Genomic DNA, 72,089 nt, shown 5'->3' with positions numbered 1-72,089 from the left:
TAAATAGTTTTAACAAATAATGTATTAATAAATCTTTTAACACAAATGGTTCTACATCTGCTACGCAACCTTGTTTGTCTGTATAACATAATGATGAGCGGCCTGTGGGCAGTATGGAAACTTCAGCTGCAACACCATCTGTGACATACTAGCTTACCGTGAGCCAGACTGTTGTAAAGCTGATTAAATGGCAGATTGGAGTCTTCCTTACAAAAGAATAGCAAAAGGAACTATTAAAATTGAAAATATATTTATTTCAAATCTTTTGAATGAATATTGTAGTATAATATTAAACTGGTGAAACAATAATACATTTATAAATATTAATTTATAAATATTAAATTGATAAATTGATTAAACAAAAAATAAAATGCAGTATATTATTTATATTAAATTGGTCAAACAAAAAATTAAATATATTATGGTATACATATTAAATTAGCTTGAAAAAATGGTATACATATTAAACTGGTTAAACAAAAAAAAAAAAAAAACCCAATATAGATATATATTGTAGTATACATATAAAACTGGTTAGCCAAAAATATTAAGGGCTTAGATTATGAGTGGAGCGCTAACAGTTACTCTTGTGTGATAAGGTATTTATCAAGGTAGTTTGTGCATGGCGGATTTTCCCCTTGTGTAGTTGAAAGTAAACGTAATCGCTTGAGCCAAATTCAAGTTAGCGCTCATTGGGTTAACACGTCCTCAGAGCTTTAGTTAACAGTTTACTCTTTAGCGAAACAAGAAAGTGTCACAAAACAGATCAAAAATACATTACAAAGTACAGTTACACTCATAATAACAGCATCTATTAAAAATTATTTATAAAAAGTTATAAGGGATCAAACATGAGGGCTTAGGTGTTAGAAGAAAAAGTCAGACAAAGGGCTTTAACATAGCGATACATACATATGTCTAAAGAAGTATATGTATGTGTGTACAGGGATTGAAAAATATCCCTATGGTTAACTAGTCAGGGGTTAAAAGCTACTAGCCCAGAGGGAAAAAGTTACTAGTCCACTCAATGTTAAATATAGGAAAAATCCATATTTCTAAGTTATCCACTGCAATTTCTAAGCCATTAAGACTAGTAAATAGTTCTGTATATATACAGTATATATATATATATATATATATATATATATATATATACATATACATATATATATATATATATATATATATACATATATACCTGTATTTATATGTGTACATACTACTAGATGCGCATAGAAAGCTTACTTCTATAGCAGTTAACACACAAGCTGGAGCATTTAATAGCACTCCACTCAAACTGTGCATTGCTGCACTTTAAATGCAGTGTTTTTTTTCTTCTCTTGTTCGTCTCCATAATCCATCCTATAATATAAAAGGCCATGTATGTTTGTTCGAAGCTGTCATAAGCAGTAGAGACATTCAGTGACAGAGCAGTGACAGAGACGTGTGCAAGGCAAAGCAGCTGTTATCCACACATTGGTTAGAGACAGACTGTGTGTGAGGCGGGCAAGAGAAGGCAAAACAGCTGTGATCCAACATCGATGACAAACATACCTGGCCGTATGAGAGGACAGAGATGGTGGGAGGAAGCCGCCGTGACGGGGGGGGGCATGGCTGGGCGGGAGCACCATGATGGGGGCATGGCCGACAGGAGCGCTGTGATGGGGCATGGCCAGGTGGGAGGGGCATGTCCATGAGAGAGAGCGCAAAACTGGGGGGAGACAGAGCAAAAGAGAGGGGGAGAGAGAGCAAGAGAGAGGGGAAAGAGAGCAAAAGAGAGAGAGAGAGAGCAAAAGAGAGGGGAAGAGAGAGCAAAAGAGAGGGGAGAGAGAGCAAAAGAGAGGGGAGAGAGAGAGGGGGGAGAGAGAGCAAAAGAGAATGGGAAGAGAGAGCAAAAGAGAGAGGGGAGAGAGAGAGCAAAAGAGAGGGGGGAGAGAGAGCAAAAGAGAGGGGGGAGAGAGCAAAAGAGAGGGGGGAGAGAGAGCAAAAGAGAGGGGGGAGAGAGAGCAAAAGGGAGGGGGAGAGAGAGCAAAAGAGAGGGGGGAAAGAGCAAAAGAGAGGGGGGAGAGAGCAAAAGAGAGGGGGAGAGAGCAAAAGAGAGGGGGGGGGGAGAGAAAAAGAAAGGGAGAGATAGAGCAAAAGAGAGGGGAGACAGAGCAAAAGAGAGGGGGAGAGAGAGCAAAAGAGAGGGGGGACATAGCAAAAGATAGGGGGAGAAATAGCAAAAGACAGGAGAGAGAGAGCAAAAGAGAAGGTGGAAAGAGAGCAAAAGAGAGGGGGAGAGAGCAAAAGAGAGGGGGGAGAGAGCAAAAGAGAGGAGAGAGAGCAAAAGAGGGTAGAGAGAGCAAAAAAAGAGAGGAGGAGAGAGAGCAAAAGAGAGGGGGAGAGAGCAAAAAAAAAGAGGGGGAGAGAGAGCAAAAGAGAAGGGGAGAGAGAGCAAAAGAGAGGGGGAGAGAGAGCAAAAGAGAAGGGGAGAGAGAGCAAAAGAGAGGGGGAGAGAGCAAAAAAAATGGGGGGGGAGAGAGAGCAAAAGAGAAGGGGAGAGAGAGCAAAAGAGAGTGGGAGAGAGAGAGAGCAAAAGAGAGGGGGGAGAGAAAGCAAATGAGAGAGGGGGAGAGAGAGCAAGGAGTGGGGCTACTGTACTGCAAAAAATGGCCCGTGTACATTTAGGATTAGTTTAATAATATTTAATTGCTTGAAAACTGTACTCTTAATTTCAATGTATTTCTTTTTTTTTTCCTAGAAAAATCCAATACTAAAACAACATTATGTGTCTGAAAGAGCTATCTTTCCTAAAGCTCTATGGGCTTGTGAGGTAATACATTTTCAAATGCTATGAATTATTTAAAGGCAGTTTTACTTTGAGAACAGTGTGTCTTGCAAAGAGCTGTTTCCTACTATTAAAAGGACATAAACCTAAAAAATTATTTCATAATTCAGACAGAGAATACAATTTAAAAAAAACTTTCCATGTTACTTCTATTATTTATTTTGCTTCGTTCTCTTGGTATCCTTTGTTAAAGAAGCAGCAATGCACTACTGGGAGCTAAATGAACGCATCAGGGAGCCAATAACATGAGGCATATATGTGCAGCCACCAATCAGCAGCTCCTGAGCCTACCTAGGTATCCTTTTCATCAAAGGATACGAAGAGAACAACAAAATTAGATAATTGAAGTAAATTGGAAAGTTCTTTAAAATAACATGCTCTGTCTGAATCATAAAAGAAAAGAAAAATTGGTTTTCATGTCCTTTCAAGTATGTGATGGCGATGCATACATAGTGCTCACAAAAAAATCGTAGTTTAAAACAAATAAATTAAAGATTGAAATAAAAAGACGCAGTATGGTTTAATCACACTAAAAATCATAACAAAATTGTTCTGCAAAAATCATATTTTATGGAAAAATTAAAATTTGTATGGAATTTATGCAGAAAAAACTATTTTCCGCTAATCTTTAAATTATACCAGGTTTCCAATGACCGTGCAAACCGTTAATACACTGTCGAAGGCTGCCAATACATTAACAAAAATTACACCCAGCTAGGTGTAAAATAGGAAAAAGGTGCATTATGAGACCTTTCTCCCATTGAAATCTAAACTAACACGTCAAAACCCCTCTATCCGCCATCCCCCCACATCGCAAATTATAATAAATGTATTAACCACTAAACCGCCAACCCCGCACATCGTAACTAACAATAAAATGTCTTAACCTCTAAACCACCATTCCCCAACATCGCAAAGTACCTATTTAAACTATTAACCCCTAATCCGCCATTCACCTACAACCCATAAAATAATATAATCACTAAGCCCCCTAACCTAACACCCCCTAAATTAACCCCATTCCATAAATGAAATAAATATTAAATTACAATTAAAATAAAAAATCCTAACATTAATTTAAAAATAAAATCTAAGATTAAATTACAATAATAAAATCTAAAATTAAAAAAAAGAAAGTCTAAAATTACAGAAAAAAATAATCCAAATTATCAAAAATATTTTTTTAAACCTAATCTAATACCCCTATAAAAATAAAAAAGCCTCCCAAAATAAAAACACCCCCTAATCTAAGACTAAACTACCAATAGCACTTAAAAGGGCCTTTTGTAGGGCATTGCCTTAAAGCGATAAGCTCTTTTACTAAAAAATACAAATTAACCCCTAACAGTAAACCCCCCAACCCACCAAACCCCTCAAAATAAAAAAAACTTAACACTAAAAAAAACTTAAGCTACCCATTGCCCTTGAAGGGGCATTTGTATGGGCATTGCCCTTTAAAGGGCAATCAGCTCTTTTGCAGCTCATGAAAATAACAAAGTGCTAATGTAAAAAAAAACCCACCCAAAAAAATAAAAATAAAACCTTAGTCTAACCCCAAATAGGTACTCACCATTCTCGAAGTCCAGTGGAGAGGGTCTTCTTCCAGGCGCTGAATGTCTTCTTCCAGGTGGCGATATCTTCATCCAGTGCGGGGACCTCTTCTATCTTCATCCAGGACCAAGGTGACGCAGAGCGAAAGTGACTGTCGAGCAAGACCGGCAACCATGGAGCCATCCAGCGTGGAGGATCCTCTTCGTATGATCATCACCGAGAGAGCGGGGGTGGAGAGGTAGATCTGGGTGTCATCAGCATAAAGGTGATATTTGAAGCCATAACTGTTAATAAGTTTACTCAGTGAAGAAGTATAAATGCAGAAGAGTAGAGGACCCAAACAGATCCTGAATCCAAGAAAGAGCAGTGTCACAGAGGCCAAAAGAGCTAAGGGTCTGTAGGAGGAGGGGGTGGTCAACTGTGTCGAAGGAAGCTGAGAGGCCAAGTAAGATAAGTATGGACAAAAAGAGGTTTCACTGCAAGGAAAACAGAAACAGAGGCGCCACATGTGTAGATCAATCAAAACAGACAATATCCAAGTTAGATGAGATACAGGATACTCACAAACGTGAAGGCACTCTCTTGTGCCTGTAGGAGCGGGCTGGTATTTAAACAGCAAACCAGCTAGCTGTACCAAGGGATCCCCGTCAGGATATCCTCGCAACAGTAATCCTTCACTAGATTGATTCCAGCAAAAAGGAAAAAATGTTCAGAGGGGAGGAAGGCTAAACAGCCTTATGGTTACTGGCAAGGGAAATGCCACACGAACACCAGATTTGTTTAAAAAGTATCAAGTATTTTATTTTACAAAAGATAAAAAATACCATCAATAACAAATTACAGCTTGGTGTATTTAATGGCAAATCTCCTTGTATATAGAGATAATAGCGACGCGTTTCTCAGGGAAGACCCTGTTTCATCAGGCTTGTATACTCTAGAACCATTTAAAACCCCTTTATATAGGGATCAGTAACCATATGTTTGCAATAAACCCTCCCCTTCCTTGACATAAACCAATGAAACCTTTTCTTTCCGAAAACTCCCACTTGTTGCCTTAATTAGAAGTTTATAATAGTTTTTCCTTTAGTATTATGTCCACTTGATCAATAATCTGTGAGCCCATATCCTAATGTGGTTATGTGTGATGTTAGATCTAGATCGTAATGTGTCGATTGTGAGATAATTAAAAGTGTATGAATGTAAACATACTTAATCGGTGATCGTTTTTTGACCAATTAAAAGCCTGCTTTAGGAGGCTTGTACAATTTGAAACACCCAATTGGTTCATGTGCTCTTAGTTTGATGACTACAATTACCATCATACCTCTCTACCGGAACTATAAGGAAATAGAATTTGCCTAATTGTGAATTGTTCTCTGACCGTCTAATTTCAGTGACTACAAGTACCATAATGCTTCTCTAGTCTCTACCGGAAGTGCCCGGATAGTGTGTCTGCGTGACTGTTATTTTGTAGTCTTTTTCGTCTAAGTGGGGGCTTGTACTTAATAATCCATTCGATTGGTTGGTGTCACATTCCCACTTTAACTGCAGTTTGACTCTGATGGACTACAACTCCCATAATGCTTCTCTGTGTCCAATAGAAACCGCTATCTGGTGTCTAATGGGCATCCACTTGTAGTCTCCCTATACAGGCGCATTTGGTTCACTCGCAATGGTTTTGCAGATGTACCCATTGCGCTCCTAAGTGTAATGGTGGGGGCAGAATTACATACTCTAAATTATGAATAACATGTTAATGAATAATATGATTGCTCTAAAACAATTTGCTCCATTGCTTATAATACTCGATCTTTAATTAGGTCAATGTGATAGCACAATAACAATTGTAAAGTGCTGTAAATAAACTTTGCTGATTACACTCTATATACTTTAACTATGAAATTAAAAACGTGTACCGATTTAAACATAATGATATAATGTCAGTGCATATAAATTTATAGTTAAAGTGACTCAACCTTTTACACCTAATGTATATATTTTTCTAACTAATAAAAAATGTTGGTGCACCTTAATCTAAATTATATGTATTATTTTATACCATATATTAGTCATCAGCCTTATGACAATGGTAATATTAATGAAGATAAAGATTATGCTAAGTGTGGTGTTCAATATTATGCTGAATGTGTTATGAAGAAAAAGAATATGAGTGGTCCTATTATTACCACTGGTGGCTGACAAAACCTAAGTGCGTGTATATATGTGTAATTTTCAAACATAGTGAAAATGATTGTGATAGTGAATTCCTAATAGTGTTTAAAGCTACCACTTAATACCACTTATAATGACGATGAAGTTGTGATGTCACCTATACTGCTGTGTCTATGATTATTTATCATGTGTATGATGGTGTGATAAATTATTATCCCAATTGGATGTAACTAGGCAGCAAGTGAGCTCGGAAAGTAAAGTATACCAAGAATTCCCACTGTTTAACACAGTGAAAAAAGGAAATATAAAAAACATCACCAAATCAGTGAATGATACCGTGTTAAACATACAAATCTTAACAGAGCCCATAATAATTATAACCATAGTATACTAATAACTTCAGAAATTGACATATTATGAAATAGCTTAAGAGAACGCAGCAGAGTCTATGACTTCATTGAGGCCAGTTGGAAATAAACTATTGAATTTAAAGATCCAATATGTTTCTCTTTGTCTCAACTTACTGAACCTATTGTACAGATTACTTTTAGGAATGCATTCTATTGGGGTGATTTTAAATGGACATTTACCAGATATAGATTTTTGACAGGTGTGACGGGATACGCTATGTTTAGATGATTTTACCTTAATGTTTCTTAAGTGTTCACTCCACCGAGTTCTGACCTTCCTACAGGTCCTGCCTATATATTGTATCCCACATTCGCATGTGAGTACATAGATAACAAAATTAGAGTCACAAGTCATTTTGTTTTTGATGGAAAAAGTCTCCCCGGTGTTATGTGAAACAATCTCAGTGGAACCTTGCGTGATGTGGTCACACATAAAACAAAGTTTCTTTCCACATCTAAAGGCTCCTATCCTATTAAAGATGTCATTACCTTTCTTTCTTGTTCCTCTAGACTTATTCACCATATTCCTTTTTGACATAACAACCTTACTAGGAGCTAGTTTCTGTTTATATGTAGGTGCTCTTTTAAAAACTAATTTTGGTTGTAGTGGTAAAGTTTTATTTAAAATCGGATCTTTAAGGAGGATAGGCCAATGTTTTTTTAGAACTTTGTTAATGATTCTGTGGTTAGAATTATACTGTGTGACAAATAGTGGTTGTTTGTTAAATGTAGTTTCTTTCTGGCTATTATGTTGATCTGAGGTAGTGACTGTTGATAGCAAAAGTTCCCTATCAAGGTCCCTGGCTCTCTGTTGGCCCGAGTTAATTAATTCAGAGGGATACCCTTTTTCTAGGAATCTGGATGTGAGTATGCTTGCTTGTTTATTATATTGTTCTACTGTACTGCAGTTCCTGCGTAGACGACAGAACTGACTGTACGGAATATTTGTTTTCCATCTTGTTAGATGGTTGCTTTGGAAATGTAAAAAATTATTACAGTCCACTTTTTTAAAAAAAGTGGATGTTGATAAATTACCTATTGCATCCCATGATAGTGTCACATCTAAAAATTCAATATTGTTTTTTTGTATATTATGTGTAAAACTGATACCCATACTGTTCCTATTAAGATGTGCAACAAAGTCAAGAGCCTCAGGTACTGAACCATCAAAAATAAATATTAAATCATCTATGTAACGGCCATAGAACACCAGATTGCCCCTCCATCGCGAGTTGTAGATATATAGATCCTCAAATTGACCCATAAAAAGGTTTGCGAAACTGGGGGCAAATCTGGTGCCCATGGCCGTTCCTTTGATCTGTAAATAAAAAGTGTCCAAAAACTGAAAATAATTGTGTTTCAGAATAAAATTAATAAGTGATAGCAAATAATCCTGTTGTTGTTCAGGCATGAAGAAGTCTCTATTCAAATACATCTGTGTGGAGGATATCCCTAGATTATGAGATATATTAGAATAAAGGGACCCCACATCACATGATAGCCACAGATAGTTCCCCTTGTTTTTAATGTCGGATATTTTGTTCAGGAGGTCTCTTGTATCTTTGATGTAAGAAGGGAGATTTATGACATATCTCTGGAGATAGATATCTATGTACTCCGATAGTTTATCAGTTATGCTATTCATGCCCGCTATGATGGGTCTACCTGGCGGGATTCTTTCGTTTTTGTGGAGTTTAGGCAGATGGTAATAATACGGTGTGCTGGGGTGGTCAGGTGTGAGATATCTTTTCTCTTTTTTTGTCAGGATATTCTCCAAAAGACCTTGTTCTAATAAAAGATTTAGTTTCTTTGTATAATCTGTAGTGGGATCGAAAGACAATTTAGTGTAGTAATTAGTGTCATCTAGGATCCGTCGGGCCTCTTTAATGTAATCAGAATAGTTCTGTAAAACTATGCCGCCGCCCTTGTCTGCCTGACGGATGACCAGATTTTTGTCATCCGTCAGGCTTCTAAGGGCCCTGGCTTCATTAGGCCATGTACGCTTTGGTCATCCGTCAGGCAGACACTACAGATTATACAAAGAAACTAAATCTTTTATTAGAACAAGGTCTTTTGGAGAATATCCTGACAAAAAAAGAGAAAAGATATCTCACACCTGACCACCCCAGCACACCGTATTATTACCATCTGCCTAAACTCCACAAAAACGAAAGAATCCCGCCAGGTAGACCCATCATAGCGGGCATGAATAGCATAACTGATAAACTATCGGAGTACATAGATATCTATCTCCAGAGATATGTCATAAATCTCCCTTCTTACATCAAAGATACAAGAGACCTCCTGAACAAAATATCCGACATTAAAAACAAGGGGAACTATCTGTGGCTATCATGTGATGTGGGGTCCCTTTATTCTAATATATCTCATAATCTAGGGATATCCTCCACACAGATGTATTTGAATAGAGACTTCTTCATGCCTGAACAACAACAGGATTATTTGCTATCACTTATTAATTTTATTCTGAAACACAATTATTTTCAGTTTTTGGACACTTTTTATTTACAGATCAAAGGAACGGCCATGGGCACCAGATTTGCCCCCAGTTTCGCAAACCTTTTTATGGGTCAATTTGAGGATCTATATATCTACAACTCGCGATGGAGGGGCAATCTGGTGTTCTATGGCCGTTACATAGATGATTTAATATTTATTTTTGATGGTTCAGTACCTGAGGCTCTTGACTTTGTTGCACATCTTAATAGGAACAGTATGGGTATCAGTTTTACACATAATATACAAAAAAACAATATTGAATTTTTAGATGTGACACTATCATGGGATGCAATAGGTAATTTATCAACATCCACTTTTTTTAAAAAAGTGGACTGTAATAATTTTTTACATTTCCAAAGCAACCATCTAACAAGATGGAAAACAAATATTCCGTACAGTCAGTTCTGTCGTCTACGCAGGAACTGCAGTACAGTAGAACAATATAATAAACAAGCAAGCATACTCACATCCAGATTCCTAGAAAAAGGGTATCCCTCTGAATTAATTAACTCGGGCCAACAGAGAGCCAGGGACCTTGATAGGGAACTTTTGCTATCAACAGTCACTACCTCAGATCAACATAATAGCCAGAAAGAAACTACATTTAACAAACAACCACTATTTGTCACACAGTATAATTCTAACCACAGAATCATTAACAAAGTTCTAAAAAAACATTGGCCTATCCTCCTTAAAGATCCGATTTTAAATAAAACTTTACCACTACAACCAAAATTAGTTTTTAAAAGAGCACCTACATATAAACAGAAACTAGCTCCTAGTAAGGTTGTTATGTCAAAAAGGAATATGGTGAATAAGTCTAGAGGAACAAGAAAGAAAGGTAATGACATCTTTAATAGGATAGGAGCCTTTAGATGTGGAAAGAAACTTTGTTTTATGTGTGACCACATCACGCAAGGTTCCACTGAGATTGTTTCACATAACACCGGGGAGACTTTTTCCATCAAAAACAAAATGACTTGTGACTCTAATTTTGTTATCTATGTACTCACATGCGAATGTGGGATACAATATATAGGCAGGACCTGTAGGAAGGTCAGAACTCGGTGGAGTGAACACTTAAGAAACATTAAGGTAAAATCATCTAAACATAGCGTATCCCGTCACACCTGTCAAAAATCTATATCTGGTAAATGTCCATTTAAAATCACCCCAATAGAATGCATTCCTAAAAGTAATCTGTACAATAGGTTCAGTAAGTTGAGACAAAGAGAAACATATTGGATCTTTAAATTCAATAGTTTATTTCCAACTGGCCTCAATGAAGTCATAGACTCTGCTGCGTTCTCTTAAGCTATTTCATAATATGTCAATTTCTGAAGTTATTAGTATACTATGGTTATAATTATTATGGGCTCTGTTAAGATTTGTATGTTTAACACGGTATCATTCACTGATTTGGTGATGTTTTTTATATTTCCTTTTTTCACTGTGTTAAACAGTGGGAATTCTTGGTATACTTTACTTTCCGAGCTCACTTGCTGCCTAGTTACATCCAATTGGGATAATAATTTATCACACCATCATACACATGATAAATAATCATAGACACAGCAGTATAGGTGACATCACAACTTCATCGTCATTATAAGTGGTATTAAGTGGTAGCTTTAAACACTATTAGGAATTCACTATCACAATCATTTTCACTATGTTTGAAAATTACACATATATACACGCACTTAGGTTTTGTCAGCCACCAGTGGTAATAATAGGACCACTCATATTCTTTTTCTTCATAACACATTCAGCATAATATTGAACACCACACTTAGCATAATCTTTATCTTCATTAATATTACCATTGTCATAAGGCTGATGACTAATATATGGTATAAAATAATACATATAATTTAGATTAAGGTGCACCAACATTTTTTATTAGTTAGAAAAATATATACATTAGGTGTAAAAGGTTGAGTCACTTTAACTATAAATTTATATGCACTGACATTATATCATTATGTTTAAATCGGTACACGTTTTTAATTTCATAGTTAAAGTATATAGAGTGTAATCAGCAAAGTTTATTTACAGCACTTTACAATTGTTATTGTGCTATCACATTGACCTAATTAAAGATCGAGTATTATAAGCAATGGAGCAAATTGTTTTAGAGCAATCATATTATTCATTAACATGTTATTCATAATTTAGAGTATGTAATTCTGCCCCCACCATTACACTTAGGAGCGCAATGGGTACATCTGCAAAACCATTGCGAGTGAACCAAATGCGCCTGTATAGGGAGACTACAAGTGGATGCCCATTAGACACCAGATAGCGGTTTCTATTGGACACAGAGAAGCATTATGGGAGTTGTAGTCCATCAGAGTCAAACTGCAGTTAAAGTGGGAATGTGACACCAACCAATCGAATGGATTATTAAGTACAAGCCCCCACTTAGACGAAAAAGACTACAAAATAACAGTCACGCAGACACACTATCCGGGCACTTCCGGTAGAGACTAGAGAAGCATTATGGTACTTGTAGTCACTGAAATTAGACGGTCAGAGAACAATTCACAATTAGGCAAATTCTATTTCCTTATAGTTCCGGTAGAGAGGTATGATGGTAATTGTAGTCATCAAACTAAGAGCACATGAACCAATTGGGTGTTTCAAATTGTACAAGCCTCCTAAAGCAGGCTTTTAATTGGTCAAAAAACGATCACCGATTAAGTATGTTTACATTCATACACTTTTAATTATCTCACAATCGACACATTACGATCTAGATCTAACATCACACATAACCACATTAGGATATGGGCTCACAGATTATTGATCAAGTGGACATAATACTAAAGGAAAAACTATTATAAACTTCTAATTAAGGCAACAAGTGGGAGTTTTCGGAAAGAAAAGGTTTCATTGGTTTATGTCAAGGAAGGGGAGGGTTTATTGCAAACATATGGTTACTGATCCCTATATAAAGGGGTTTTAAATGGTTCTAGAGTATACAAGCCTGATGAAACAGGGTCTTCCCTGAGAAACGCGTCGCTATTATCTCTATATACAAGGAGATTTGCCATTAAATACACCAAGCTGTAATTTGTTATTGATGGTATTTTTTATCTTTTGTAAAATAAAATACTTGATACTTTTTAAACAAATCTGGTGTTCGTGTGGCATTTCCCTTGCCAGTAACCATAAGGCTGTTTAGCCTTCCTCCCCTCTGAACATTTTTTCCTTTTTGCTGGAATCAATCTAGTGAAGGATTACTGTTGCGAGGATATCCTGACGGGGATCCCTTGGTACAGCTAGCTGGTTTGCTGTTTAAATACCAGCCCGCTCCTACAGGCACAAGAGAGTGCCTTCACGTTTGTGAGTATCCTGTATCTCATCTAACTTGGATATTGTCTGTTTTGATTGATCTACACATGTGGCGCCTCTGTTTCTGTTTTCCTTGCAGTGAAACCTCTTTTTGAAGATACACCATCGTTTGGGTGAAGACCGAGAGCTGCCTTCTATTTATACTTCCATTTATTTGGACTTATTTGGACTTCAGTTGGGATCTTTCCCATTTCACCTATTGATACGTCTGTATTCTCATATATATATTTTTTATTCTATCATTATATTTTATGTTTTATATTTTACATTTTACAGATTTTACCATTTATTTTTTATATATTGTTTTATAGGTTTTTTTACATTTTTGGTATCACCAAAGGGGTTTTTTGATTGTATTTCAGTACTATTTTCTGCCCTGAGTCATTAGCGCCTCCTATAGGGGATTTGTGGTATTACTCTAATATCACAATATCCCTCTTAATACTTTTTGAAGATAAGTATGGAGTAGTGTCCATTACTTTCAGCAGAAAAAAGATCATTAGTAACTTTGGTAAGGGCAGTCTCAGTTGAGTATTTGGGGCAAAATCCGGATTGCAGTGGGTCTATCAAGGAGTTGGTGGACAGGAAGTGGGTTAGGCAATTGTAATCTAGTTTTTCAAGGAGTTTTGATGTTAGTGGAAGCAGTGATATGGGGTGGTGGCTTTCAGTAGGAATAGGGTCAAGGGAGGGTTTTTGTGTATGGGAGTGACCTTTGCATGTTTGAAACAAGATGGGAATGAACCGGTACAGAGCGATAGGTTGAAGATGTGAATGAGAGCAGGAGTGAGGATGGAAGACAGGGAGGGTATTAGATGGAAGGGATAGGGTTGAGCAGGCAGGTAGTGAGGCTTGAGGAAGATAGTAACGAAGAGACTTCATTCTCAGTGGCTGGATGGAAAATGCAGAGGGTGGCAGAGGGAGTAACTGTAGGGTTCAATAAGGGAATACTCAGGTACCCAATTAACTCAGGTAGTTACCACTCAGTCTCACACCAAACCACGGGCTCTATAGATATAATAAGAGCACTGTTATGCTCATAGACTGAGGGTGACTATAAATAGTCAATATCAGTGGATTCCTTAGATGGAAAAATCAGGAATCTTAAACAAGATAGCTTAGCTTCAATTCACAAGCTTCTATTTGAAGTAGTTTAGATTTGTAGAGAATGACAGTCTATTAGATTGTATACGGTACAAAGTTTTAGTCCCAGCTAATTCTCACAGCAAACAGTGCTGCTATATCAGGAAATACGGTGGGGTGTTAAAGTCCCAACTGAAAGTATCAGAATGTGAAATTTACACTGCAATTAAACTAAGGAAAACTAAGTTGTTACTTAGAAGCAATATAACATATAAATGAAATGTTTGAGACACAGCAAGCTCACCGATATTAGAATCCAGGTAGCAACAAATGTAATACAATATGCAAAGAGTAAAATTCACACAATGTTGTTGTAAGCAGTTGTTGAGGTTAGTAGTCACATCATTAGCAAGTAAAAGCAGGCATTAGTTTTAAGCAAGAGGAGCTGGGAGTTCCGTTATGCACATTACCGTGATTCTGAAGGCAGTGTGAGCTGAAACGCTGAGTACCATTGGAATCCTGCTGAATAGAGGATTACTGTGGAGGAGAAACAAAACCAAAGCTTTTATGTATAAGGTCAGGTACAAGCAGCAATGTACTGCCAGGAGTTTGCAATCCCAATTTGGTCTGAGGCTAAGTAAGTGAATCCACATCTGCGAACTGCAGGGTACAAAAGCAAATTACCTAGCAAAGAGGTAGAGAAGTAGGAACCTTAAATAGGGTGGTAAGTCAGGAGTCTTAAAGGGATATAGCGGAGCACTTTAAGGAATGTGCTGAAACCTTGTAACATGACAGTAACTGGACCTGTGGTTGGAAGATTGCAGGATGGTGTTGGGATGTTGTTTTGGATAGTACGTGTTTTGTTTAAAAAGTAGTCTCTCAGGTCTTGAGCACTAAAGACAGACAGGGGTGGAGCAGGTGGGTAGAGGAGAGAGTTAACGGTGGAGAAGAGTCGTGTAGGGTTTGAGGAAAGAGTAGATATGAGAAAAGAGGTAGGTTTGCTTGGCCAAATGAAGGGCAGAAGTGTATGAATTAAGAATAAATTTATAGTGGATGAAGTCAGGTTCAGAATGATTTTTTCTCCAGGCACGCTCAGCAGTATGGGAGCATTTTGCAAATAGCGTGTTTGCTGAGAGTGACAGGGCTGTGCCGAGGAGAGAGTTTTTTTTATAGTGGGCTGTAACGAGATCAGGGCAGGTTATAGTGGATGTATGAGGGAGGAGATCTTGAATGATTTTTGAAAATTGGAGCGGATTCACAGCGTGTAGATTTCTAAAGGTGCAGGGGTGGGATGGAGAAGTGGGTTTAGCTGTTGCATTAATATTATAGGTGACCAGGTGATGGTCAGAAATGGGAAAAGGGTGACAGGTTAGGTCAGATAAAGAGCAGAGGTATGAAAATACCAGGTCGATGGAGTGTCCATCACGGTGAGTAGGGAATAGGGTGGATTGTCAGAGAATGAAAGAGGATGTTAGTGAAAGAAGTTTAGAGGCAGCAGGGGCACATGTGTTGTCAATGGGAATGTTGAAGTCCCCAAGAATTAGGGTTGGTATAATTGTAGAGAGAAAGTGAGGAAGCCAGGCAGCAAAGTTGTTATGGAATTGGGAGGTCGGTCCAGGATGGCAATAGGTGACTGCCACTATGCAGGAGATGGGGGAGAACAGGTGAATACAGTGGACTTCAAAGGAGGAGAAGGAGAGAGATGGGATTGTAGGTAGGTACTGATACTGATAAGTGCAGGAGGGGGAGAGCAGGATCCCAACACCACCACCATGTTTCTCACCTGGCCTTGGGGTATGGCTAAAGTGGAGACCACCATGTGTGAGAGCTGCAATGGAAACGGTGTCAGAGGAAGATAGCCAGGTTTCGGTAGTTGCTAAAAGGGTGAAAGCATTTGATATAAACAGGTCACGAATGGTTGTAAGTTTGTTGCAGACAGAACAAGAGTTCCATAGTGCACAAGGGAAAGGAGTGTGTGCTTATGGGATGGATTGGATGGAAATGAGGTTATGTGTGTTGCTTTTATTAAAGTTTCTATAAGGAGTGCGTGATTGGGTAATAAATCAGAAACCTGGCAAGCGCTCCGGATTCCCTGTCTTCCGGCCTGTGCTTTGAAGGAGATTGCCATTTTTCATCCTGCCACGTTCTCTGTGGAACAGCAGGGTAATCCTCACACTGAGTAGGTGTCACTTCCTCAGGAGTCCCACGGGGAACAAAAGAGCACACAGAAAGGTTCCTCTTCAGCTGCAGAGTCCTCACCGGCTCCCAATATCAATAATACAAAAACGGAATGCCATAGAGAAGAGTACTCAGTCCTCTCTGGGTGTAAATATAAATGAAAAGCCAGATGTCTTAAAATTTGACATATTTATTAAGTGGCATAAAATTAAAAGAGTGGTGCAATTACAGGTCAAAAATGTTTCGTTTGGTTACACTTTCTCAATGACCCATCTGATTGGGTAATAGTGGGAATGAGAGTGGGCCCAGGATTTAGAGAGATGTCGCCTGATGCTAATAGCCGCAAGATGTAAAGTAGAAGTAGGTGAGAATGAGATTTATAGCAGTGGGGGTATTTCTGTGAGGTGGTGCAGTTTATTGATATATATTTTAAAATACAAAGGAGTTCATGAGAGCTAAGGTATGGAGAAGAAAGGAGAGAGGGGCCTATAAAAACTGCATGTGGAGAAGGGTAATGTATGAGCATGTGAGTCTGCCTGTGGAATAGGCGTGAGACTGTTAAAAGGAAAAGCAATCCTGAAAACGTACCAAAACATTAAATACAAAAACTGTGTTTGAAATGAAAATATTTTGCTTGGCTCAAATCTTGCCCATACAAATGCCCCTTTAGGGACAATGGTTAGCTTAGTTTTTTTTAGTGTTAAGTTTTTTTTATTTTGGGGTGTTTGGTGGGTTGGGGGGTTTACTGTTAGGGGTTAATTTGTATTTTTAAGTGAAAGAGCTGATCGCTTTAGGGCAATGCCCTACAAACGGCCCTTTTAAGGGCTATTGGTATTTTAGTCTTAGATTAGGGCGTGTTTTTATTTGGGGGGCTTTTTATTTTTATAGGGGTATTAGATTAGGTTTCAAAAAAATTATTTTTGATAATTTGGTTTATTTTTTTCTGTAATTTTAGACTTTTTTATTTTTGGTAATTTTAGATTTAATTATTGTAATTTAATCTTAGGTTTTATTTTAAAATAAATGTTAGGATTTTTTATTTTAATTGTTATTTAGTATTTATTTAAATCACGTAATGGGGGTTAATTTAGGGGGTGTTAGATTAGGGGGCTTAGTGGTTAGATTAGTTATTTGCGTTGTGGGGGGATGGCAGATTAGGTGTTAATATCTTAAATAGGTATATTGTGTTGTGGGGGATGGCTGATTAGGGGTTAATAGTTTAAATAGGTAGATTTCGTTGTGGGGGATGGCGGATTAGGGGTTAATAGTTTAAATAGGTACACATTTGCAATGTGGGGGAATGGCAGTTTAGAGGTTAATACATTTTATTGCTAGTTGCGAAGTGGGGGAATTGCTGTTTAATGGTTAATAAATATTATTGTTAGTTGGAGTTTAGATGTTGATAACTTTAATAGATACTTTGAGATATGGGGTTTGACGGATTAGTGGTTAATATATTTATTAGTTGTTGCGGTGGGGGTTGGCGGTTGAGAGGTAGATATTCCGCATGCGTTAGGTGTTTGCTTTTATTTTAACAGCGAGCGAAGGGTTATGCAAAACTGGGGAATGAGTAAAAAAGAGAGTATTTATATTTTTAAACGATAAAAATCATGGCGTAGACTGCTCCTTTAAAGATAGTTTTTTTATCTATTGTTGTATTCTATCTCAAACTGGTCATGTGACAGAAGAAGAACCAAGGTCATTACTAAAGTATGATGTGATCTCATAACTTCTCTGTATTCAGCCAAATCCTTTACAGGAACAGTAAACATTGTGTAGCACATTACATAATTCTATACTATTAAACAGACTATAAGATAGCAGACCCAGAAATCTAGGGAACTACCGTAACAGGTTGGAGAACAAATATAGGAATTGAGCAGGAGTATATGATATGAATTTCATTTTGGTTTGCAATATAATTTGTTTCTTTGTACAATTTCCACCAAATTTGCCAAAGTTATGTTAATAAATACATCTGGTTCTTCCATTTTATTATTTCCATATACAGTACATAACATTTAAAACAATATTATTTAAAGTTTTTCAATTATAAAATTGTCAAATATATTAAAATCATTAACTGTATTAGAAGAAAGTATTTTGCATCAGAGGTACTCTAAGATATTCTTTCATTCACATTGAAAATAATGAACACAACTCTAGAAGCAGATACAAGGATTGCATGTCAACCATTAAACACATTTTAGACAGTGTGTTCGCTTCAGAATATAGTTTTTCATGAATAGTAAATTAATTGCTGTTAATTAATAATTTAAAATGCAGTCCCTTTTCTTAGTGAATGCCACAGGAAATAGTGCCTGTGATTTTTATGCTTGTATCTAAGCATCTTCTTACAGCCCTCTGATCACATGACTTTTTATTTATTATCTATTAACTTGGATTTAGTACTGTGTTGTGCTAAATCTTAAATATCTCCTTGGGAGAGAACACAATGTTATCTATATGACCCACATGAACTATCAGTCTCCTGTTGTGAAAAGCAAATAAACAAGCATGTGATAAGAGGCTGTCTATAGTGTCTTGGAAACAGGCAGAAATTTAGAGGTTTAAAGGGACAGTCTACCATAGAATTGTTATTGTTTTAAAAGATAGATAATCCTTTTATTACCCATTCCCCAGTTTTGCATAACCAACACAGTTATATTAATGTACTTTTTACCTCTGTGATTACCTTGTATCTAGGAACCTTCTTCAAGCCCCCTGATCAAATGACGGTGACTGTTTATTATCTATTGTCTTAAATTTAGCATTGTGTTGTGCTAAATCTTAAATAACCCCCTGTGCCTGAACACAGTGTTATCTATATGACCCACGTGTACTTTCTGTCTCTTTGTGTTGAAAAGAGATTTAAAAAGCCTGTGATAAGAGGCAGCCTTCAAAGGCTTAGAAATTAGCATATGAGCCTCCCCATGTTTACTTTAAACTAAGAATACCAAGAGAAAAAAGCAAATTTGATGATAAAAGTAAATTGGAAAGTTGATTAAAATTACAAGTCCTATCTGAATAATGCAAGTTTCATTTTGACTAGACTGTCCCTTTAAATGTTATAAGTATATTAATATATCAATATTATAATATAGATAATATATATCTTTATTTGAAAAAGAAGGCATCTAAGCAAAGGAACAAGCCAATTTTTGGTTCAGACCCTGGACAGCACTTGTTTATTGGTGGGTGAATTTATCCACCAATCAGCAAGAACAACCCAGGTTGTTCACCAAAAATGGGCCGGCATCTAAACTTACATTTTTGCTTTTCAAATAAAGATACCAAGAGAATGAAAAGAATTTGATAATAGGAGTAAATTAGAAAGTTGCTTAAAATTGCATGCTCTATCTGAATCACGAAAGAACATATTTGGGTTCAGTATCCCTTCAAGGGCTCCAATGCACCCAAATCCTTTAAAGGAGCAGTAAACATTATGTAACATGTTACATAATTCTGCACTATTAAAAAGTGTGGTCACAGCAGAATATATTTATTTAAGAAATGGAAGTTGTCCTGTAAGTATTAATAAGTTGAAGTTACGTCCCTTTTCTTAGTAAATCACACAGGAAATAATTTCTTTCTTTTTTTTAGATACTATGAGATAGCAGACCCAGAAATCTAGGGAACTACCGTAACAGACTGGAGAACAAATATAGGAATTGAGCAGGGCCCAGGGGTACATTATATGAATTTCATTTTGATTTGCAACATTTGTTTAAAATAAATTAAAAGTTGCAAGGGAATATAATGTAAATATATCCTAGTTATAAAGCACCTAAACCTGTTTAGTAACATCAAATATATTAAATATTACAATATATTATATAAATGTTTGCTACATATACATCTGGTGGTATATTTGATGGTAATTTGGCACAATATATATCTGTACCTATATATATATATATATACATACATACATACTGTACATACATACATGATTATATATTGTATAGATATATACAGATATATATAGGAATACCTATTTAAACATGCATAGGACATAAAATATTTACAGTAAATACACACTTTATTAAAGGGACAGTAAACCTAAAAAATAATGTTATATAATTCTGCACATAGTGCAGAATTATATAACATTATTTTAGTGCTATTGATATAAAACCTGTTTTTCCCTTTTCATTTTTTTAAAATATGCCCCTTTTACAGACCCGCTCTCTGCTCTCTGCTGAGCGGGTCTGTTATTTTTACACAGCGCATCGGGCCAGCTGTATAGTCACAGCCCGGCCCAACCGCGCCATAACATTAGGTGCAGCTCGCTCCCGCTCTGTCTGACTGCAGGAGCGAGCTGCACTTAGTGTTATGGCGCGGTCGGGCCGGGCTGTGACTATACAGCTGGCCCGATGCGCTGTGTAAAAATAACAGACCCGCTCAGCAGAGAGCAGAGAGCGGGTCTGTAAAAGGGGCATATTTTAAAAAAATGAAAAGGGAAAAACAGGTTTTATATCAATAGCACTAAAATAATGTTATATAATTCTGCACTATGTGCAGAATTATATAACATTATTATTTAGGTTTACTGACACTTTAAATATGAATATTGCATAAACATGATTTTACATGTTTTCATCTACTTAACTACAAAGGATAGGATTCCAATGCACTTATATACTGTATCTATCTATCTATCTATCTATCTATCTATCTATCTATCTATCTATCTATCTATATATTTATATATATATATATATATATATATAAATATAAATATATAAAATGTTTAGAAGTGCACTCTCACTTGATGCCTGGCATCCACCAGGGTGCTAGTATGACAATTGATATCCAGACAAACGGCTTGCACTCTCTGGAATTTTTTAAAATGTTTATTCAGACGTTTCGGGGTCTTTACCTCTTCCTGGTCTGAGGTGTTATTATGAGTGTAACTGTATTTTTAATGTGTTTTGTGACACTTTTATGTTTCGCAAAACTGTTAACCAGAGCTCTGAGGTTGCACTAACTTGACCTGCGTTAACTTCAATTACACTCAAGCGATCACGTTTACTGTCAACAAAATACGAACTGAAAACCTGACGTTCACATACAGCTAAACCCCTTATCGATTGTGCGTATCTGTTAACGTGCCAACTCATAATCTAGCCTTAAATGTTCTCTGGTGGCTTAAAGGGACAGTAAATTGGATTGAATAAAGCATGACAACAACTTTCCAATTTACCTCTGGTATCAATTTTGTTTAGTTCTCATGGTATCCTTTGTTAAATAGTAATCCTAAGTTACTTTAGTTATCTGGCAGCAATGTTTATAGCAATATTACACCTAGTTGCAAACACTGCTTTCATGGAATGCTAAGGACGTGTGCATGCTCCTATCAACATACCTAGGCTAACTCTTCAAAAAAGCATTGGCTTTACTGTCACTTTAACTGTTAAAAATATCCTATAATATAAACGGCCAAGGGGCGTATTTAATAAGGTGCGAGCGGACATGATCCAGCATTTATCTGGCATTTATCATTGCACCAGCAGTTCTTGTGAACTGCTGATGCAACACCGCCCCCTGCAGATTTGCAGCCAATCAGCTGCCAGCAGGGGGTGTCAATCAACCCGATCGTATTGGATCGGGTTGATTTACGGCGATGTCTGTCCGCCACTTCAGAGCAGGCGGACAGGATATGGAGCAGCAGTCTTTAGACCGCTGCTTCATAACTTGTGTTTCTGGCGAGCCTGAGAGCTCGCCAGAAACACGGGGCTTCAAGCTCCATACGGAGCTTGATAAATATGCCCCCAAGTGTGTTTGTCCGAAGCTGTCATGTGCAGTAGAGACTGAGCGAGGACAAACACACCTGACCTTCAACAAACTGACCTGTCCGCCATGAGAACTATAGACATGATGGGGCGGGGCCAGCAGGGCATGATGGGGATGGCCTGGCATGACGGGACCGGGCGTGACATGCGCAGAGCTGGGCATGACAGGGAGGGGCCGGGCTAGGCATTGGAGGGCTCAGGTGAGCGTGACGGGGCGGGGCGGGGCCAGGCAGGAGCAGCCATGGCCGTGAGAGAGAGAGCAACAGAGAGGGGTGAGAGAGCAAGAGAGAGAAACAGAGAGGGGGTGAGAGAGAAAAAGAGGTGGGAGAGAGAGCAAAAGAGAGGAGAGAGAGAGCAAAAGAAAAGGGAGTGAGCAAAAGAGAAGGGAGAGAGAACAAAAGAGAGGTAAAGGAGAGCAAAAGAGAGGGGGAGAGAGAGCAAAAGAGAAGGGAGAGAGAACAAAAGAGAAGGGAGAGAGAGCAAAAGTGAGGGGAGAGAGAGCAAAAGAGAGGGGAGAGAGAGCAAAAGAGAGGGTAGAGAGAGCAAATGATAGGGGAGAAAGAGCAAAAGATGGGGAGAGAGAACAAAAGAGAGGAGGGAGAGAGCAAAAGAGGGGAGAGAGAGAGCAAAAAAGGGGGGAGGGAGAGCAAAAGAGAGGGGGGAAAGAGAGAGAGCAAAAAAGAGAGGGGGGAGAGAGCAAAATAGGGGGGAAAGAGAGCAAAAGAGAGGGGGGACAGAGAGAGCAAAAGAGAGAGGGAAGAGAGAGCAAAAGCGAGGGGGGAGGGAGAAAGCAAAAGAGAGGGGGGAGAGAGAGAGTAAAAGAGAGGGGGAAGAGAGAGAGCAAAAGAAAGGGGGGAGAGAGAGCGCAAAAAAGAGGTGGGAGAGAGAGCACAAAAGAGAGGGGGAGAGAGAGTGCAAAAGAGAGTGGAGACAGCGCAAAAGAGAGGGGGGGGAGAGAAAGTGCAAAAGAGAGGGGAGAGAGCTCAAAAGAGAGGGGGGAGAGAGAGAGTGCAAAAGAGAGGGGGAGAGAGAGAGCAAAAGACAGGGGGAGAGAGAGCAAGAGAGGGGAATAGAGAGAGCAAAAGAGAGGGGGAGAGAGAGCAAAAAAGGGGGAGAGAGAGCAAAAGAGGGGAGAGAGAGAGCAAAAGAGAGGGAGGAGAGAGATCAAAAGAGCGGGGGGAGAAAGAGAGCAAAAGATGGGGGAGAAAGAGAGCAAAAGTTGGGGGGAGAGAGCAAAAGGGAGGGGGAGAAAGAGAGAGGAAAAGAGGGGGGGGAGAGAGCAAACAAGAGGGGGGGAGAGAGAGCAAAAGAGAGGGGGAAAGAGAGAGAGCGCAAAAGAGAGGGGGAGAGAGAGAGTGCAAAAGAGAGGGGGAGAGAGAAAGAGAAAAAGAGAGGGGGAGAGAAAGCAAGAGAGGGGAAGAGACAGAGAGAGAGTGCAAAAGAGAGGGGGAGAGAGAGCAAAATAGAGGGGGAGAGAAAGCAAGAGAGGGGGAGAGAGAGAGAGTGAAAGAGAGGGGGGAGAGAAGGAGCAAAAGAGAGGGGGAGAGAGAGAGCAAAAGAGAGGGGGAGAGAGAGCACAAAAGAGAGGCGGGAGAGAGAAAACAAAAGAGAGGGGGGAGAGAGAGACCAAAAGGGAGGGAGAGAGAGAGAGTACAAGGGGTGGGCCCGCCAGTGGCGTCACTAGGGTTGGTGTCACCCGGTGCGGTAAGTCATGGTGTCACCCCCCCCCCAGAAAGCAGACACACACAAAAACACAGGCAAACACACATACAAACACTCAGACACACTTAAAAACATACTCAGATGCACACACAAACACTCGTAAACACACTCAGACACACACAAAAACACACACACAAAAACACTGAGACACACAAAAACTCAGACAGACACATACAAAATATGTAAACTGCACTGCATTAATTAGGAAGCTCATGCCTAGAGCTGCTCCCTGGCTGAGCAGAACATCAAATGAAAGATAAACAGAGCACTCTAAAATAAATCACTTAAGAAAAGGTTTAAGCGCGCAAACTATGAAAATTCTGTTCTCTGACTCTGTTCCAAGTCTGTCAGTGCACAGCCCTGGGCCGCATGTCACTGAGCAGTGAGCACAGATAGGCAGGCAGGTTTAGGCTAGCAGCGCAACTTTGCAAGCCCCACGGCACACCCACAACATTCATAGTGAAATTGGGCAGGGGAGGAGCAAAGTACAAACAAGCAAAAGCAGCCGGGAAAACTATTTGTTGAAATTGCAGCACTGGCTCAAGGGGCAAAAAAATTGTGTGTCTACAACTTCCCCAGTCCCACTAATGTTCACAAATGCCAGTCTCTAATAAAATAATCTATGCATCTCAACATTGTATTTCTTTGAATTTCAATAAAATAAAAAAATAATTTTTTTTTTTTTTTTTTTTTTGGTGTCACCCCCTGGAGGGTGTCACCCGGGTGCGGCCCGCCCCCCCCGCACCCCCCTAGTGACGCCACTGGGGCCCGCTGTACAGCAAAAAATGGCCTGTGTACACAGGTTTTAGGACTAGTTTATTAATAAAACAGGAACCCTTTCATTTTTTTTAATAGAATTCAAATTAAAACTTTGTAAGCTTTTCTAAAGGACTGGATGAGACCCCACTGACTGATATGGAAAAGCACTGCTCAGTGTAAATGCTTTCGCTATAATTAAAAAATATTTGTTTTTTAACAGCATTTCTATTTTAATAAATGAAAACAACTTTATTTTCTTTATTTTTCTTTGGCTTATAACTTGAGAGATTTGATCCCAAATATCTCTCTTAAATGTAAATGAGTTTCTGAATCAGGCTCAAATTCATTGTTCTCTGCTGGGCAATAGCTACTTACATCTGCTTATGTTTACTTTTTCATGAACTGGTTTCTGTCATTTCTAATTCATATCCAACGCTATTTTCAGATTAGTCAATTCAAAATTTAAGTTCAATTAAACATTCCATCATAAATTCAGTTTTCAAATGTTTATAACTATAGATTTTCATAATGAATTGAATTTTTATTTTGGTCTTGCTCATAACAAACCCATTTTAAATACATAAAGTTGAAAAAGTGTATTTTTGCAAACCATGAATTGGACACTAATGGAAACATTTATACACAATTACAACACAAATCCATTAATCTTTGCCTTACATTTGTCACAAAAACTGACCTAAATGACTTGTAGTTCTAGCAAATTTGAATTTTTAAGTTTCTGAGACATAACCATTTACTTTTGTGTTAAATGGTTAGTCACTTTTTATTAACACTTCTAATTCATTTTAAAGAAAAAGTGAGCACTTTTTTATAATAATTATTAGAAAAAAACTTCACAACTTTAATCCAAAATGAAACAAGAAACATGAAGTAGACAATTTTGTGTTTTCTCTCCAGTATATGTGTATAAGCCTGCATTGTGTGGCTATAGGTTAGGGACCCAAGATACCTTAATGTGGTCCTGGGATTAAACCATTTAGCCAAATGCTGTAACAATCTCTTCCAGTTTGCTTCTAGTCTAAGTGGGTGCTTGCAAGAGAGTGCCATACTTTCTGTGTGTATACGTATGTGTATGTTTGTGTGTGTAAATATAACTATGTATATATATTAAAGTTAACTTTGATATATTAAATCTGAATTTGTATTCTGAAGTCCAGTGAGTGCTTATCTCTGCTATGATATCTGGATTCTTTATATAGCACGTTGGCATTTATAGCTCTCGTTTCAAGGAGTGCATCTTTTTGTGTGTGTATATATATATTACATTGACTTTCAATTTTAATAAATTGTTCCATAAAAATGAACAAAGAAAACATTGTATGGTTTTCTTTGGGGACATGCTCTGTTTTGTGTTTGTTCTTGACATTTGACAAAGGTGTTAATGATACACAGAAACGTTATGTCTCTGTAAATTTTGGAAATAAATATGATATTTGGATGAAGACCAGTGAGTGCCTTTTCTACAATGGAGAAAGTATATCTATTACATTGACTTTCAATTTTAATAAATTGCTCCATAAAAATGAACAAAGAAAACATTGTATGATTACCAACACTAAACTGCTAAACTATATACTGTCACTAGATGGCACAATTGGATAAATAAATTGCAGGGATATATTGTTTCCATTCATTATTTAATTTTAAAAAAAAATTGATTTTGTAATAGAGAATTATTAAAATCATGTAAAATTTGAAAGGTTAAAAATGAATTTAGAGAAAGGCTTGACAGACAAGATGTTAGAGTAAAAATAAATATTTAAACGTTATACTAATACTTATCTAATTAGTTTGCTCCTTATGTTTATAAAATGTATACGTTTATTCATTTAAAACGTTGTGTTGACTATGTATTCTAAATGTTATAATTGCAACATTAAATGGTCAAACTAGTGACAATTTTACATGTGACCTCTAAAGAATATGGCCATAACTTGCATGTACTTCTCATATTATTTATATTCTGAGTGCTAGTGGTGTCATTATCCGTGTAACAGTAGAACTCAGATGAAGCATGACCTAGTAATGCATATGAACCTATGGCTGGATGCTCTTACTAGGATAATATATATCTACTGTACTTCTATATCTACAGTATATTGCAAACATGTTTAAGAAAGAACTTGTGCATATTAAATTCTGGGGTTGATCAACTATTTCCTCTAGAAATGGCTTTTTGTTTTCCAGCCAAATATTTCTGTGTGTTTTAGAAGTCATCACAATGCAAAATGAATGGATCTGTGTGCTAAATGCGTACAGTCGCTAATGTGGTTTCACTAGTAAAGTACCCCCCAAAAAATGCTGCACCATTTGTAATCTTTCCCTAATTAAAGGGACAGTCTACAATAGAATTGATATTGTTTAAAAAGATAGATAATCCCTTTATTACCCATTCCACGGTTTTGCATAACCAACACTGTTATATTAATAATTTTTTTACCTCTGTGATAACCTTATTTCTAAGCCTCTGCAGACTGTCCCCTTATCTCAGTTCTTTTGACAGACATAAATTTTAGCCTATCAGTGCTGACTCTTATATAACTTCACGGGAGTGAGTACAGTGTTATCTCTATGACGCACATGAACTAGCAGTGTCTAACTGTCAAAAACTGTCAAAATGCACTGAGATAAGAGGCAGTTCAACAGCTTAGAAATTAGCATATGAGCCTACCTAGGTTTAGCTTTCCACAAAGAATAACAAGAGAGCATAGCAAATTTGATGGGAAAAGTAAATTGGAAAGTTGTTTAAAATTGCATGTCCTATTGAAATCATGAAAGTTTAATTTTTACTAGACTGTCCTTTTAAGTATTGTTATGAGGACAAAAACTGTAAAGCCACCTGAAAATGACATATACAATAGCCCTTTCACACATATTAGGTTTACAGTAAAGTTCTTTTGATTTAACCTCTCTGTTCATTGTGTAAAGAAAATGACAATTTACATTGTGTGAGATTAAACCATTGCAATCTGAATCCATCCTCACCATTGCTAAACCATTTGTATGCCATCTGTATGTAGGCATGATGGACATACTGGGCATGTTTGCTCAATTACTATTTTTTGGCACTTTTAACTTTCAAAAAAGTATTATTTTTTTTACATTATTATCAATAATTGATTTGAAAGTTGTTTTCCGGTTTGGCATGATCTACATCTGAAAACAAGAAGTTCTTCACATAGCATAATACTTTCTATTTATTCATAGATACATATTTCTACATATATCTGATAGAACAATATATATATAAATTGTTCCAATATATATATATATATATATATATATATATATATATATATATATATATATATATAATATATATATATATATATATATAATATATATATATATATATATATATATATATATATATATATATATATATATATAAATATATACTAATATACAGGGCTCAACGTTTCATGTCATAAGCTAGCCAGACCAAAATGTTACTCACCAGTTCTGATCCTACCCACTACCTGCCCACACCACACCCACTACTCCACCCATTCTTTGCATATGTTTAGTCATTATGAAACACATTATTGTGCAGTCATTTTTAATATTTTTTATTTTATACCTTAACAAATTAAATAATACTACATACAGTAAGTACATAGCAGATAGAAACACCAACTTTGTGGTTCTGGGTAGGACAACAGCTAGATAGAAAAAGGAAATTGTTGAAGTGAGAGAGTGGAGAGTGGGCTGTCATGGAAGGTCATAGCAGACCTGGAGATTTTCTTTTAATAATTGTCATCTCTCCCTTCTTTATGTTAACTATCTTTCTACCCACCCTCCTCTCTTCAATCTCTCTTTTTACCCTCTCCCTTATCTTTCAGGCCATATCTTCTCTTTACACACTTTACACTTTTTTCTCCATTCTCTCTTAAAAGGACACTAAACTCAACAATTTTCTTTCATGGTTCAGATAGAGAATACAATTTTAAACAACATTCAAATTTACTTCTATAATCTAATTTGCTTCATTATTTAGATATTCTTTGCTGAAGAAATAGTATTGCATGGGTGAGCCAATCACACGAGGCATCTATGTGCAGCAACCAATCAGCAGCTACTAAGCCTATATTGATATGCTTTTCAGGAAATTATATTAAGAGAATGAAGCAAAATAGATAATAGACGTAAATTAGAAAGTTGTTTAAAATTGCATGCTCTTTAGTATGTTTGAGCCAGCATAGCTCCGATTTTAATATGCTAAAGACTCTTGTGCAAATATCCCATTTTGTATAGTTCAAGACGCGTTTAAGTACCTTGGTATTTGGATTTCCCCCAACCCCAACGCCTGGTTTGACTTAAACATCTCTCCGGTACTTAATAGAACTAGAGAAGCCTTTAAAAACTGGCAAGGACTTCCTCTGTCTCTGTCAGGACGTATTGCACTCTATAAAATGACCCTTCTTCCCAAAATTTTGTATGTGCTCCAGAACACTCCGCTTATTCTGAAAACAAAAGATATCTTATCCTTTAACTCGGCACTTCACTCTTTCATCTGGCAGAGTAAGAAACCCAGGATTTCTTTGTCCAAATTAATGCTTCCTATAGAGTATGGGGGACTCCCCTTACCAGATATTCGCTTATACAATGCAGCGTTTCTGGCCAGAGTGGTGGTAGATTGGCTAACTAATGCTAACTATGTAACAAGTTTTGATCTTGAAAATAACATAGCTTATCCATGCTCCCTAGCGGCCCTGTTACACTGCAATAACAACATAATTCCTCCCGATAAAAAAAAATAAAGTCTATCTACAATCCAATCCAGATGTGGAAAAAGATATGCACTATGTTACATATCCAATATAGAGTCTCACGATACATACCTCTGTTAAATAACCCTCAATTCCAAGCTGGGATACAATCCGCTCTTTTTACCAAATGGGAATCCCTGGGTCTTGCGAACATCTCTCAATTACTTGATTTTCAATATAGATGTATCAGGGCTTTTGACTCTCTTAAAGAGAACTTCCACCTCCCCAATAAAAACTTCTTCGCCTATCTCCAAGCCCAACACTTTGCTCTTAAACTAGTAAACGATTTTGGTTGGGATTGGTCTTTAGGTGTCCTTGAAAGTTGGCTCTTACTAGCTAAAAACGGCCTAACATCGATCTCTTATATTTATCAAAAACTGATCTCCCTTAAAGGCCCATAAATGCTGGAAAAAATGCAGGTTAAATGGGCAGTAACCCTAGCGGAAGACCTAGGGGTGACCCCCATAGTAACTTTATCGATTAAAGCAATTTCATGCGCTACTCTCTCGGCTACCTGGAGGGAGGCGCATGTTAAGCTACTGCATATGTCGTATTTCTCCCCAGAGAAAGGAACTAAATGTCAAAGTCTCAGCTTCAACAAATGTCCAAAATGTTCATACCCTTCGGCCAATCTCATCCATATGTTTTGGTACTGTCCAAAAATTAGAAACTGCTGGCTAAAAATTCAGTACTGGCTTATTAATTCACTGGGTATTATTTCATTGACATTATCTCCCTCAAATATAATTTTCCCTGTGGAAGACTTAGGTCTCCCCCAGGATAAACTTAAAATTGTCACTCTAGTAATCCTCGCTGTTAGATATTTAATTTTGAAGAAGTGGAAATCGAGAGCAATCCCGAGTATCTTAGAGGTAAAAAACTGTTTGAAGAAACAGTGCATAATGGAACAATTAGATACCAATTTACATAATGACCAAGATGCGAGGAGTTTCTTTTCCAAGTGGTCAGATTTTATTAAAGCCCTACCTCCTAGCGAAGTCGAACACTTGATCCATCCATTTAGAAATATGGAATTGGTTCTTCTGGGAGCTTGGTAACCCCCTGCAGCCAACAAATAGATGAATTGATAATTTTTTCTCCCCCCCCCCCCCTTTTTTTTTTTTTTGTGTTGTTTTTTTCTTTCTTGATGGGCATTACGATCTAATCTTTATAAAGTAACTATAAATTGTATGATATAACAGAAGAAGATATATTGTTTAGTTCGTATAATAGATATAAAATGAAAAACACAAAAGGGGCATCAGGTGGACAAGTTAAAAGAAAAGGGAAGGAAAATAAGAAGAAAGAAGTAGAAAGGGTTCAAGTAGAATTATCTGTTGAGCGTCCAAAATAGGATTTCATTTTATTTTATTTTATACTTAAGTTTTGGCTTTGTTACCATAAGATCTGGTCTTGTTGTTTATTTTCCTTTTTTATGTGAATTTATGTTGTAACAAAACTCCTGATGCTTAATAAAAATAAAATATATATAAAAAAAATTGCATGCTCTTTCTAAATCATGAAATAAAAAATGTGGGTTTCATGTCCCTTTAACTCTACCTTCTGCTCCACTTTTAATTTTCCTCTCCAATCTATCTCTCTCTCTCTCTGCCCCTGTTTACCCTCTCAGAAGTAACAGTCTAAGCACTTAATGGTGTTCCTACAACCCTAGAGGAATAACATATCCTTGCCCTTTCTAGGAGAAATAATATCCTTCAGTTATTATTTTTAGCACTTAGCCTAAAATGTGTGTTTGTCATTGCTGCAATAGAATATTGCATGAATCTGCTTTTACATGTTTTTATCTACCTAACTGCAAAGGGCTCCAAAGCACGTATATATATATATATATATATATATATATATATATATATATACATATATATACATATATATATAAAATGTGTACATATCTATTTATGTGTTTATATGTATATATGGGTACATATATCTGTAAATACATACATACACAAATAAATACATATGAACAAACAGTTAATCAAAGCTATCTCGCCACACGTTAACTTCAATTGCGCTCAAGCGATCATGTTTACTTTCAACTTGTAATACGACACAATAAACCCGTTATTGCTCGCGCGTTACTGTCAGTGCGTCACTCATAATCTGGTCCTTATTGCTTTTTTAAAATAATCATATGTGCTTATATGCATTTTGCATCATTTAATAAAGTTTTTTTTATTTCGAGGACGTGCACGAATACCTAATGTTTCGTCTCATTGACTACACTCCAAAATATGTATTTAAAATCTTTTTTGTTATTTTCCCCCCAAAAATCCTTGTACATGAATTATACAGCAATAGAGAAGCCTGAATGCATCATACTAACAACGAGAGGTTTGAAATGCATCAGAATACAGTAAAAATATGTTTTTCATTTATAATCTGCTGAATTTTTGCAGAACAATATATATAAGCCTATATGAAGTTTAATTCCATGCTGTTCTATTTCCAATGTTATAAAGTAAGGATTAAAACATAATATTTTTAAAGAGAAATGTGACCCATAGCTAAATCAAAGCATAACTGTAAAAAGATGATAAGAGAATAACATATGAACATCTTTAAGTAAAAAAAGGAAAATATTTTACATCAAAATGTCTTCAGCTCACCAGGGTGCGCTGTGATACAGCACTGCTCTTTTTACTGTTATCTGTGTAATGAAAAAAAAACTAGTGCTGAGTTCACATCTTAATTTATTGTGACCTCATGGGATTTCTCCAATATCTTACAATATTTCCTTTTACACATCCTAAAACCTCCTAAAGTAGGAAAATAAAGTGACCAATCCTGCGTATGCCGTGATTAATAAATATTAATAATAATCATTATTAATATGTTTATTATCTTTTTTTAAAAATATTTAATATTTACTTAATTAGAAAACTAATTATTTTGCGCTAACCCGACAGTCTTACGCACCCGAAATGGGATACTCATATTTTACATTACAATGTTCTTTCCATATATATATATATATATATATATATATATATATATATATATATATATATATATATATAAATAATGTTAATGTAAAATATATATCTATACCTATTATATGAATATATATACAGGTATATGTATGGCCTATATACATATATACTTAGCAGTTCAAATAATGGTGCTGTAGTTTAATATGCAATGTATGACTTGATATCGTATAGTTATTACTGCTCAGCAAGCCTCTGCCAATATGTAATGAGACATATTATATATTACTGGACACTAGTTTGTTTGGTTGTATAATTTTAAGCCGCTACATAAGTTTCAACATACATAGTGTTTTTAACAATGTTTAATTGTTTTGCATATTTGCTATACACACTGTGATACGTAAATACAGGTGATTTCCAATGTAGTAGGGAGGTGGTCTGTAATCCAATAGGATTATAAGTAACCAACACACCTCCCATTACACATCTTTGACAAAGCTCCAGTAAGGCGCGAAATGCGTCAGATGACGTCACCCTCCGTTAGCACCTGTATCTCCTGGTAATCACTAAGTTTGTGAATGCTGTGGTTTTACATGATTCAATAAAGGTATGGTTTTCATATGTGCCTTCAAGTATGAACTTTACTTCACCTCACCAAGCTTGCACACCTTCTAAGGGAAATTATTGCATTGTTTATATTTAGACTGCAAACTTCCAGTTTTATTGGTCTGTCATGTATCGGGAGAGACGCTGATACAACCTTGAGTTTCTGCTTCTTACTTCTGTGCACTCATCTTCAGCTTTTGCAATAATCAGTGTCTCAGAGAGCACAGGACTGCAGTGACAAGTGAGGATTTAATTGTACGAAGATTGATCTTCAGGATTTCTGCATCATTTAAGTATATAAGAATGATAGTATGCTTTATAATGGAGTATGCAAATATGCTAATATATCATCAAGTGATTGATGCTAACTGTTGTTGATGTTACCTGTTTCTACCTTTCTGGATGGACATATGTACTAAAGATTGGTGTTTGTATCCACTGATGAGGTGGACACCTTGTTACTAACAGAGACTGTTTACCCTGAATTTGCACAGGTACTTATGGTCTCAATAACACTGAAGACACACTGGTGTAAATAGAGACTTCTTCGCTTTGCACACAAACATAGGCCAAGAATACCTGAACTATAAATGGACTACCTTTGTATTTGAAATTAATAAATAAATAATAAAATGGCACAATGGACAGCACTGGAGGATATGTTCAGTCAAAAAATGACATACCAGGAGCACAGGGAGGAGCTCACACCCGATCAGATACAAACCAGTTCCTTACAATGGAGAATCTCAGAGTTAAAGAATTAAAGCTCTGGTATGAGTTAATCTACCTTGACAAATACATAAAATCAGCCATAATACCACATGGATTGAAACTAAAGAAATTTCCCAATGTGGATAAAGAAGAGGAAAATGAGTTTTTGAATGAGTGGCACAAAATTCTAAGTAAATGTTCTCTAAAACGTATGAATAAGTTAAAGACTAACAGAACAAACAAGAGGGAGAAGATACTTAATGAAATCAGAGAGTTACAGAAGAAACTGCAACCCATGCAGGAGCATCCGAAATATGGTAGCTTTGATACAGAGCTTAAGGAACATCTTGATGATGTAGAACAAAATTTAGTATCCAGAAAAGACAACAAGATGTTGAGAGACAAACTGGACTATTCCCTAAATATGGTATACAACTGGAGCACAGCATCATCTAGGCCCTCTGAAAAACAACACCAAAATAAAAATAATAAGAATAAAAACAAGAAATAGCAGAAAAAGAAAAATCAAGGTTTGGACACAAGAAGAGTAAGCTTTTCGGATTCCAACTTTTCAGTAAGGAGTGAAGTCACTTCAACCCCCAAAGAAGGGTCACCTGAAAGCTCGGCAACCTCAGAGGAAGATGTACAACAAGAAGACCAGAATGAATTGGGAGCCAGACCGAAAACTAGTGTGGGAGTTAATGCAAAATTATTGCATAAAGCTAAGAACAAGGAGGAGGTACAACAACCATCAAAAAAAGTGGAAAATAACAGAATAAGTGGTCAAGAAGAAGATGTCAACGAGATACGGACAGTAATAAATATATCTTCCCATATGCTTACCCAAGAAGAACAAAAAGTCCTGAGTAAAGGACTGGGTTTTGCTCCCTCCACTGACTTTGACCTATTCCGCACTATTACTGATGTGAACTGTTTTGTTAGAAAGATTGTACTAAAACGCCACTTTAACACTATCCATGTTCTAGAACCAACAAGTAATACTAATGTAAATCTAGATACTAACATAAATACAGACACTAATTTTACAACTGAATCAGTAATGACTACTACTGAGAATTTGCTCGATCATGAGTCTCAGCTGACAGAGTCTCACAGACAAATAAATAATGAGTTTACAATTGCAGATTTACAAACTGCCAATGTACTGGAGACTCTGGGAGCAGAGACAACTAGAGAACTTGAGAATTTACTGACACACAAAAAAATATAACAAAACACTCAAACAGAAAATTACTTTTTACCCTATACAATCTAGAAATCAATATATTGATTTGTTTCAAGAGAAAACTCACAGAGAACTAATACATTTACATGAATCATTAAAACACAATCCAACTAAAAGTAGGAAATTTAACTTGACGAGGAAACAAAAGGTAGCCTTAGACAATCTTCAAAAGAATGACAATATAGCTATCACCCAATCAGATAAGGGAGGGTCTATAGTTATACAAAACAAACAAGACTACTACTCAGAAGTAATAAAACAACTACAAGAAGCCAACACCTACTCTAAATTAAAAAGTGATCTAACTCCTATATATCAAAGAGACCTAGGTAAACTCCTATACTGGGGAGTACATTTAGGTATACTTGATCAAAAAATGCATGAATATTTGTATAATTCAACACCCACCATTGCGAACTTCAGGATTGTTCCCAAGATCCACAAAGACCCGGCCTCTCCTCCAGGGAGGCCAATTGTGTCGGGGTGGGGACTCTTGGAGAGAGATTGGGAGAATGGGTAGATACTATTCTCCAGCCCTATGTACAGTCACTCCTGGTCTACCTCAAAATTACAACCCATGTACTACAAAAACCTGAGGATAAAAGCTGGAGTGAGAGTAACATGTGGCTTACAGTGGACGTAACGTCCTTATATTCATGTATCCCACATGATTTGGGATTGAAAACAGTTGAATATAATTTATTACTGAAAAGCACCTTTTTGAGTGAATTGATTGATTTTATATTAGTAGCACTAAGGTTTCTCTTAAAGGGACACTAAACCAAAAAATTTTCTTTCATGATTCAGATAGAGCATGCGATTTTAAGCAACTTTCTGATTTACTCCTATTATAAATTTTTCTTTGTTCTCTTGCTATCTTTATTTAAAAAGCAGGAATGTGATGCATAGGAGCTGGCCCATTTTTGGTTGAGAACCTGGGTTATGCCTGCTTATTGGTGGGTAAATGTAAGCCTCCAATAAGCAAGCACTATCCATAGTGCTGAACCTAAAATGGGCTGGCTAGTAAGATTTACATTCCTGCTTTTAAAATAAAGATAGCAAGAGAACGAATAAAAATTGATAATAGGAGAAAATTAGAATGTTGCTTAAAATGTCATGCTATATCTAAAAATTGGGTTCAGTGTCCCTTTAACTCACAATTTCTTTTTGTTTAATTCTGAATTTTTCCTTCAAACATGTGGCACGGCAATGGAGGCAAAATTTGCCCCCTCTTATGCCAATTTGTTTTTAGGATGGTTCGATGCTACATACATTTTTGGTCAGGAAAATAGGTTTGGTGGATTCATTGAGTTTTACGCCAGATATATGGATGATCTTCTGTTTGTCTGGCGTGGGACCAATGAACAAGCTCAACAGTTTGTTAAATTTTTTAACAACAATTTAAACTTGAAATTGACTTTTCAGATTGAGAAGACTAAAGTTGATTATTTGGATATTACTTTAAAGGCAGAACAAGGCAAGATCTGCATCGAATTATATAGAAAAGATATATCTGGGAATACAATCTTAAGGGCAGATTCCTGTCATTCCCAACATATGAAAAAAGGGATACCAAAAGGTCAACTAATTAGGATTAGAAGGATTTGCACAGAGGACAAAGACTATTATGTACATTTACTTAAACTAGTAAACAGACTTACACAAAGGGGCTATGATAGAAAAACACTTATGTCCCTTAGAACAGAGATATCAAAATTCAAACGAAAAGACCTATTGAAAAAAAGTACCAATAAGGATAAAAAGAAAAACAAAGCTACTTAATTAAATATAATGAATACTTCTAAATATAAGGAAAACAGTACAGTTTTTGTTACTCAGTATAGTAACCAATTTAATCAAATAAAAAATACTGTGAATAGAAATTTAGAAGTACTTAGACTAGACAACAAATTAAATGAGTGCCTAGATAATGGCATTACATTTGTATCTAGAAAGTCCCCACAATAGGAACCAAAGTTACTCAATGGCCCCTATTTAAGAAAGGTCTTGCGGACCTGATCCGACACTGCGGATCAGGTCCACAAGACCTCGCTGAATGTGGAGAGCAATACGCTCTCCGTATTCAGCATTGCCCCAGCAGCTCACAAGAGCTGCTGGTGCAACGCCGCCCCCTGCAGACTCGCGGCCAGTGGGCCGCCAGCAGGGGGTGTCAATCAACCAGATTGTACTCGATCGGGTTGATTTCTGGCGATTCCTCTTTAGACCGCAGCTCCATAACTTGTGTTTCTGGCGAGTCTGAAGACTCGCCAGAAACATGGGCCCACAAGCTCCCTACGGAGCTTGTTAAATGGGCCCCATAATGTTTACAAAAACACCAACAAAACTTCAAAAGAAACATGGCTGTCTAAAAAAAGTTTTTTTTTTTAAGTGTGGAAAGCACCCTTGCAATGTATGTCAACATTGTACTGTAGGTGATACATTCACCTCCACAACCACTAACAAAAGTTATAATATACGCTATAGACTAGACTGTTGCTCTGAATATACTATTTATCTGATTACTTGTCAAGTTTGTAAACAACAATGTACAGGGTGTATCAGTCACTTCCTAAAAGATAGAATTCGTGAGCACCTCACTTCTCTTGAACAAGATCTTCCAAAAACCCCTATTGCTAAACATTATTTCAAACATGGTAACATTGCTGAAAACAAAAAATCCTTTAAATTTTAGGCAATTGACTTTGTACCTTTAAACAATAGAGGGGGAGATAGATTTAGAAATTTGTTAGATAGGGAAGCGCAATGGATATTTAAGTTAGGGACAAAAGAACCCAAAGGTATAAATTCCAGATGGGACATTGACATTTAACAGGGCAACTAAGCTCGGTATTTTTAATATCCGTCCCAATTTTCCATCATATTCCTGCCAACTAAATGAATGACCCAATTGGCATACAATAAACTTTTCCAAATAAATTCTCCTTACCTCTAAAAAAATAGAGTTTCTACAATATCCTTAAGTGGTAAAAATATCAGTGAACGAAACAGATAAAATACTACAAGCTGGTGTACGGCTGTTGCTTACAAGGTAGAAGTAAAGCATACAAATATTAGCATGGTTAAACATTCAGTTTGTATGCACAAGATTGGTGTGAAATTGTGTTTTAATTTTATGTAGTTATGTTGTTATTATGAAAGCGGATCCTAGTCTGACACTGATCGACCTGAGCAATTTATTGTAATATCTATACCTATTATATGAATATATATACAGGTATATGTATGGGCTAAATACATATATACTTAGCAGTTCAAATAATGGTGCTGTAGTGTAATATGCAATGTATGACTTGATATCATATAGTTATTACTGCTCAGCAAGCCTCTGCCAATATGTAATGAGACATAGTATATATTACTGGACACTAGTTTGTTTGGTTGTATAATTTTAAGCCGCTACATAAATTTCAACATACATACGGCTAGATTATGAGTTTTTGTCTGTAAGGCTTGCGGGGCTAACGAGCAGTTTCAGCTCACAGCTCACCTACAAACAACGCTGGTATTACGGGTATTTACAAACCCGGCGTTAGCCGCAGAAAAGTGAGCGGAGAGCAAAATTTAGCTCCACATCTCACCTCATTACCAGCGCTGCTTACGGTAGCTGTGAGCTGGCTAAACGTGCTCATGCACGATTTCCCAAAAGGAATCAATGGGGCAGATTCGGCTGAAAAAAAAAAAAAAAAAGCAGCGTTCATCTCCTAACACAGTCCCATTGATTCCTATGGGGAAACACTTTTTATGTCTACACCTAACACCCTAACATGAACTCCGAGTCTAAACACCCCTAATATTACACTTATTAACCCCTAATCTGCCGTCCCCGACATCGCCAACACATGCATTATAATTATTAACCCCTAATCTGCCGCTCCGGACACCGCCGACACCTACATTATACTTATGAACCCCTAATCTGCTGCCCCCAACATCGCCGAACCCTACATTTTATTTATTAACCCCTACTCTTCCGCCCCCAATTTCGCCGCCACCTAACTACACATATTAACTCCTAATCTGCCGCCGCAAACGTCGCCACCACTATAATAAATATATTAACCCCTAAACCTAAGTCTAACCCTAACCCTAACACACCCTAACAAATATAATTTAAAATAATCTAAATAAAATAACTTTAATTAACTAAATTATTCCTATTTAAAACAAAATACTTACCTATTATAAAATAAACCCTACGCTAGCTACAATATAACTAATAGTTACATTGTAGCTAGCTTAGGGTTTATTTTTATTTTACACGCAACTTTGTATTTATTTTAACTAGGTACAATAGTTATTAAATAGTTATTAACTATTTAATAACTACCTAGCTAAAATAAATACAAATTTACCTGTAAAATAAAAATAAACCTAAGTTACAATTACACCTAACACTACACTATAATTAAATTAATTCCCTATACTAACTACAATTAAATACAATAATCTAAATTACGGAAACCCCCCCCCCCCCCCCACTAAATTACAGAAAATAATAAAATAATTTCAATTTTTTTAAACTAATTACACCTAATCTTATAAAATTAAAAAGCCCCCCAAAATAATAAAAATCGCTACCCTATACTAAATTACAAAAAGCCCCTAAGAGGGCTTTTTGCGGGGCATTGCCCAAAGTAATCAACTCTTTTACCTGTAAAACAAAAATACAATAACCCCCCAACATTAAAACCCTCCACCCACACACCCAACCCTACTCTAAAACCCACCCAATCCCCCCTTAATAAAACCTAACACTAACCCCTTGAAGATCACCCTACCTTGAGATGTCTTCACCCAACCAGGCAGAAGTGGTCCTCCAGATGGCCAGAAGTCTTCATCCTATCCGGGCAGAAGAGGTCCTCCAGACGGCCAGAAGTCTTCATCCAGACGGTATCTTCTATCTTCATCCATCCGGAGCAGAGTGGGTCCATGTTCAAGACATCCGATGCGGAGCATCCTCTTCCTTTCAACGACTAACACTAAATGACGGTACCTTTAAGTGACGTCATCCAAGAGGGCGTAATTTCAATTCCGATTGGCTGATAGAATTCTATCAGCCAATCGGAATTAAGGTAGAAAAAATCCTATTGGCTGATCCAATCAGCCAATAGGATTGAGCTTGCATTCTATTGGCTGTTCCAATCAGCCAATAGAATGCGAGCTCAATCCTAATGGTTCATTGGATCAGCCAATAGGATTGAATTTCAATCCTATTGGCTGATTGCATCAGCCAATAGGATTTTTTCTACCTTAATTCCGATTGGCTGATAGAATTCTGATTCTGATCGGAATTCAAGGGACACCATCATGGATGACATCATTTAAAGGTACCGTCATTTAATGTTAGTCGTCGGAAGGAAGAGGATGCTCCACGTCGGATGTCTTGAAGATGGAACCGCTCCGCTTCGGATGGATGAAGATAGAAGATGCCGTCTGGATGAAGACTTCTAGCTGTCTGGAGGACCTCTTCTGCCCGGATAGGATGAAGACTTCTGGCCATCTGGAGGACCACTTCTGCCCGGTTGGGTGAAGAAGTCTCAAGGTATTGTGATCTTCAAGGGGTTAGTGTAAAGTTTTATGAAGGGGGATTGGGTGGGTTTTAGAGTAGGGTTGGGTGTGTGGGTGTTGGGTTTTAATGTTGGGGGGTATTGTATTTTTTTTTACAGGTAAAAGAGCTGATTACTTTGGGGCAATGCCCTGCAAAAAGCCCTTTTAAGGGCTATTTGTAATTTAGTACAGGGTAGGGATTTTAATTATCTTGGGGGGCTTTTTTATTTTATTAGGGGGATTAGATTAGGTGTAATTAGTTTAAAAAATTGTAATTATTTTATTATTTTCTGTAATTTTGTGTTTGTTTTTCATAATTTAGATAATTGTATTTAATTGTATTTAATTGTAGTTAGTTTAGGGAATTAATTTAATTATAGTGTAGTGTTACGTGTAATTGCAACTTAGGTTTATTTTTATTTTACAGGTCAATTTGTATTTATTTTACCTAGGTAGCTATTAAATAGTTAATAAATATTTAATCACTATTATACCTAGTTAAAATAAATACAAAGTTGCCTGTGAAATAAAAATAAACTCTAAACTAGCTACAATATAACTATTAGTTATATTGTAGCTAGTTTAGGGTTTATTTTATAGGTAAGTATTTAGTTTTAAATAGGAATAATTTATTTAATTGTATTAATTTTATTTAGATTTATTTAAATTATATTTTAGTTAGGGGGGTGTTAGGGTTAGGGTTAGACTTAGGTTTAGTGGTTAATACATTTAATATAGTGGCGGCGACACTGGGGACGGCAGATTAGGGGTTAATAAATGTAGGAAGGTGTTGGTGATGTTAGGGATGGCAGATTAGGGGTTATTAAATGTAACTAATATTTGCGAGGCGGGATTGCGACGATTTAGGGGTTAATATATTTATTAAAGTGGCGGCGATGTCCGGTCGGCAGATTAGGGGTTAAGAAATTTATTTAAGTGTTTGCGATGTGGGGGGATCAGTTTAGGGGTTAATAGGTAGTTTATGGGTGTTAGTGTACTTTTTAGCACTTTAGTTAAGAGTTTTATGTTACGGCGTTAGCACATAAAACTCTTAACTACTGACTTTCAAATGCGGTACGAGTCTTGACAGGAGAGGTTCTACCGCTCACTTTTTCCAAGACTCGTAATAGCGGCGTTATGCAAGTCCCATTGAAAATATGGGACACGCAATTTACGTAAGTGGATTTGCGGTATGTTCGAGATGCGGAAAAAATGAGCGGTACACCTGTAAATGCAAGACTCGTAATACCAGCGTTAGGAAAAAAGCAGCGTTGGGATCTCTCAACGCTGCTTTTTAACCCTAACGCAAAACTCGTAATATAGCAAATAGTGTTTTTAACAATGTTTAATTGTTTTGCATATTTGCTACACACTGTGATACGTAAATACAGGTGATTTCCAATGTAGTAGGGAGGCGGTCCGTAATCCAATAGGATTATAAATAGCCAACACACCTCCCATTACACATCTTTGACAAAGCACCAGTAAGGCGTGAAATGAATCAGTTGACATCACCCTCCGTTAGCACCTGTGTCTCCTGGTAATCACTGAGTTTGTGAACGCTGTGGTTTTACACGATTCAATAAAGGTATGATTTTTATATTGCTCCGTCTAAAGTGCTTCATATGTGCCTTTTAAGGGAAAATATTGCATTGTTCATATATATAGTACAGTATATATATATATATATATATATATATATATATATAAATAAAAAATTTCCTGTATGTGAAGAGCATTGGAACGTGAAATATTAATAATTCCTGATGGGTATAGTGTGTGGGTTTAATATGGTGTCGGGTATAGAGCTGTGGATTTAATATGTTATGCACTCCATTGAAGTCTATTGGGAGAATAAGTTAACATGGTCACAATATCCAAAGTCATTTAGTTAACACGTGCCAGGTTTCGCTTGCATGCAAAAGATTTACTTTTAATTTGAAATACGTGAGAGAAGAGAGAAAAGAGAGAGAAGAGAGAAAGGGAGAAGAGGGAAAGAGAAGAGAGATCAATAAGTTTATGACATATTTAAACACGTCACAAGAATGGGAGACACATTAAATATTGGTGTTTCCTATGCAAATATTTTAGCTGGATAGATGTAAAAAACTGGCAGAAAAAAAGCAATTTTTTAAAATAATGTACAGCTCATTTGTAGAGTTAAAGGGACACAACGCTCATTTGCTAAATCACTTGAAAGTGATGCAGTATAAATGTAAAAAGCTGACAAGAAAATATCACCTCAACATCTTTATGTAAAAAAGGGAGATATTTTACCTCAACATTTCTTAAACTCACCAGAGTAAGTGCTGTGTAAACAGTTATACTTCCGCTGCTGTCCAGCTGCAAGTGATGAGGTAATTCTTTGCCTTAGCTGTAATCTTATGAGAGTTCACTGAAATAACATGACTGTGCCAGCACATGACAGATGTACACTCCCTTGCAATGCCTGGGACAAGCATCCTGACTGACTACTTAAAGTCTGAGGTAAAATATCTTCCTTTTTTACATAGAGATATTCAGGTGATATTATTTAGTTAGCTTTTTACAGCTCTCCTGCATCACTTTCAAGTGCTTCGACATGTGAGTTTCATGTCTCTTTAATAGCTCTATCCTTCTGTACCTGTTGATATTTTACTTATTTTTGCTCTCCCTTACAAACATTTCTGTGAACACTTTTGTATATAGCAGTTATTGTTTAAAATGCTACAACAGTACTTCTACTTGAAATCAAAATGTGGTTTTAATAAAATAGAAACACTATGGCCTGTTCAAATCCATCACAGTGTACCAGGTGTAAACTTTAAGCTCAATTCATGTGTTTTGGCATCTTTTTCTCTATTGTATTCTAATGCATAAATAGTTCCATTGTTTAATCAAATTGTCTAAATTACGCATGGGATAAATAAAAGGAATTACAAACATAAAGAGAAGCGTTCAACCTGGAACAAACATCAGCTCAATAGCTTGTTATATGGTGAGTTACCATCTGGAAGCAGCCTCTTTATTTATCTTTTTGGCAGATTGCTTCTCTTTCTTTACATATTTACTGTATATTATAACCCTGGGGAAAGTATCTCTAAGGGTGATGGGGAAACCAGAGGTGGACTCCTTGCACAATGTTCCTAGAGATATGTGGCTGCACCTCACTGACGAGGCCCAAGTAATTGTCTGGAGTTGCCATATTTGTGTTTCAGAGGAGAATTGCATGGTATTTCGGGGCTGGACTGACATTATTATGCGTGGTCAGACTGATATACTTCAGGAAAGTTCTCCTCTGGGAAAAACACAAATCAGCTAAAAGAAGCTACTCCCAGGTGGTAATCGGACCATAGAACAAGCCACTGAGTTGTTGATTGTTCCTAGCAGATTGCTTCAGTTTCTTTATCTACTTGTATTATAGCCCTAGGAAAAGTATCCCTACGGGTGATGAGGGAAACCAGACGTGGACCTCTTACTTAATGTACCTAGAAGGATGTGGCTGCATCTTACTGATGAAGCCCAAAGAAGGCCTAAAGATCATCTGGGGTTGCCATTTCCCAGGTTGAGAGAAGAACTGCCTGGTATTGTGAGGCAGGACTGACCTTCTTAAGCGGGATCAACTGATATAGTTCAAGAAAATTCTCCTCTGTGAAAAGCACAAATCAGCTAAAAGAAGCTACTTCCAGGTGGTAACTGGACCATATTACAAGCCACTGAAATGCTGATTGTTCCTAGCAGATTGCTTCAGTTTCATTATGTACTTCTGTGAAAAGCACAAATCGGCTAAAAGAAGCTACTCACAGGTGGTAACCGGACCATATTACAAGCCACTGAGTGGTTAATTCCTGGCAGATTTCTTCTCTTTCTTTATGTATTTGTATTATTACCCTGAGGAAAGTGACAGAGAACCAGACATGGACTCCTTGCCCAATGTGCCTAGAGGATATCTCTGCACCTCACTGACAAGGCCCAAAGGAGGCTGAAATGGTCATCTGTGGATGCCAATTTCTTTGTTCAAAGGATAATTCGCTGGTATTTTGGGACTGGACTGACCTTATTAGGTGGAATCAGACTGATATACATATATATATTTATATTTGCTGCCCATCGCTGCGCGACTTACCCCTTTCGCTGCACTAGTTCTCGTGCCATGTCTCATGGCATGAGAACGAGTCTCTCATTGGAGGCTATAGAAGCGCTCTCATTAGCGCAATTCTTCCATGCAATGTGAACTCGAGGTTGCGCTTGCATTGCACCTCACTTGTAATACCAGCGCACATTTGTGTCCACTGGTATTACTAAGTTGAGCCCAAATATCGATTTCGCGGAAGCAATATTTTGCACTCAACTTGTAATCTGGCAGTTTAAATTCTGCCCGTCTGGAGGTCCTCTTTTGCCCGGATCGGTTGAAGACTTCTGGCCGTCTGGAGGACCACTTCTGCCCAGTTGGGTGAAGACGTCTCAAGGTAGGGTGATCTTCAAGGGGTTAGTGTTAGGTTTTATTAAGGGGGGATTGAGTGGGTTTTAGAGTAGGGTTGGGTGTGTAGGTGGTGGGTTTTAATGTTGAGGGGGATTGTATTTTTTTTTACAGGTAAAAGAGCTGATTACTTTGGGACAATGCCCTGCAAAAGGCCCTTTTAAGGGCTATTTGTAATTTAGTATAGGGTAGGGATTTTTTTTTATTTTGGGGGGCTTTTTTATTTTATTAGGGGGATTAGAGTAAGTGTAATTAGTTTAAAATTCTTGTAATTATTTTATTATTTTCTGTAATTTAGTGGGTTTTTTTTTCGTACTTTAGTTTATTTAATTTAATTGTAATTAATTGTAGTTAGTTTAGGGAATTAATTTAATTATAGTGTAATGTTAGGTGTAATTGTAACTTAGGTTAGGGTTTATTTTACAGGTAAATTTGTACTTATTTTAACTAGGAAGCTATTAAATATTTAATAACTATTTAATAACTATTCTACCTAGTTAAAATAAATACAAAGTTGCCTGTAAAATAAAAATAAACCCTAAGCTAGCTACAATGTAATTATTAGTTATATTGTAGCTAGCTTAGGGTTTATTTATAGGTAAGTATTTAGTTTTAAGTAGGAATAATTTAGTTAATTGTAGTAATTTTATTTAGATTATTTTAAATTATATTAAAGTTAGGGGGGTGTTAGGGTTAAGGTTAGACTTAGATTTAGGGGTTAATAACTTTAGTATAGTGGCGGCGACGTTAAGGACGGCAGATTAGGGGTTAATAAATGTAGGTAGGTGTCGGCGATGCTAGGGATGGCAGATTAGGGTTTAATAAAATGTAACTAGTGTTTGCGATGCGGGAGTGCGGCGGTTTAAGGGTTAATATATTTATTACAGTGGCGGCGATGTCCGGTTGGCAGATTAGGGGTTAAAAATGTATTTAAGTGTTTGCGATGTGCGGGGGGGGCCTTGGTTAAGAGGTTAATAGGTAGTTTATGGGTGTTAGTGTACTTTTTAGAACTTTAGTTAAGAGTTTTATGTTACGGCGTTAGCCCATAAAACTCTTAACTACTGACTTTTAAATGCGGTATCAGTCTTGACAGGAGAGGGTGTACCGCTCACTTTTTCCAAGACTCGTAATACCGGCATTAGGAAAATCCCATTGAAAAGATAGGATACGCAATTGATGTAAAGGGATTTGCTGTATGCTCGAGTCGCGGAAAAAAAAGTGAGTGGTACACCTGTACCTGCCAGACTTGTAATACCAGCGGGCATTAAAAAGCAGCGTTGGGATCTCTCACACTGACTCGTAATCTAGGTGTTTGTTTTTAAGAGCTCAGCCCTGGATAATTAGAGAATTCCAAAACTCCTGCAAAAATGGTTAAAATTGTTTTCTTCTGAAATAGAATAATACTGCTGAGTGTTCTTAATGTAAAAAATATATATATATGCCTCATTTAGCTTTGCAAAGTAAAATTGGATTTATAATACTGTACATAAATTAGTGTTTCTTATGGATAAAAACTGGGGGAAAATTTGACACCTATCTTTGCTTATATATAAACCCCTGTGTTGCAAGTTAACTACTAATATTATGCTAGCCCAAATAACTTATTTTTTAGTCCCTTACTGATTAAAATATTTTAATACATAAAGAAAATATTTATTTTTTTGCATTTTCTTGCTGACAGTTATAACGCAGTCCTCTGCTTTAGTTTGTTTTTCATAAAAACAAAATGTTGCACTGTTTTACACAGGGCTTGTCACGCTGCTCCGTCGGCCGTTGCCATGGTTGTGGCTGTTGTTGTGGCGATGACGTCATAGTCGCATGCCACTTCTGGTCTCTGATGCCTCTCTCCTGTTTAATGTTCTTGGTGCGAACCTGCGCCTATGTAAGTACCTCTCACTTTATGCACTTTGCCCAAGTATAAGCATTACTGTGTGTGCTCCTGGGTGCTTATATTTTTCTACTTGAACTGCATATTGGCTTATCGTTCTGAACTCTGCCTGTTTCAAGACTACTCTATTGCTTAACCCCTGAACTGCTGTTTGCCTTATTGTTACTGAACTATGCCTGTTTCAAGACTACTCTGTTGCTTAACCCCTGAACTGCTGATTGCCTTTTTGTTGCTGACCGCTGCCTGTTCCTGACCATTCTACTGGTTTACCCCTGAACTGCTGAACTGCTGGTTTTACTTTATTGTTGCTGACCTCTGCCTGTTCCTGACCATTCTACTGGTTTACCACTGAATTGCTGGATTGCCTTTCTGTTGCTTATGGTTGCTGACCTCTGACCATTCTACTGGTCAACCCCTGAACTGCTGGATTGCCTTTCTGTTGCCGAACTCTGCCTTTCTCTGACCATTCTACTGGTTAACCCCTGCACTGCTGGATTGCCTTTCTGTGGCTGAAACACTGCCTGTGTCATATCTGCTGTCCCTTTAAGTAGCAGATATCCTCTTTCAGCAAACTCTATAAAGGAGGGACTTAGACATCAACCCAGTGCTTGATAATTGCAAGTGTATAGTATCCTGACTTCCCAGGAAACTCTGTGGATACTAAACTCCTAATATTGAAGCCTTTCAGTTATTATCTCTAAAGGGAACTTTACTGTTCAAACTCTCCTACTTTGGCCAAATCTAATAAGCTATAACTAAGCTTTCCAATTCAAAACATCATAAGAAAAATAAGCAGAACGCTAACTAAATCTCCTCACAACCTGTGTGCTGCGGATCTACACACAGCACGCTGATGTCATCCGGACACAGACACAGGACGCTGCAGACACTGAATGCTGAACTCTGTTTGGAAGTAAACTGATACCAGCGTGTGCTGACTGAAGACTCCATTCCTCTGATGATACAAAGTAACGGTTACTTACTCAAGGACTTCAGACCTCCTATGACCATAGCGCAAATATAATTTTCTTACATTGATTCTATCTATGAACTGAATGTGTAATCACTGCTATAATTTGACTGTGTCAGCACACGCCTATCCTGCATTCTAAAAGACTCTCATAACAGTATTGAATTTAACCTACTAAATCTCCTGTTACCATACTTACCCATTGAGAGTTCAGATTGTCTCCTTGTTAACTCCATAAGGGTCAGCTGCTGTGCTATTTTAGGGTTCCATGTAAATATCCATTGTTTACAGCGGAGCTCCATCTACCAATAATAATAACAACTCACCTCTGATATTCCTATATATTAGCAGACTCACAGTACAATTGAGTCCTGCTTATATAGGATTACCTACATTCATAATATTAGGCAACATATATATTAGGGAATATTGCAGAATTATCAAGCCTCAAAATTTAAAAGTCAAATGGATCCAGCCCAAATGACTAACGAAATAAGTACTCTGAACCAGAAGGTGGAGTTGCTTGCACAGGGGTTAACTGAATTGCAAACTGAGAATAATACTCTCAAAAGACTAATGAATGGTTACTTCACTCCTAAAGCAACTGATCATCCAGAACCTCAAATTAACCCTCCTCACCCTTTTTCAGGGGTTCGTGCAAAATACAGAGAGTTTAAAAACTCATGTTTATTATTGTATAGCATGAAACCTAAAACATACTGTACACAGCGCATCAAAGTGTGTACAACAATATCTTATCTGAGTGGAGAACCTAGAGCTTGGGCGGGCAGGTTCTTTGAATCCGGAGATCCCATACTGGATTCCTTGGATAATTTCTTCACAGCCATGTCCTCCCTATATGAGGATACAAACAAACAAAGTACAGCAGAACATAATCTAAGGTCTTTAAAGCAAGGCAAAAGAGCTGTGGAAGACTATATAGCTGAGTTTCAACTCTGGGCCACAGACTCTCAATGGAATGCTGTCAGCCTGAAGAATCAGTTCAGGCTGGGTTTATCAGAACATCTAAAAGACGAACTTTCAAGAATAGAACTCCCTGACACCCTGGAAGCATTAATAAAGATCTGCATCTCAATGGACCGTCGTCACAGGGAAAGAAAACTTGAGAGACAAAATCCAGAATCCTACAACAAGAAATATTATCCCCCACATGTTGAAAAACCCACCACATCTGCTATAGCTATGGAAATTGGAACACTCAAGGGTCCTTTGTCTCAAGAGGAGAAATCAAGACGCCGCCTGGCGAATTTATGCATGTATTGCGCTAGTAAGGACCATATAGTATCCGAATGTCCTTTGCTGAGCCGTCAAAAGAAGGGTAAGAATTACCCCATATCTATCAATCTCTCCCCTAAAAAACACACCCAACTAACTATACCTATGTCTTTACAGTGGGATCAACACCTCTACCAGAGCGAGGCTATGATTGACTCCGGTGCTTTCGGAATGTTCATTGACAAGAACATAGTCACTGTAAATAAAATACCCTGTGTGTTGAAAGATAGTCCTGTGTATGTCAAAGTTATTGATGGTTCAAATTTTTTAAAAGGTCCAATTACACACCACACCATCCCTCTCCTAACCACAACATCATCAGGTCACAAAGAATATATTACATATGACATCATCCCCGGATCCATTTATCCTTTGATACTGGGTTACCCCTGGCTGCAAAAACACAATCCTAGAATAGATTGGTCTCAAAATAATATAAAACTTGATTCTCCATACTGCTTATCAACATGCTTTCCGTATGTACAATTCAATCATGTGGAACCGGCTCAACCACATGTATATGCAGATTTTTCTGATGTTTTCAATTTAAAAGAGGCTGAAAATCTACCACCTCATAGACCATATGACTGCCCTATTGATACCAAACCAGGTGCAGTCATTCCATTCGGTAGGATTTTCCTCTTATCTCAAAAAGAGTTAAAATTTCTGAGGGAGTATCTAGACGAAAACTTACGTAAGGGCTTCATCTCACCCAGTACCTCCTCAGCAGCGGCAGGCATATTCTTCGTCACTAATAAAGATGGCACACGTAGACCCATAATTGATTACAGAGCACTTAATTCCGTAACCATTAAGAATAGGTACCCCCTTCCTCTCATCCCTGAGCTTCTCGAAAGGCTAAGTGATGCCAAGATATTCACCAAACTAGATCTCAAGGGTGCGTATAATCTTATAAGAATGAAGAGTGGGGATGAATGGAAAACAGCATTTAGAACCCAATATGGGTTGTTTCAGTATAATGTTATGCCGTTTGGCCTCACGAATGCACCAGCCACATTCCAATACTTTATAAATGATATATTCAAAGACCTTATGGATGTGTGCGTAGTCATTTATTTAGATGACATTCTAATCTATTCCAGTAATACATCTGATCATATCAAACATGTGAGATGGGTTCTTGCTAGGTTACGCGAACATAAACTCTATGCCAAGATGGAGAAGTGTTGTTTCCACGTAAACACTATAAAGTTTCTGGGTTACATAATTTCACCCAAAGGAATTAATATGGATCCCGAGAAAGTGTCTGCCATACTGAATTGGACCACACCTACTTCTGTAAAGTCCTTGCAACGCTTTCTGGGTTTTGCAAACTTCTACAGAAGATTTATAAAGAACTTCTCCACAGTTGTTAAGCCTCTCACCAGACTAGCTGGAAAACAAAAATTTCTTTGGAACAACGAAGCTCAAAATGCATTTCAATTACTTAAAGATAAATTCTCTTCAGCCCCGATTTTACAGCTTCCACATCCTGAATATCAATATACCCTAGAAGTGGATGCCTCCAACATTGGAATTGGAGCAGTATTATCTCAACAAAGCCTAACCAATCCCACATCCCATCCGGTTGCATTTTATTCCAGAACATTAACACAAGCTGAACAACACTACTCCTTGGGGGATAAAGAATTGCTTGCGATAAAATGTGCTCTGGAACATTGGAGGCATTTACTCGAGGGTACCCCTAAACCCTTTTATATATTCACAGATCACAAAAACCTTCAGTATCTGAAAAACAACAAGACTCTGTCTTCTAGACAGGTCCGTTGGGCTTTGTTCCTGGACAGGTTTGACTTTCTTATCACCTATAGACCCGGCTCAAAGAACATAAAGGCAGATGCCCTCTCCCAATCACTTAAACCTATCTTCGAAGAACAAGAGATTAAACATCTCATCCCACCACACAAAATAGTTGCATCAGCTACTTCCTTCTTATCTGCGATAACAAAAGCTATGCAGTCTGACAATGATATACCGGCTTGTTGTGAAAAGGATCTTAGAACAGGATTATATTCCTATAAAGGAAAAACATACATACCCCCATTACTAAGGGAAGATCTACTCAAACATTTTCATGATTCTCCTCTAAGCGGACACCCTGGAATCATAAAAACTAGAGAGCTTCTCAACCGATCTTTTTGGTGGCCGTTTTTAAACCAAGATATAGACAACTATGTAAATAAATGTGACACCTGTGCCAGAAACAAAAAAGACCATCATAAACCGTTTGGTCTTCTCTGTCCTTTGCCTGTTCCTGAAGTCCCTTGGAGTATGATAGCCATGGACTTTATAGTAGATCTACCACCCTCTAACGGATACACCACCATCTTAGTAGTGATAGATCATCTCACTAAGTTATCTCACTTCATACCACTAAAATCATTACCAACAGCTATTACCACGGCGAAAATATTTGTTTCCCACACTGTTAAGCTTCATGGCCTACCAGAGTCAATAGTGTCCGACTGAGGAACACAATTTACATCCAACTTCTGGAAAGAACTATGTAGAATCTTGCATATATCCTCCCGTCTCTCTACTGCTTTCCACCCTCAATCCAATGGTTTGACGGAACGCACCAACCAAACACTCAAACAATATCTCTGGTGCTACATCTCACACCTCCAGGACGATTGGGTGGATTGGTTACCATTGGCGGAATTCGCATATAATAATTCATCCAATGCATCCACAAAAACATCCCCTTTCTATACCACTTATGGTTACCATCCGAAAACTTTACCACTGAGAGAGTTGGTAACGAATAACCCATCTGTATCCGACTTCACCCAAAACATCAAAGATTCACTACATCTCCTAAAAAAGCATCTAGAAGAAGCCAAGGCCACACAGAAAAGATACTATGATCCAAAAAGGAGTACACCACCTAACTTTAAAGTTGGGGATCGTGTCCTACTTTCCACTAAGAATCTTAGACTAACTGTTCCTTGTAAAAAACTGGCCAATCAATTCATTGGTCCGTATCCTATCATGAAAATTATCAACCCCAATGCTGTTATGCTGAAACTCCCTTCCACACTCAAGATCCATCCTTCCTTCCATGTCTCACTCCTGAAGCTATACCGTGGTCATAGGGAAGACCTGACAACCGATGATGACCCTACCTCAGTGGTGGCACCAGATCAGGATGAATATGAAGTGGAAAAAATCCTTGATTCACGATGCAGATGGAGGAAAGTGGAATATTTGGTTCATTGGAAGGGGTATGGCCCTGAGGAGGACTCATGGGTTTCCTTCTCTGATCTTCATGCTCCTCAACTTCTCTCTGAATTTCATGCAAGATACCCTGACAAACCGAGTGCGTTGTCTCGGGGGGAGGCGTCCTGACTGGGGGGATCTGTCATATCTGCTGTCCCTTTAAGTAGCAGATATCCTCTTTCAGCAAACTCTATAAAGGAGGGACTTAGACATCAACCCAGTGCTTGATAATTGCAAGTGTATAGTATCCTGACTTCCCAGGAAACTGTGTGGATACTAAACTCCTAATATTGAAGCCTTTCAGTTATTATCTCTAAAGGGAACTTTACTGTTCAAACTCTCCTACTTTGGCCAAATCTAATAAGCTATAACTAAGCTTTCCAATTCAAAACATCATAAGAAAAATATGCAGAACGCTAACTAAATCTCCTCACAACCTGTGTGCTGCGGATCTACACACAGCACGCTGACGTCATCCGGACACAGACACAGGACGCTGCAGACACTGAACGCTGAACTCTATTTGGAAGTAAACTGATACCAGCGTGTGCTGACTGAAGACTCCATTCCTCTGATGATACAAAGTAACGGTTACTTACTCAAGGACTTCAGACCTCCTATGACCATAGCGCAAGTATAATTTTCTTACATTGATTCTATCTATGAACTGAATGTGTAATGACTGTTATAATTTGACTGTGTCAGCACACGCCTATCCTGCATTCTAAAAGACTCTCATAACAGTATTGAATTTAACCTACTAAATCTCCTGTTACCATACTTACCCATTGAGAGTTCAGATTGTCTCCTTGTTAACTCCATAAGGGTCAGCTGCTGTGCTATTTTAGGGTTCCATGTAAATATCCATTGTTTACAGCGGAGCTCCATCTACCAATAATAATAACAACTCACCTCTGATATTCCTATATATTAGCAGACTCACAGTACAATTGAGTCCTGCTTATATAGGATTACCTACATTCATAATATTAGGCAACATATATATTAGGGAATATTGCAGCCTGTCTCTGACCATTCTCTGCCTTACCCTTATTTCCATGAAGGACTACCCTGTCTACCATGAGTACTGCTTACATTATTTCTTAAACTCACTTTGTTCTGGGATATTTCCTTATCCTCCCACTTGACGCCGGGATAAGAAGACTACTGGCCAAGTTTGGTCTGATAGAGAAATATCCTGCAAGCATTACATTATACTTGGGCCATGGACCCAAATGAGGTAGCAAGAGCAGTCTCTCTTCAGGGACAGACCCTGGGAACCCATGCCATACACTTGAAGAATTTGGATTCTAAACTAGAGACTATAACCACTATGCTCTCCTCGCTTGTTGCAGAGAAAATCGCTGCTCCTGTTGCCACACAGCTGGTCCCTGCTTCTAGTGCTGCAACCTCCTACCCTGTTTCTGGTAGTATACCCCGGATACCGTTGACTGACAAGTATGATAGTACTACCGACTGTAGGGGTTTTCTCAACCAGTGCAGGCTGTTCCGCAATAACCCTCACACCTTCCAGTCTCATCAGTCAAAGGTCACTTTTATCATTTCTTTATTGAAGCCCTAGTCTTTTGGAACAGAGGGCTCAGCTCCTGAACGATGCAGATATCTTCATTTCTGAATTATCTTCAGTATTTGGGACCTCTGGTCGCACTTCTGCTGCAGAAAACTCTCTCTTGGATCTTCGCCAGAGCAATAGATCTGTGGCACAATATGCCATTGAGTTTCGCAGCTTGGTACATGAGACCAGTTCGGATGGCAGTGCTATCAAAGCGGCCTTCAGGAGAGGCCTGCATGAGCACATCAATGATGAGCTCACTTATTGTGATGTTCCTTCTTCCCTGGATAAATTCATAACACTTTGCATCAGTCTGGATTCTCGCTTTCAGGAGAGACAAGCTGAGAGAGAGAGAATGAGGGAAGGAGCAAAATCCTTCCCACTCATCCACCTACCTGTCCAGTCACTAGACTCTACCCTTTCAGCACATCCAGTTACTTCTGAAGAATAACCCATGGATCTCTCTTCCCTTAAGCCCTCTGAATCTGAAAGACAGAGAAGAAGGAGATTAAAGGGACACTATTTCCAATTTTTTTGTGTGTGTGGGATTCAGATAGAGCATGCAATTTTAAGCAACTTTCTAATGTACTCCTATTATCAATTTTGCTTCGTTCTCTTGATATCTTTATTTGAAAACGAAGGCATCTAAGCTATTTTTTGGGGTTCAGACCCTGGAAAGCACTTGTTTATTGGTGGGTAAATTTATCCATTCTTTCATTTCAAATAAAGATACCAAGAGAATGAAGAAAATTTTATAATAGGAGTAAATTAGAAAGTTGCTTAAAATTGCATGCTCTATCTGAATAAGTAAAGAAAAAATTTGGGTTCAGTTTCCCTTTAAGACTGTGTTTCTATTGTGGTTCTAATTCACACCAACTCAAGAATTGTGATATACTGTTGGGAAAAGCCAATGCTTAGAGTATAACAGTGGGGTACCTCTAAGCCTGGCCACTACTAATTCCCCTCACTCTTCTTGGATCCTGGTACCTGTTACCTTTACCTTTCTTCAGAATTCTGTCCACGCTCAAGCCTTTATTGATTCAAGGTCAGCTGGAAATTTCCTAGATCACCGTTTCATGATTCACGCAGAGTTGCCTCTTCTTCAGAAAAAACAATGTCTTAAAATAACCACTCTGGATAGCATTCCCCTTGGATCGGGTTTAATCCATTTCAAATCAGCACCCTTAACCATGACTGTGGGAGTCCTACATACCAAACAGTTGCAGTTCGATGTCATTCATTCTCCTGCACAACCAGTTATCCTTGGTCTTCCTTGGCTACGTAAACACAATTCTCAATTCGACTGGACTGAGGGACAGTTGGCCTCCTGGGGTAAATCCTGTTTTCACTCCTGCCTGGCTAAGGTTACTCTGCTGCATCACATCCCTATAGTCAGCCTTCTGACCCTTTCTAATCTTCCCTCAGTATATGCAGAATTTATGGATGTCTTTGAAAAGAAAGCAGCTGATGTGCTGCACCTCACTGTCCTTACGACTGCAAAATTGACTTTTTTTCCTGGAGCCTCACTTCCTAAAGGGAGGACTTATCCACTCTCCAAAGTTGAAACCAAGGCCATGGATGAATATATCCAAAAGAACCCAGCTAAAGGCTTTATTCACCCTTCCTCCTCTCCTGCCGGGGCTGGCTTCTTTTTTGTCAGTAAAAAGGATGGTGGTCTCAGACCCTGTATCGACAGAGCCCCAAACAACATTACAATCAAGAACCGTTATCCTATTCCTTTGATCACTGAATTATATGATTTACTCCAAAATGCTTGCTACTTTACAAAGTTGGATCAACGTGGGGTGAACAATCTCATTTGTATCTTCCCAGGACATGAGTGGAAGACTGCCTTCAACACGAGATCAGGGCATACGAATACCTCGTAATGCCTTTTGGGTTGTGCAATGCCCCTGCTGTCTTCCAAGCATTCATCAATTATGTATTCCGTGACCTCCTTAATCGCACTGTCATCGTCTATTTGGATGACATCCTCATATTCTCCTCCACCCTTGAGGAGCATCATGAGCATGTACAACAGGTACTTCTTTGCCTCAGAAACAATTCTCTGGTAGTGAAGCTGGAGAAATGTGAGTTTGATCAAGTCCAGATCCAGTTCCTTGCCATCTCAAAGGAGGGTTTTGACATGGATCCTACAAAGCTAACCGCAGTTCTGGAATGGCCTCAACCCACCTTATTAAAGGAACTAAAGAGATTCTTGGGGTTTTCCAACTATTATCGCAAGTTTATAAAGAACTTCTCCCAAATCGTTCCTCCACTCACTGAGCTGACTAAACGAAACAGAGACTGCAAGAATTGGCCTCCTGTAGCTGTAGATGCTTTCTCTCATCTGGAAAGGGTCTTTTGTTCTGCTCCTCTGCTCTGCCATTCTGATCTTGACCTACAGTTCACTCTAGAGGTTGATGCCTCTGAGATAGGAGCTGGTGCAGTCTTAACCCAAAGGGACCCTTTAACCTCCAAGTTGCACCATGTAGCCTTTTTTTCCAAACGGTTTACTCCTGCAGAGAGGAAATACAATGTGGGTATGTGAACTTTTAGCCATTAAGATGGCCCTGACTGAATGGTGTCATTGGCTAGAGGGTACTGCCAACCCCATTCAGATTCTCACTGACCACAAGAATCTGACGTACTTAGAGACTGCTCATCGACTCAATCCTAAACTGGGCTAATTTGAGAGAACAAATCAAGATTGTGAGACCTATCTCAGAACCTATGTCAATTCTCTACATACCAATTGGTCTGAATTGTTGCCCCTGGCCGAGCTGGCAAAGAACACTCACTGGCAATCCTCTCTATGATGTTCTCCATTTCAAGCCGCTGCAGGCTATCAACCTCGTGTCTTTCCTCTTTCTGATTTACTGACCTCACTACTCATTGCAACAAATTTGCTCTCAGTTACGTTCAGCTGTCTCTAGGTACAAGAGGTTTGGCAATCACCATCGAGCTACTGTTTGTGCCTTTTCACTAGGTGAACGCATCTGGGTCTCTACCCAACATGTTTGTTTATGTCAACCCTTTCATAAATTAGTGCCTAGGTATATTGGCCCATACATGGTCCTTAAAAGACTTTCTTCTGTTGCCTACAGAGTGACTTTGCCCAGAACCCTGCGCATACACCCAGTCTTCCATATATCACTGCTCAAGCCTTACATCACAAACAGATATACTCGACTCAGACCTCCTCCTCCTCCACTCTTGCTTCATAGTGAACCAGAATATGAGGTGCTAAACTCCTAGTGCATTGGAAGGATTACTCTGTGGCAAATCATTCCTGGATTTCAGCCTGTGATTTGCATGCTCCATCTTTGGTCTCCACTTTTCACCCTGCTAATCCCTCCAAGCCACGTGAGGGTCCCTTGGGTACCCTTTGAGAAGGGGGCTGTGTCACGCCGCTCTGTCTTGGCAGCGGCTCTTCCTCCCCTACCAAGGCCATTGCCATGGTTGTGACAGTTGTTGTGGCGATGACGTCATCGCTGAATGCCCCTTCTGGCCTCTGATGCCGCTCTCCTGTTTGATGTTCTTGGCGTGAACCTGCGCCTATGTAAGTACCTTTCACTTTATGTACTTTGCCCAAGTATAGGTGTTACTGTGTGTGCTCCTGGGTGCTTATATTTATCTACTTGAACTGCCGATTGCCTTATCGTTACTGAACTCTGGCTGTTTCAAGTCTACTCTATTGCTTAACCCCTGAACTGCTGTTTGCTTTATCGTTACTGAACTCTGCCTGTTTCAAGACTACTCTATTGCTTAACCCCTGAACTGCTGTTTGCCCTTTTGTTGCTGACCTCTGCCTGTTCTTGACCATTCTACTGGTTTACCCCTGAACTGATGAACTGCTGGTTTTACCTTATTGTTGCTGACCTCTGCCAGTTCCTGACCATTCTACCAGTGTACCCCTGAACTGCTGGATTGCCTTATTATTACTAAGCTCTGCCTGTCTCTGACCATTCTACTGGTCAACCCCATAACTGCTGGATTGCCTTTCTGTTGTCTAACTCTGTCTGTCTCTGATTATTCTACTGGTTAACCCATGCACTGCTGGATTGCCTTTCTGTTGCCAAACACTGCCTGTATCTGACCATTCTTTGCCTTACCATTAGTGCAGTGAAGGACTACCCTGTGTACTGAGAATACTGCTTACCTCATTTCTTAAACTCACTTTGTTCTGGGATATTTCCTTATCCTTCCACATGACACCAGGATAAGAAGACTACTGGCCAAGTTTGGTCTGATAGGGAAATATCCGAGCATTACAGGGCTGAAGAGGCTGTGTGAAGCTGTTTCCCTGCCTACAATCGGCACAAATAAAAAAATCCACTGTGTTTTGTTAGTTCTATGTTTGTGCTGTTTTGTGCTGTAAAAATTAAGATTTGTGCTGCTTTAAATTTTAAGATAATAGCAATTGTTTTTTTAGTTATTACAGATTAATTAAAGGTCACCAAAGGTTACCCAGACCCCTGCAACAGCCAAAAGACATGAAACCGAACTGTTTGGTTAGTGCTGCATTTGTACCGGTTTGTGCAGTTTAAGGGGCCAATTTATCAAGCTCTGTATGGAGCTTGATGCCCCTGTTTCCACGCGAGCCTTCAGGATTGCCAAAACAGAAGTTATGAAGCAGCTGTCCAAAGACCGCTGCTCCATAACTTGTCCACCTGCTCTGAGGCGGTGGACAGAAATCAACCCGATCGAATACAATCGGTTATATTGACAACTCCTGCTAGATGCCGATTGGTTGCGAATCTGCAGGTGGTGGCATTGAACCAGCAGTTCACAAGAACTGCTTTTGCAATTATAAATGCCAACAGCATATGCATAACGAGAGCGTGACTGTGCTCAATGCTCTCCCCCCAGTCACGCTCTCATTATGTGTTAAATTTTAATTGCCAGATTAAGGTTGAACTATAGGTTTCGCTCTCATAATCTCGTTATAGTGACTCTTACTGCCAACAGTCTAGGTTATGCTAGACTTAGATTAACTATCAGTACCTCATCTACTGAGGATTATTATCAAACGGTCAAAGATTTGCTAGACATTGATACATATATATCTAGTTAATAATCTGGGTTGTGCCAGACGTAAATATAATATCAGTACTATATATACAGATAGATATCCACGCTTGGGTCTATCGCAATTCTGTAATTTAAATCCCTACAGAGTCTGGGTTGTGCCAGACTTAGTGAACTGAATGCATATACCTCTAACCATCTCTACAAATAGTCTGACACTCGATCACATCATAGAAGTTACATATACTGCTCAGCTGCTATTAAGACGTATATAATATACCTAGATTGTTTATAACAGCATCCGATCGTGACAACCTTATACCAACACAAATATTAAACAAAATTAGGACAGTAACGTAGTAAGGATATATTTATTTCACTAGTGAAAAATAACCATATATTGTACATTGCTATAAGGTGATTTGTTCTAACTATATACAGGCACAGGATTACTTAGATACCAGTTCACGGCAGTTTAGAGACCATAATATTTGAACTGCTCCAGTCTATCTATTCCAGTATAGCTATTCATATTAACCCGTTTGGCTAGTCAGATTGGTGCATAGTAATAAATTCAACCTGACACAGTAGATACATGCTGTAACTAACTGCCTGTAATTTGTATCCATTAGTATGTAGCGTTCACACATAGTCCAAGCATGGATAATTCCTGATACACATTAAAATCAGGTGCTAGAATACTGACCTTTATTCTTGACAAATTTTCACACTGTTTATACTGTTGAATAAAGTCCGACCTGATCATTATAATTTTATTATGAATCACGTTGATTCTTTATACACACCATAGTAGTACCATTATTTCGTTTGAATTATTACTAGTTTATGTATCGATCCATATAACAAAAGACTTAACAGAATACTGATTGTTTTTATTATTTACCTGATAATCAAACTAACCAATCTAGAGAGGAATTTACTCACTATTACCATTAGTTTGATAAGTACATAATCAAATATCTATGTAACCCTTTGTACCACTATTTCTTGTTTTGATATTATAACAATAGGGGTTTCATCATTACATTCCCTTAATTGAGGCACTCGACTTTACTTTATAGAGAGTACATATTACAATGAGAGACCACTTGTATCTTCAATTTACATAAGCCAAATCTACTAAATCAGTGAGTATCTGTACATATAGTATCAACATGCATCTGTGTCGTTTTTAAAGTGTATGTCACATTACCATTGTCCATTTGGTTTTAATTTTATATCAATAAAAGTTATATTTTACTGACCCTGTTAGGAACTCCATTGCCCTAGTCAGGGCCCAGAGTGCTATAGGTGCACACCTTTAGAGAGTATACTTCTATGATGTTAAGACAAAAACAGAAACAGAGGCGCCACATGTGTAGGTCAATAAAACAAAAACATCCAAAGAAGGAGCAGAATAAGGGTACTCACAAAGGAAGTGGCACTCTCTTATGCCAGTAGGGGTGGGCTGGTTTTCAACAGCAAACCAGCTGGCTGTGTGAAGATCCCCACCAAATACGCTGGAAATCTCTGCCTTCTGAATCCCAAACCAATGCTCCTAGTGGCGATAACGATCTCCAGCTGGAACTGCAGTTAGAATAAGAGGAAGGGCTGGGCTGCCTAAATTAACCCCAATTACCTATTGATTTTCCTGGTTCTCTCTCAGAGAAAAGGGTTAATCTGCAACAGCTGTCTAATTAAAGCTTGTTAAAAGTTCTGTGTGAACGGCGGACTCGAGCTTCCGGTATTGTTCGCGAACCCGCGAACCGCCATTGAATTCAATAGGCAGGCGAACTTTAAAACCTACAAGGACTCTTTCTGGCCACAATAGTGATGGAAAAGTTGTTTCAAGGGTACTAACACCTGGACTGTGGCATGCTGGAGGGGGATCCCTGGCAAAACTCCCAAGGAAAATTACATAGTTTATGCAGAGTCTGCTTTTAACCCATGGGCCGAAATCAACTAACATTCCCAAATTGTTTGCAATAACGTGCTTTAAAACATCAGTTATGATGTCGTATCTATCAGGTAGTGTAAGGGTTACGGCCGCATCACAGTTACAGAGCAAACTCCAAGTGTTACGCACCGCAATCAACCGCAAAGAGGATTCACAACAACTATTACCAAAAATTTTAATTTTTAATTATTAAGAATACTGTGACAACAAATTTAACACAGTATGCTGTGTAAGTGACAAAAACACAGGCCTGATAGAAAATTAAGTTAGATTACACTAGCAAAATATTTTAAAATTTTAGATTTTAATATTAAAATTATGTTAAGAAGTGCAATGCACATATGAGTGGTCGCACTGGCTGGCTTCTATGTAGGGCAGCAATTAACAACAGTATGCTGTGTAAGTCAGATAGACAGTTAGACACAGGCCTGATAGAAAATCAAATTAGATTACACTAGCATAATGATTTAAAGAGTTTTTTTTGGGAATTTAAAGAAAAAGGTTAAGCACATACATATGAGTCGTGGCTGATAGCCTTGGAAGGGCAGCTATTAAAAACAGTAGGCTCTGTAAGTCAGATACACACACACCTGATAGAAAATACTATTAGATTAGACTAGAAAAATGATTTAAATTATTTTTTTGGGGGGGAAATTAAAAAAAGGTTAAACACATATGAGTCGTGGCTCATAGACTAGGGAGGGCAGCAAGTAAACATAGTAGGCTCTGTATGTCAGCAAAACACACAGGCCTGATAGAAAATTATATTAGATTACACTATCAAACAAATGTAAACTTTTTTTTTTTATATATTTAAATTAAGGTGAAGAAGATATGAGTGCTGGGTGGCTGCCTGGCACAGACCAATTAACCAAAAGACTGAAAAAAAATGAGGTATATTAATGCTGAGTGAGCCTGACAGACACAGGCCTGATAGTAAATGTAATTAGATTACACTAGCAAAATATTTTTTTTTTTTTAAATTTAAAATAATGTTATAAACGGATATTAACACTGGTGGCTGGCACAGAGCAATGAACCAGAGTATATGCTGTGTGACACAGGCCTGATAGAAAATGAAAAAAATTACACTAGCAAAATAATTACATTTTTTGGTTAGTTAAATTTAAACTAATGTTGTTAGGGAGATATCAGTGGTGGCAGTAATCACAGCATATGCTGTGAGCCTTAAACACACAGCCTGAAAGCCAGGCAAATGCTAATAATAAAAAAAACGAAAAAAAAAAAACGGCACGAAATATAGCCCTAAAAAGGGCTTTTTGGGGTGCTGTGCTTGCAGCAGAGATGAGTGGAGTCCTTCTGGACTGTAGTGGACACTAAATACACTAGCCTAGCTATGTTTTTCCTATTAATGTCAGGAGCAAAAACACAACACGTCCTCTCATTAAGAAAGCAAGGTCGTTATGAGTCTAAAATGGCGGATTCCGAGTAGCTGGGAGGGTCTGTGAGGGAGTGTCTGATGTTGATTGGCTCTAATGTGTCAGACGGCTGTGACATAAAGGGTCAAAGTTTCCTCAATGATGACACATAGGGGCGGATCGCCATGTGTTCGCCCACAAACGCGAACGCGAACAAGCTATGTTCGCTGTGAACCGTTCGCGGGCGAACAGTTCGGGACATCACTAATATACAGTGCTAACAGCTCAACTGTTATAATAGAGCGGGTGGTAAGACATGCTTTTTTTTTCTTATTTTACATTTTCATTTGCTCAACATTGGATTGATATCTAATTTTATTATTCTTATCTAGTGGTACATCAAGAGAAAGAGTTAATAATATTAATTCAATTAACAGGATTCAAGCATTTCCACATTACACAGGCAGCAGACAGGGCAATATGGACTGACTTCTAGGGTTCCCACCTTTTATTCAAGCCAAACCCTAACACTTAAAGGTACATGAAACCAATTGTTTTTGGTTTTCTGATGATTCAGATAGAGAATACAATTTTAAACAACTTTCTAATTTACTTCTATCATCTAATGTTTTTCATTCTCTTGGTATCATTTGTTGAAGGAACAGCAATGCACTACTGGTTTCTAACTGAGCACATGGGTGAGCCAATAACAATCAGTATATTTATGCAGCCACCAATCAGCAGCTAGAACCTAGGTTGTTTAAAATTGTATGATCCATCTAATTAATGAAATAAAATTTGGGGGTTTCATGTCACTTTAAGCGCCAGACACCAAAAATGCAATAAAATGCCTAAATCTGGATTATAGCTTCAGCTTACAGCTTCATCACAAGCCTGGACACAATTAAAAACCTGAACTGTCCGGGTTAATCCTCTACAGGTGGCAACCCTACTGACTTCACATGAGGTAAGCATGAGTATAACTACAGCCAAAAAATAAATTGAATACTAAAATATGTATTAAATATTTTTATTCTGCAAATTGTAGATCTAAATTTTGTATGTGAACTGATGTCAAATGAAAAACAACCAAACCTAAACATAAAATAAAAACATGAAAAGTATATAACTAACTAGCTTGGCTCAAGCTACAACATTTAACTATTTACATATGGAAAATGTTTCAATAGCCTTGGTATCATTGGATTGTAGACATGTGCACAGCACAAAAAAAAAATTTTTTGTTTGAAACAAATTATCCTTTTGATTTGTTTCATAATAACAAATATATTGTGTTGTTTCTGAAACTGCAGTCTAAATCGATTATATTCATAATATTGTCCACCGGAAAAAATATGTGCTGCCATCTTGTGATGCCGACCAATAGTGGAAAAAGAATTTGTCAAGTCTAATGTCATGCCTACTGCCATAATAGGAAAATGAATATTTCATGTGATGGACAGATATTAGGGGGTCTTTGTCAAAAACTTCCTGACTTCTTTGTTCTAGTTTAGCTTTCAGTAGACCTGACAAATTATTTAAATGGCTTCGTTCAGGGTCTCCTACATCCATTAGCCACAGAGCTTCAGTGGCACACCATGTATTTGGCTCTTTCCTACTCTCACACAACTGGTAATTTGAACATGTAAATTCCCTGACAGCTTTCTTTTTTAATTGCCAAAATGAAGATGTTTACATTTCTTATATACTTCACAGTTTAGTGTTACTGGTTGGTCATTGTTTTTTTTTTTGTCACAGTGAAAACAAGAGTCCTGCTTTACATTATTTACAAAAGTCATGCATTTTCTCCCTGATGGGAACACCTTTGCCCTCTTAAAAACCCATGTATATGGATACTTTTTTTGAAAACCAGATGGCATCATGAGTCCATGCACCATGTCTTAAGACCCCATAGTTGCGCTTTTCAACATACCTGCTGTCATTCAAACTGTAAGTTATAGGTACAGGAACATTTTGCTGCCACTTGTCAGGAGAGAGGACTCCATCAATTGTATTCTATATCTCCATGTAGCTCACTGCTGTGTTGTGTGAGTTGGAGGTGTTCTCATCATCTGATTCTTTCTGGTCAAGGTCCTGTTTTGTATGCACACATTCCAAACAAAGATCCTGGTACCCATTATATCTATTTAATTTAACTAATGTGTAAAGTGCCTTGGAGAATATGTCACAATTCAGCTTTTTACTTAGGTTGATGGCTGAAGGCATAGCAATTTTGCCATCATGGGGCATGTGTATTCTACCTACTCAATGGAAAATAGGATTGGTCTTCATATTTTTCCAGGGCTGCTTTTTATTCCTAGTCCGGCCCTGGTGGTTCTCAAACATATGGTCTCGACCATGCACATCACTCAGGACCCCCTCACTTTGAGTGAGTATTTCCACCCTGAGGGTTACCACTGACATACTTAGATCAGCCTGTCTGCACCCCACAGCTCACTGTGAGCATGAGGCAGAGTGAAATGATGTCCATTAGCACCACTGCAATGTGCCGGAACAGTGGGATCTGCGTCTGCCTGTCTGCCTCAGACCATGAAGCAGCCAGCACCAGACTTAACCATGCGATCGCCAGTATCACTTTATTTCATCACGGGTCGTTAACTGCATGTAATTCCATGAATGAATAATTCATGGGTCATTAAGAGGTTAATGAAAATAATCAGCATTTACACTATGATTAGGGTTGACACCTGTACCCTACCTGGTTGATCCTGCTCCTTTTCCCTCTTGCGCAGTCATAGAGCACTGGGAGGAAGTGATGCTACAATATCACTTCCTCCCAGCACTGACACAGAGGAAAATTGAGTGGGCAGTGCTAGGGAGAAGTAGGCACAGGGTACACACACATAAGGCCAGCCCTGCTCTTCCTCAATGACCATCTGCACTTTATTTACATCATTGTGGCCGGTCATGTAGGGTAGCCCTGTCCAGGATAAATCATGTGCCTGGGTTTTAGGCTGACAGACACCCGGACACATGATTCAAAACCCGGAATGTCTGGGTGAATCACAGACAGGTGACAACACTAACTATGATAAAGTTTTCTGATATAAAATTATAGAAGAACTACACAAATGATTTTCACACATTCACCTTTTTTACCTTTACAATTTGCACAAAGGTTACTGCTCATGAAACACTAGCTAACTATAATCCCATTTGTTCAGTTTGCCTTGTGTTTATATTTAGGTTTTACATGAACATACTGTACATACACATGCTACCTTACTTTCAAGGCCTCCAGGCCCTGCTTCCTGACTCAGAGTGAAGCCAGGGGGTGCTGTGTTGAGTAACACAGTGCACCCTGGTTGCACAGAGTTGTCACAAGCCAGTCAGGAGGATCTCTTTGATCTTGCCACCTAGTGGTTTAAAAGTACTTTTGCTTCTGTAAAATGATATCTTCCTACTGAGTTAAACACAATTATATAAGACATGTTTTACCAGATTGATTGCACAATCAAGAAAACTTTTTTTTTATGGCACAGGCAATTAGCAATGAAAATATGTGAAGATGATCATAAATAGCATCATATCATTATGGGTATTGAAAAATCTGCCATTTTAATTGGCACTTTCATTTCCCTTTTCATGTTTCAAATAAAAACACCCTGATTCATATTCCAATTTAAGTGCATATTTAAAAGCTTATTTTGCCCCATTCTAAGAACTACTAAATGTGTAGTAATTTTCTAGGCTTGGGGCAAAATCGGTGTCAAATAATATCCCCTGAAAGAAAAACTTTTATAAGCAACACAAATAAAAAATGTAACACACAAACGCAGCACAAATTAATGGTATATTTGTTTTTAAACCAATTAATTAAAATGTAGTTAAATTAATTAAAATGTGGATTGCAAAGTGGGCAGAGTTTGATCATATCCAATGTGCAATATTTCCAAAATCAAACCAGCACATACATACTTTTTTGCAAGCACAAACAAATGGTATATTTATTTTTAAAATGTAATATAACATGGATTGCAAAATAGGCGGGGTTTGATCAAATATGATGCCCAATATTTCCAAAACCAAACCGGCAAATTTATTTATTTTTGCAACACAAATCAGCAGAGACACAGCACAAACGAATGGTATATATTTTTTTAAAATGTAATAACGTGGCGTGCAAATTGGGCGGGGTTTGATTATATGTAATGCGCAATATTTCTAAGAGCAAACCGGCACAAACGTATGTTTTTGCGACACGTATCAATACAACAGCAGCATAAACAAATGGTATATTTGCTTTTAAAATGTTATAACATGGATTGCAAAGTGGGTTTGATCAAATATAATGCTCAATATTTCCCAAACCAAACTGGAACAAACGTTCATTTTTTTAGCACAAATCAGCAAAAATACAGCACAAACTAATGGTTTATTTGTTTTTAATTTTTTTATAATGTGGGGTGCAATTATATATAATGCACAATATTTCCAAAATACAAATGGCATAAACGTACGTTTTTGCGGCACAAACAAAGCACAATCAAATGGTATATTTGTGGCGGAGTTTGATATTATATAATGCACAATATTTCCAAAACCAAAATTGGCACAAACGTACGTTTTTGCAACAGAAATCAGCACAAATGCAGCACAAACGAATGGTATACTTGTTTTTAAAATGTAAATAGTGTGTATTGCAAAGTGGGTAGAGGTTGATCATATATAATGCACAATATTTCCAAAACGAAACTGGCACATACGTTCATTTTAGCGGCACAAATCAGCACAAACACATATATTTGTTTTTAAAATGTAATAATGTGGAGTTGGAGTGGGCGGGATTTGATTATATATAATGCTCAATATTTCGAAAACCAAACCGGTACAAATGTACATTTTTGAAACACAAATCAACACAAATGCAGCACAATCACATGGTATAATGTGGGGTGCAAAGTGGACGGAGTTTGATTATATATAATGCTCAATATTTCCCAAACAAAACTAGCACAAACGTTAATTTTTGCAGCAAAAATCAGCACAAAAGAAGCAAACACAAATAGTTTATTTGCTTTTAAAATGAAATAACATGGATTGCAAAGTGGATGGGGTTTGTTCAAATATAATGTTCAATATTTCCAAAGCCAAACCAACACAAATGTTAATTTTTGAAGCACAAATCAGCAGAAACAACGAATGGTATATTTGGTTTTAAAATTTAATAATGTGCAGTGCAAAGTGGGTGGAGTTTGATCATATATAATGCACAATATTTCCAAAATAAAAATGGCACAAACATACTTTTTTGCGGCACAAACGTATTGTATATTTGTTTTTAAAATGTAACAAAGCTGGTTGCAAAGTGGGCTGAGTTTGAGCATATATAATGCTTAATATTTCCAAAACCAAACTTTCACAAATGTACATTTCTGAAACACAAATCAGCACAAATGCAGCGCAAACAAATTGTATATTTGTTTTTAGAATTGACTAATGCATAGTGCACAGGGAGTGGAGTTCAATCAAATAAAATGCTCAATATTTCCAAAATGAAACTTGCACAAATGTTAATTTTCTCAGCACAAATCAGCACAAACAAAAGGTATATTGTTTTTAAAATGTAATAAAGTCAGGTGAAATGTGCGAGGAGTTTGATTATATATAATGCTTATTATCTTCAAAATGAAATGGGCACAAATGTTATTTTTTGCAGCACCAATCAGCACATACACAGCACAAATGAACAGTATATTTTTATTCACATTTTCAAAACACAGGGTGCCAACTTCATACAGCTGAGGTGAATTGGATGGTGGGTTACATAATTTTCCCTGACAAAAAAACGGCACAAACTGGCACAAACACAGCACTAACCAACCAGCCCAGTTTCATGTGTTTTGGCTGTTGTAGGGGGCTGGGTAACCTTTAATGACCTTTATTAAATCGTTAAAAAATAAAAAAATAAATGAGATAGAACTGAGATTTAAACGGCACAAACCGACACAAACACAGCACTAACCAAACAGCCCGGTTTCATGTCTTTTGGCTGGTGTGGGGGGACTTGGTGATCTCTGGTGACCTTTGGTGACCTATATTAAATTGTTAATAAATCAAAAACAAACAAGATAGAACAGAGATTTAAATGGCACAAGCGCAGCACTAACCAACCAGCTCATTGTCATGTCTTTTGGCAGTTTAAGGGGGGCTGGCTGACCTTTGGTAACCTTTATTTAATTGGTATTAACTCGCTATTATCTTACAAATTAAAGCAGCACAAATCAAAATTTTTATGGCACAAAACAGCACAAGCATAGCAACAAAACACAGTGGATTTTTTTATTTGTGGTGATTGTAGGGGGAACATCTTCACACATTGAAATTAAAATTATAAGAAATGTAACTGATAGTTATAGGGGATAAAATATTAGTAATGCTTGGGTGCCATTTCAAACTCAAATTTCCCATTGTACGTTATTTATTTATTTATTTTTGTAAATATCCCCACAGGGGCTGGAGTGCATCCTGCAGACTTAAGAACTCTGACAGTGCAAAATTGTTCACAGGAATGGCATGAACAGCTCAGGAACATATTTATATATGTCCTTAAAGGGGTATGAGAGTCATTTTAAATATGCAGCAAAATATAAACATTTTATATAGGTAAACCACTGACACAAAATCAATGAGTCAGTTAAGTCAAAGTTCAGTTTTTATGATTCATATAGAGCATGGAATTCTAAACAACATTCCAATTCACTTATGTGAACTGTTATTTTTTTTGTTTGTTTGTTGCTGTTTTTTTGCTCTCTTTGTGTTGTTTGTTGAAAAAAATACCTAGGTTTAGTAGCAGAAATGCTCTACTAGTAGCTAGTGGCTAGTTGCTGATTGGTTGCTACACATATTTGCCTCTTGTCTTTGGCTCACCCAATATGTTCAGCTAGCTTCCAATAGTGCATTGCTGCTCCTTCAAGAAAGGATACTAATAGAATTAAGCAAATTTGATAACAGAAGGTCATTGGAAAGTTGTTTTTTTTAATTTGCATGTTCTACCTGAATCATGTAAGAAACATGTTTGCTTCATGTCCCATTAAAGGGACATTAAACACTAAATGAATGCTGGGTAGAATAATGCAGTCAAAGAAAAGATTAGTCTGAAAATAACATGTAGATATATTTTTTTTAAAGTTTAATTATTGACAAAATAAATGTAAAGTTTTAGTGTCTATAAAACTATTTAACTTAAGTTACCTTCTCTGCTTTGGCCAACTAGGGGGAGTTATAAATAGGCCACTAGAGTGTGCAGCCAATGGCTTTGTGGAATATAACAGTGTTCTTCACTTCCACTTCTATCAGGAACTAAAAAGCTCACAATTTCAAAATGGTATCACAGGACAAGGGGACATTATAAATAATGAAAGTATATTGCAGAGGTTTGTATATATATATATATATATATATATATATATATATATATATATATATATATATATATATATATATATATATATATATGATTTATCATTTTATATTACCATCTCAAAGTGTGTAATGTCTCTTTAATAAACACAAATAAAATCATTACCTGCAACCCCAAAGACTTAATTAAACCCTAAGAAAGTATATCACCTAGATTACGAGTTTTGCGGTAACAGGGGTGCGTTGCTAAGGAGGCTTTTTTTTTAACGCTCCCTTAAGACAACGCTGGTATTACAGGTTTTTTTAATCCTGGCTTTAGCTGCAAAAAAGTTAGCATAGAGCAAAATTTTGCTCCACATCTCACCTCAATACCTCAATATCGTTGCTTACGGTAGCGGTGAGCTGGATAAACGTGCTCGTGCACGATTTCCCCATAGGAAACAATGGGGCTGAGCCGGCTGAAAAAAAAAACACCTGCAAAAAATCAGCGTTCAGCTCCTAACGCAGCCCCATTGATTCCTATGGGGAAATTAATTTTATGTCTACACCTAACATGAACCCCGAGTCTAAAAACCCCTAATCTTACACTTATTAACCCCTAATCTGCCATCCCAACATCATCGCCACCTGCATTATATTATTAACCCCTAATCTGCCGCTCCGAACACCGCCGCCACCTACATTATCCCTATGAACCCCTAATCTCCTTCCCCCAACATCGCCAAACACTACATTATATTATTAACCCCTAATCTGCCCCCCCAACGTCGCCGCAACCTACCTACACTTATTAACCCTTAATTTGCCGCTGCTAACATCGCCGCCACTATAATATATTATATATTATATTATATTATAATATTAACCCCTAAACCTAACTCTAACCCTAACACCCCCCTAATTTAAATATAATTTAAATAAATCTAAATAAAATAACTACTATTAAATAAATTATTCCTATTTAAAACTAAATACTTACCTATAAAATAAACCATAAGATAGCTACAATATAACTTATAGTTACATTGTAGCTAGCTTAGGGTTTATTTTTATTTTACAGGCAACTTTGTATTTATTTTAACTAGGTACAATAGTTATTAAAAAAACCCCACTAAATTACAGAAAATAATAAAATAATTACAATTTTTTAAAACTAATTACACCTAATCTAATCCCCCTAATAAAATTAAAAAGGATTGAGCTTGCATTCTATTGGCTGTTCCAATCAGCCAATAGAATGCGACCTCAATCCTATTGGCTGATTGGATCAGCCAATAGGATTTTTCCTACCTTAATTCCGATTGGCTTATAGAATCCTATCAGCCAATCGGAATTCAAGGGACGCCGTCTTGGATGACATCATTTAAAGGAACCTTCATTCTTCGCTTGGACTTCGTTTGAAGAGAATGCTCCGCGGCGGCTGGATTGAAGATGGACCCACTCCGGATGGATGAAGATAGAAGATGTCATCTGAATGAAGACTTCTGCCACTTGGAGGACCTCTTCTGCCCGGATCGGATGAAGAGACTTCTGACCCTCTGGAGATCCACTTGTGCCCGGCTGGGTGAAGACGTCTCAAGGTAGGGTGATCTTCAAGGGGGTAGTGTTAGGTTTTTTTAAGGGGGGATTGGGTGGGTTTTAGAGTAGGGCTGGGTGTGTGGGTGGTTGGTTTTAATGTTGGGGGGGTATTGTATTTTTTTTACAGGTGAAAGAGCTGATTACTTTGGGGCAATGCCCTGCAAAAAGCCCTTTTAAGGGCTATTTGTAATTTAGTATAGGGTAGGGAATTTTATTATTTTGGGGGGCTTTTTATTTTATTAGGGGGATTAGATTAGGTGTAATTATTTAAAAAAATGTAATTTTTTTATTTTCTGTAATTTAGTGTTTGTTTTTTTGTACTTTAGTTTATTTCATTTAATTGTATTTAATTGTAGGTAATTTAGTAAATTAATTTGAAGATTGTGTAGTGTTAAGTATAATTATAACTTTAGTTAGGATTTATTTTACAGGTAAATTTGTACTTATTTTAACTAGGTAGTTATTAAATAGTTAATAACTATTTAATAACTATTCTACCTAGTTAAAATAAATACATAGTTGCCTGTAAAATAAATATAAACTCTAAGATAGATACAAATGTAACTATTAGTTATATTGTAGCTATCTTAGGGTTTATTTTATAGGTAAGCATTTAGTTTTAAATAGGATTAATTTATTTAATTGTAGTAATTTTATTTTGTTTTATTTAAATTATATTTCAGTTAGGGGGGTTAGACTTAGGGTTAGACTTAGGTTTAGGGGTTAATAAATTTAATATAGTAGCGGCAACGTTGGGGGCAGCAGATTAGGGGTTAATAAATTTAGGTAGGTGTCGGCTATGTTAGGGACGGCAGATTAGCTGTTAATAAAATTAAACTAGTGTTTGCAAGACGGGAGTGCGGCGGTTTAGAGGTTAATATATTTATTAAAGTGGTGGTTATGTCCGGTCGGCAGATTAGGGGTTAAAAACTTTATTTAAGCATTTGCGATGTGGGGGGGGGCTCGGTTTAGGGGTTAATATGTAGTTTATGGGTGTTAGTGTACTTTTTAGCACTTTAGTTAAGAGTTTTATGTTACGGCGTTAGTCCATAAAACACTTAACTACTGACTTTTAAATGTGGTAGG

The sequence above is a fragment of the Bombina bombina genome, chromosome 5 (genome assembly GCF_027579735.1).
Source record: "Bombina bombina isolate aBomBom1 chromosome 5, aBomBom1.pri, whole genome shotgun sequence".
In the NCBI taxonomy this organism is placed as follows: domain Eukaryota; kingdom Metazoa; phylum Chordata; class Amphibia; order Anura; family Bombinatoridae; genus Bombina; species Bombina bombina.
The sequence above is the reverse complement of the archived record's forward strand: the minus strand, read 5'-3'. Positions refer to the sequence as shown.